This window comes from Magnolia sinica, chromosome 6 (genome assembly GCF_029962835.1).
Source record: "Magnolia sinica isolate HGM2019 chromosome 6, MsV1, whole genome shotgun sequence".
NCBI lineage: Eukaryota > Viridiplantae > Streptophyta > Magnoliopsida > Magnoliales > Magnoliaceae > Magnolia > Magnolia sinica.
In genome coordinates, this window is record NC_080578.1 from 68,573,933 (window position 1) to 68,646,021 (window position 72,089).

The following is a 72,089-nucleotide window of genomic DNA, read 5'->3' on the forward strand; positions in this document are numbered from 1 at the left end:
TATTACCTGGTTTAAAAAGGTAAAAAGCTGATGTAAGGTTGTTATGACCAAAGTTGAATTTATACAATTTGCAAAAGATGGGCTTGAGTACAAACTTCTTAAGAAGTTCATTGGGACAAAGTTCATGGACTTATATGACCTAACTAGGAAGGTATCCAGGTACGAACAACTCTTCTAAGAAGGTGCTAGGCAAAAAACTCGTCAATTGGGACTATTACCATGACTCAAATTACAAGGTTGAGATTGTTAAAGTGGTATCTAAAAAGTCACTCGTATGTTTGACACTGGTCAAGGCGGAATCGACCTGACTAGGAAGGTATCCAGGCACGAACAACTCTTCTGAGAAGGTGCTAGGCAAAAAACTCGTTGATTGTGACATATTACCATGACTCGAATTACAAGGTTGAGAATGTCAAAGTGATATCTAAAAAGTCACTCGTATGTTTGGCACTAGTTAAGGCAGAATCGACAGCATCGACTGCACAAAAGGCAAAAAAAAAATTTAAAAAAATTATACTTTTGATATCATATGGGCCGATGAGATATTCGAAATTCTGTTGGCCTGAAAGTTTATTAAGATTCCCATAAATCATAAGATAAATTCGGCTGATGAATTACAAAAAATTGAATACTGTAAATTACACGGAACTCGTTCTTATTCAACTAACAAATATATTGTATTTAGGAACATGGTCCAGGACAATATCGACTACGAGCTACTGAAATTCCCTAAGAATGGCAAGGAAGCGATGTTGATCGATACAGATCCATTTCTGCCCAATCTCAAAGTTAATATGGTGACGGAAAATTTGGGAAGGGCTACTTGACCGCGACCAATGGTTGATCTTAGCCCAACCAGCTGTGAAAGCACACCACAACGACCAAGGCCAACCGGTCACTACTCGACTAAACGCAATTCAACCAAATGATCGATGCTCACAACTGTGCGACCAATGTGCCAGAAGGACCATTCCAGGAAGGGGAGATCCTCCTTAACTGAGGTCTTAAGGCCAATACATGGCTCAAAGGGTTGAAAGTAGCAGTCAACATTGGCCGTAGGGGGCGCCTTCACCCTTTAGTCATTACTCTTAGGGCGGGATGTCAAATCAAAGAATGGTTAAACCTCCAGTAATTTAAAAGGGAGTTTGGAAGTGGATTATGCATCCTAAATTTTCGACCGCGCCAAAGACATTGACTTAAATTCAAAAACGCCGTTGGAAAAGGTGTAGAGCGACCATGAGGGAATTGGGAAAAAGCCTAAGACGTACCCCAACAGATAGTAGTACAATCACGACCGTTTTGGAGAATTCCTTTGCCTGAAGAACAGGTGGTTGTTAACACGGTCGAAGCGGTTCTACCTCCTATGTTGTGTAAACAAGATGCCAACATTTTTGACCAACCCTGTGAATCAATAGGATCGAAAGAAAAGGACGATTGTGATAACCTATCCGATTATCTCAATGATGAATGTTTCCTAGGGGACAAGTGGTTGGTGAATGAACTAGTAGCGACCACCAAAGCATTACAAGTAGTCTTACCAACAACCACATCGTTTGGCGTTGTGGCCGATGAGAGCATTGAGCACATTCAAAATCCTAATACTCAAGAGAGCTCAGAAACACTAGGGAGGCAATGTCTGAGTGTGGAGGTTGTGTTTGGGACATTGTCACCTATTGTGTTTCATTGCAATATGGTATTCACTTTGCCTTCCAATTTTCAGGCTAAATTGGTCCAGCCAAGTAGGATGGCGGGCGATTTGGAGGAGTTCAATCCTCCCGTGGTAATACAACATGCTTCTTTTCGATCAGAGGAAGCAATTAAAGGGAAACCTGGATTGGATGAGGACACCACATGTGAATAAATTTACGGTGGAATCAAGAGCCACATTGGAAAGGGTAGTCATAGAAAGACCCACTCATAGCATGATGCAACATCTCAAGCTGTTGTATACATCTGCTTACCTTGAAGGTTGTCCAGTCACCAAGATTCTAGTTGAAAATGGGGCTATTGTCAATCCCCTACCACTGAGTATGATGTCAAAATTGGGGAAGACAGCCACCAATTTGATCCCGTCTGAGGTCACAATCAGTAATTTCATGGGTCAAATTACAAATACTCATGGGGTCCTTCCAGTCAACCTGACTATCGGGACTAAAACTTTGTTGGCCCCATTTTTTTATGGCCAATACCTCATCTAGCTATAATTCTCTGCTATGCAGAGACAGGATTCACTCGTTTGCATGTATTCCATCATCTTTGTACAAATTCATAATTTTCTGGAATCAAGATAAAGTTGAATTGATTTTAACCAATAATAAACCCTTCTTGGCCACATCGAATGTAAATGAAGCTAACTAATATGGCAAAGAGGTAGGCCAATTCAATTCACTAGGAGAAATAAGTATGGCCGATTGGAATATTTGTAAAAAGAATCCATATAGCATTGTGCAAGATATTGCAGAAGTGATCCATCTAGTCGATAACTTGCCCAGTGACATTATTCCTTTTCGGCTAGTTCTACATTGTACCATCGAAGAGATCTCATGATTGATACACTAAAAGATAGCCAACGTCCGGCCGATTTTACGGCCATAATAAGAAGGCTCGAAGAAAGCCTGAAAGATGTTGAAAAATAGAGCTTGCGATGTATTAGAGGGGGTTGAATAGGACAATGCCAAATAATTGAAACAAGTGCTGAATATGTAAATAATACAAAGATCTCAATTGGCTGAGTATTGAAACCTTGATTCCAAATAATTCGTAAGACAACCTTCACCTAAAATTTTAGGTAGGACAACCTTATCTCACGAATATCTTTAAAATTAAAACTTCAAACTAGCAAGAATAAATTAAAGAATTATAACATTCACCACACAACTAAAATAATTAAATACATCCAATCTACCAAAAACAAAAAAAAAGGCATTCACCATATGACACAAAGAATTATAGTGGTTTGGTGCTTTAAAAACAGCCACACCTACTCCACTCCCAAAATTACTTTCCTCATAATTTTGGCTTTCACTATAAAAAGGTTTTCATAGGATCACCTTTGAAAAGGCCGAGCTAAACGTCCTAGAGGAGGGGGGTGGGGGGTAAATAGGATCATGCCAAATTAAAAATAAATGCAGAATATAAAGATAAATAGCACAATAAAAAAAAGAAAGAAGCACAAGTAAATAGCAACCTCAAATGCACTAGTCTTGAGAGGTTGATACAAACTTAGTTTTAAGGACAACCTAACACCAAAAACCGACGGCTTATGGCAGGACAACTTTATTAGAACGTTTGTAAGTATCAAAAATCCAAACCAATAAAGAGGCAAAGAAAATAAACAAAGTTATTACAACACTCACCACAAGTGCATAAAATAAATTACACCATTCACTACAAATGCTCAAAGTAAATTACAACATTCATACACATAATCACATTCACTCATCTACCAAAACTTCAGGAATTATAGTGGTTCGTTTGTGTGTACACCAACTATTAAAAAATAGCCAAACAACTACTCCACTCTCAATATCCACACCCACGGGATATTGGCTTTCACTATGAAAAATGTTTTCCAAGGTTCACCTTGAAACCTTCACAATTGTCTTTAAATGGGCTTACACAATTACAAAAATCCCAGACTTTGAGATTTTCTGGATTACCTCAGACAAAACTAAAAATGAGATTTTTCTAGCACAACCTCACAAACCACAAAAGATATACAAATTGTAAATGGTACTTATCTGGAAATTCTCCTTCTGAAGAAGCCCGGTAGAACTAATCCGATGTAGACGAAGATGTTCAATGTCCAGTCTCACAACTGAAAAGGTTCTAGTTCTAAATGATTTTTAATTAAATCAACCTGGGCTAGCGTGATTTGATTTTGATCTCAAGAAAGGGTAAAACACAAATCCCTTCTTAATATAAGATTGGAATGAAGATCACAAAATTAAATTACAAAAGCTAATAAAAAGAATCTAAAATGAGTACAATATAGCTTAATAAATTCACAAACTTATCTCTTAGAGTGGTGTCTTGATTTTGCTTAGAATGAATGAAAAAACTCTAAAATTCATGCTCTATTTATAGGTAAAAATACTGTTCACTCAACTGGTCTAAGGGTCGGTTCGACTGGTCGAAGGACTAACCACATTTCAAATTTTCTAGCGCGATAAGATAAGACCGTTACTCAATTGGTCGAGTGGCTTGCTCGACTGGTCAAGCAAAGCTCTCGACTGGTCGAGTGGGATTAGAAAAGCTTGCTGGACTTTGAGTCAAGCACTGCACGACCGGTCGAGTACTATTCACTCGACTGGTCGAGTAGTCTCCAGGACTGGTCGAGAGTCCAACAGAAAATTCTAAAAAATTGCAACAAACCTTGCACTAGTCGAGAAAACTCTTAAACTGGTCGAGCCGGTACTTGGACTAATCAAACATGACTAAGACTAGTCGAGAAAATGACTTATAAGCATATAAAATGACCCACATAAAATATGCAATGAATATGACTCAACTTATGGTCAATCTAGAGTCATTCATACCTTTTTTGTGAGTTGGAACAATTAAAACATCATTTACTTCAGAACCTTGATTTCTTGTGATACGTGAAGCTTGAGTTCGATCTATTGAACTTGAGCTTGAGTTACGCTTGAGTTCTTTAGTCTTTAGCATACAATATTTGAACTTCAAACTTGAACTTGAGTTCTTGAGCCTTAGTTCTTGAATTTGAGCTTGAAACCATGAACTTCAATAATCTTCTCTTTAACTTGAAAATGTTGGTAAGTTGACAAAGATGTAGACAACTTTAAAATGCACGAACTTGATCAATTCAACTCAAAGCATGATACAAATTCTAAATGGTTTGGCAATACAAAATTTGACAATTCTTCGGGTGCTAGATTTACACTATAGCATTTACAATTTCTCCCTTTGTCAAATTTGTGACAAAACTAAATAAAGAATCATGCACAATAAAGAATCATGCACCAATAAAGAATCATGCACCAGTTATACGCACAATAACAAATCATGCACCATATGAGCAACAAATGATCAATAGTCACGTCTCCCCCTCATTCCACTACTCCCCCTTAATCCAGAAGAGGTGATTTGCAGAACCTGTATAAAAAAATTCCATACATCCCTACATTCCATATTCCACAATCACACAATCATTTCCACAATTTCTCCCCCCTTTTGTCACAATATGATAAAGGAAAGACATATAAAGATAAGAGATGTAAATGAAATAAGAGAGGAAAGAGCATCACCATGACAATCATAATATCAACTCAAGGCAAAATATCATGTCCACATAGTAAGAAGTAAAAGTATAAGACAAAATTATCCAAACACATAAAGAGTAGAAAGAGTCAATACATGTCCAGAATAAAATAAAAAGCTAGTCAGATCCAGATGATGGAGCAGGAATGCATGGATTTATCTGATGTAGTCCCTTGTTAATGCGCCCAAGGTATTTGCGCATGTATTTGAATTGATTTTCTTGGGACACATGCAGACCTTCCACCTTTTCCTCTAGGGATCTCATACGCTCATCAAAATTAGATGGTTGAAAATCTGGATCAGTCGTAGAATCTGATTCTATCTCATCAAACAAGTCATCCATATTAACATCATCAGGAGGCAAAACATCTTCCTCTCCAGTTTCTTCAGCAGCTTCTCTAGCACAACCATCAACTTGGCTAGGAGCCAACCTCAGATTCATCTTATTAATGTTTAAATTGTTGAAGGGAAGATGGGATATGAGAGCTTCTCCAACAGGCATAACCACAAGACTATAGGTAGCTAAGGCAGTCATAAGATATGCAAAAGGAATATCACTATGACCAGGATGGAGACAAAACTGAATGATAATGTAACAAATAAGAGATGGAAGACATACATGAACACCAGTAACAACTGAATGAAGGACGCACACCATGAAAGACATTAGCTCAGTTTTGTTACCAGACCGAGGATATACATTTGAAATGAATATGCGGTGAAGAACTCTGTATCTGGGTAACATATATTTGGAACTGAGCGCATTCCCAAAATTTCATTCCGCATTCATGTTGCACAACACTCTAGTTAGCATTCATTTTTTTGATTCAGACAGTTTTGCAACTAACGTAGAGATAGGTATTCCTTCATCATTCATTGGAATATCCATCAATCCAGATATCAAGTGACGGTCTACATCAATAGGACCTTCTCTTGTTGTCACATTAAAAGTTAAATTTTCAATAGAGAAGTCACTTATACATGCGTACATGGCCAGTGTAATGGACCGGTATGAAGGACTGCCCCAATTTAATATGTTAGCCCATCCTACAGTTTGAAGGAGTGGAACAATGTTGAAGGGTTCCAAATGATTTGAGTTAATAGTCCGCTCAACAATCACATTACGGAGATGAATCTCCCACATGTATTTGGGGTCTTCTTCGAGTAAACGAAGATGACACACCGTAAGTGATGCGGAACGGGAAGAAGAATGACCACGAGAGGATATCTTCTTATTTTTACCTTCCATAGCACAAAGAATAAAAGAAATACAAGTAATGCAAGAAAAGAAAGATGGGTTTTAAGGAATTCAAAATTTTTGCTAGAAACCCCAATAAACCACCAAAAACCTTGAAATAAACTATGAAATCAAGGAAATAAAAGTGTAAATAACCTAAATCCACAAGGAAAATGAAAAAAGATGCACTAACCATGAAGGAATCGAAGGTGGGTTCGACCGGTCGTGGTAGGGCTGGTTGGGGAAGATGAAAAAATGGAGGAAAAGTGCTTTTTGCACATTAAAAAGTCCCAAACCTGAGCAACTCGACTGGTCAAGTACATACTCAACCGGTCGTGCCACGACTGGTCGAGTGTGTACTTGACTGGTCGTGCACCTCATAAATTTTACATTTTTCCATATTTTTGATATTTAAAAATTTGTAAAAAAATAAAAACATGCAATATAGTACAAATAAACACAAGCAATTCAGATCATATTGCACATACCCATATCCAATTTTAATTTAGCAAACTTGTTTTTGTCAAGCAATTTTGTAAAAATGTCTACAAGTTGATTTTCAGTCTGAACATGATCCAAAGAAATAATTTTATCTTCCACTAATTCATGAATATAATGATATCTAATGTCAATATGCTTAGTTCGTGAATGCTGAATTGGATTTTTAGAAATGTTAATTGCACGAGAATTGTCGCACTATAACACCATAGAATCTTGCACAAATTTGTAATCACTTAACATCCTCTTCATCCACACAAGCTAGGTGCATGCATTACCGGCTGCAATATACTTAGTCTCAGTTGTGGAAAGTGATACGGAACTCTGTTTCTTACTATGTCATGAAACTAGACAGTTCCCTACATAAAAACATCCATCGTTGGTAGACTTGCGGTCATCAATAACACCAGCCCAATCAGCATCTGAATAACCGACTAATTGAACATTAATATCATGAGGATACCAAAGGCCGAGTTTGACCGAACTTGTGACATATCTCAAAATGCGCTTTACAGCAATCAGGTGGGACTCTTTAGGGTCCGATTGATATTTAGCATAGATACCTATGCTAAATGCAATATCAGGTCAGCTCGTAGTTAAATATAATAAACTACCTATCATACTGCAATACAACTTAGGATCTACACTTTTACCTGTTGAATCCTTAGAGAGCTAAAGTGTCACGCTCCAAACTTGGAAACTGGCCTCACAAAATTCTCGATCACCGAATTCGGTGCCGACAGCCTCCATGGTACCCCATTCTCGGCTCCCAACGTGCATAAACCAGATTCTGATCCTGGGATCTTACAAGGAGGATTTTTCAACGTACATTTGTCTCATAAGAAGCATAACCACAAGTTTACCCAAATCACAAAGGCAATATCATCATCACATATCCACTAATATAAACATTTGAATACAATGCTGAAAGGGAAATACATATATCAAAAATCAAAGCTCCAGAAGTCAACTGCACTCTCCAAGCTTGACACTACTGCAACCTAATGCCACCTGCACGCATCTATCGTGCATAAGCTTATAGAAAGCTTAGAGGGTGGTGCAAGTGTGTGCATAAGATAAGTGCCAAGTATTCAATACAATGCCTTAATCATACAATATTGGAATTACTGACAAGATCATGACGATATTAAAGTAAGTGAAAATACTACAAGTCTATAAATCATACAATATCAAAATATGCAATACAGATCAGCTATGCAAATGAGGAGTCATAGAGAGCCAAATATTAGGTGTCAAGGATATAATGCAATATGTAAATCCTGCTAAGTCTGTCTAGGTCATATAAGTGTAGAAACATAGCAACCCAAAATGTCGTATGCCTGCAGATGTAATGCAATATACGATGTGAATGAAATGACTAAGCTGGAGTGTGAGGTCGGGATGATAGTACGTAGTATCATAGGCTATGGGGTCCATCACAAGGTACTTCTATCCAAACTAGTCCCATGCCTAATTTGGATAATCAGACTCAATGTGGTAAACTCCTGATCTTAGGTTAGTCGCACGCCCCAACCAAAATTCTGACCATTGCGAAAGTACAAGTAACAAATAGTTGCGCACCACCAGCCTGAGTGGATAGTGAATGAATGAATGAATGAGTATGCAACTTTTGCTCAATAAGTCCACATAACAATACTGTACATCTCTAGGATCATCACTGGGGTCTAGTATACTCCAAACTGGCTACCGCCCCTGTAGGCCGCGCAGCCCAGCGAGTGAAAAAGACCTCACTACCCCCCTGCCAGCAGTATACCAATGCCTACCCGACTCGTTGATAGTGGACCTATTTAGGAGCTAGTCAGACTCAGCCTAGATATGCCTACTCTCTCAGGCGGGTAAGGTCACACCCCCTCCTAACTGACCACGACACAATGGGAGACGCAGCCTACTGGTATATGACCCTCATGTGCTTATATATATATATCCACTTGATTTTGACGTTTGGATGTCCTCTGGTACTAAGAGGGTTAATGGATTTTAATTCAGGGCCATCTATGGCGGCCCAATGCTAGTAACAGATTTTTGGTGTCCCATTTAGCCATCCACGACATGACTATGGAGGCTACGGCCTTGATGTCGCTAGGGCGTACAGTAATCACCATCACACAATGCGAGATACATGAGTCACGTAGTCCAATCATTCATCAATCCTGCGCTTACTGTACGGTCATGCGAGATAATTTTGTTTATCAGGGAGTCCCATAAACCACCTGCATTATGGCATATGCAATGGTCAATCGCATCTCATAACAAACATGCAGATGATACGTATGGTCATGTATCATGATGCTACGCTGTCACATACTTATAATCGGTATCAATAACCGGACTCGATAATTGACATCGAAAATTAACCTCGACAATGTGGACATTTAACCAACATTGCTCCCAAGGAGTGGCCCACATAGAGCCTAACGTATAATGGACCCATGGCCTCACAAAAGACCTAATATATAACACTATGGGCCCCACTCAAGGGCTTAATACACATCACGATGGGCCTCTCCCATGAGCCTAATATACATTACAATGGACTCCATCGCCTGGCCCTCAAATGCATCGCAATGGGCCTCATCACATAGGCCTAATATACATCACAATAGGCTCCATCGCCTGGCCTTCAAATGCATCATAATGGGCCTCATCACATAGGCCTAATATACATCACAATGGGCCTTCAACATGGGCTGGATACACATCACAATGGACCTCAAATACGGGCCGCATATACATCTCATTGGGTCTTGTTAATCGGCTTCGGCAATTAGAATCGGCCTCGGTGGTCGGCCTCAACAGTCGGAATCGGCCTTGATAATCGAAATCGACCTCGGTAATTAGAATCGGCCTCGGTAATCGGCCTAACAAAGGCCTTAAGGGAAGGTCACAATGAGGACATTTAACCATCATTGCCCAACAATGTGGACGTTTAACCAACATTGCTTCCAAGGAGTGGCCCTCATAGGGCCAAACATATAGTGGGCCCATGGCCTCACACAAGGGCCTAATATAGATCACCATGGGTCTCAGTTAAGGGTCAATATATATATATATATATATATATATATATATATATATATATATATCATCGGGCCGAATCAAATGGACCGATTCAAATGGGCCAAATCAAATGGGCCGATTCAAATGGGCCGAATCAAATGGACCGATTCAAATGGGCCGAATCAAATGGACCGATTCAAATGAGCCAAATCAAATGGACCGATTCAAATGGGCTGAATCAAATGGGCCGAATCAATGGGCTGATTCAAATGGGCCGAATCAAATAGGCCGAATCAATGGGCCGATGCAAATGGGCCAAATCAAGGGGCCGAATCAAGGGGCCGATCAAATGGGCCGAATCAATGGGCTGATTCAAATGGGCCGAATCAAATGGACCGATTCAAATGAGCCAAATTAAATGGATCGATTCAAATGGGCTGAATCAAATGGGCCGAATCAATGGGCTGAATCAATGGGGTGATTCAAATGGGCCGAATCAAATAGGAAGAATCAATGGCCAATGCAAATGGGCTGAATCAAGGGGCCGATCAAATGGGCCGAATCAATGAGCTGATTCAAATGGGCCAAATCATATGGGCCGAATCAAATGGACTGAATCAAATGCGATGAATCAAATGGGTTAAATCAATGGGCCGATTTAAATGGGCCGAATCAAATGGGCCGAATCAAAGGGGTCGATTTAAATGGGCCAATCAAATGGGCCGAATCAAATGGGCCAAATCAATGAGCCAATTCAAATGGGCCAAATCAAATGGGCCGATTCAAATGGGCTGAATCGAATGGACCGATTCAAATGGGCCGAATCAAATAGGCCGAATCAATGGGCCGATTTAAATGGGTCGAATCAAATAGGCCGAATCAATGGGCCGATTCAAATGGACCAATTCAAATGGGACGAATCAAATAGGGCGAATCAAATGAGCTAAATCAATGGGGCCGATTCAAATGCACTATGCATCCATTGTTAAAGACCATGGTAGAGCATAAAAAAATGAATCATGTCCAAAGGATCATCTAGACCATACCACAAATGGCAGTGGTGATAATGACTTTCACAGTTAAATTCCAATAGCCCCCACCATAGTATTTATTTCCCATTCATACGTTCATAAGGTCCCAAGGACCTAAACAGGGAAGGAAAACAAATATTATATTGAATCAAAACTTTTGTAACCTAAAGTGGTCTCAATGGTGGGCGTTCAATTTCACTACTTTCTGTAGTGTGGTCCACTTGATACTAGACCTATCTTATTTTTAGTCTCAGGCCGTGAGACGAGGTGGCCAAATAGATGGACGATTTGGATGGATCACATATATCAAGGTGGGTCCACATAGGTAGCTGTCCATCAAATGAATAAACGGTTTGGATGTAATACAAACATCAGGGGTGGGGTCCACATGCATGGCCCACCAAAGGATTGAATCTGCTTCATTTTTTTATCTCGAGCCAAAGACGAGCTCGCTAGATGAATGGACAGCGTGGATACAAATATACATCATGGTGGACTCCTCCCGTCCAGGTTGTTGAATGGACGGCGTGGATACAAACATATATCACGGTGGGCTCCACCCGTCCAGATTGTTGGACGGTGTGGATGTGGCTCACACATCAGGTGTGGCCCATTCAGCACCGTCCAGGAGCCTGGATGGTTTGACTATAACACATACATCAGTTGTGGGTCCCACGCACATGGCCCACCTTACATATATATATCAATATTATATATATATATATATATATATATATATATATATATATAATATCTCAGACAGGTGGGTCCCCACGTGGGGCCCACCACATACTATATTATATATATTATATACATATATCATAGCTTAGTCCAGCGTCTAGGGAGTCTGGACACTGGATGGACGGTTGGTGAAATGAGGTGGGTCCATGTAGGAGTGGCCCACCATATCATTTATATAATATATAATATAATATATTATATAGTATATATATATATATATTATATGCATTATATGTATATATATGTGTGTGTGTGTGTGTGTGTGTGTGTGTGTGTGTGTGTGTGTGTGTGTGTGAAATAGTGCAAGTGGCAACGGCCTGGATGAAAGGGACATGTCCTACTAGTAGGCCCCACATGAATGGATGATTTGGAGGGCCCTACGCAACATGGTGGCCCCATGTCAGGTGGGCCATACTCTTGGATCAAACTTATATTTGTGATTTTACTTCATTTGTGCCTGTCCAAATAAACTGCCATGTGGGGCCACTCGGTGGACGACATGGATAAAATACATACTTCATGGTGGGCCACACACACACACACACCATCCATATAAGAGAGAGGAAGAGAGAGAGAGAGTTGACTTTGGAAAGGGAAAGGGATGGGTTGCTTGTACTTATGGTATGGAGTGTACTTGACTTGATTGATTGATTGATTGATGGGACATGTTGAATTTGCAACGCGCGATGTTTCTTTGGAATGAATGCGGGCCCACATCTCCTGGCCTGGGTATCGGATCGGTGCACGAGTCGCGGCGTTGGAACTGCAGTGATGGCACGGTCGCTAGGGTATAAGTTTCGGGTTGAGCCGACTTTGGTTTGTACGACTCGGCTTAGGATCACGCGTAAACGTCGGATATAGGTCGAGGGTTGCCGAAATTCGACTGGGAGGATCGCGAAAGCCTATGGAACGGTACAGTTTAAGATACGGGCCTTAGATTAAGTGTCGTACTCATATGAGTATCAAAATTTTTATCACTCTCAAAACCAAACTTTTTAACCAAGTTTAGAGTGTATTTGGTTTGAGATATAAAGAACCCATCAGCAAGCTATTTTACTTGCAAACCTAAGAAATAGTTCAGTTCTCCAACCATGCTCATTTCAAATTTAAACTTCATTAAATCTGCAAACTCAACAGTCATGTTAGAACAGGTAGATCCATAAATAATGTCATCAACATATATCTGTACTATTAGTATGTGATCATTGTGTTTCTTTACAAACAGTGTCTTATCAACACTCCCCATTACAAATTTATGACTTAGCAGAAACTTAGTCAATTTCTTGTACCATGTCCTGGGAGCTTGTTTTAATCCATAGAGTGCCTTTTTTAGGCGATAAACACGATCGGTATGTTTAGGGTCTTCAAAATTAGTAGGCTATTCTACATATACTTCATCATATAGATCACCATTCAAGAAAGCACTCATAACATCCATTTGATAGATTTTGAAATTTTTGTAACAAGCAATGGATATGAACAGTCTAATAGATTCAAGACGAGCTACTGGGGCAAAGGTTTCATCATAATCGATGCCTTCTATCTGAGTGTACCCTTATACAACCAGTCTAGCCTTATTTCTTATAATATTACCTAATTCATCAGACTTATTTATAAAGATCCATTAGTTCCAATAATATGATTATCATTAGGTCTAGGAACTAAGTACCATACATCATTCCTTACGAATTGATTAAGTTCATCTTGCATAGCCACTATCTAGTTTTCATCAGCAAGCGCTTCTTTTACGTTGGCTGGCTCAATCTGGGATGTAAAGCACACATAATTACAAATGTTTTCTAATTATCTACGAGTTGCACACCAGCGAGAGGTTCCTAAGAATTTGATCAGTTGGATGGTCTTTAACTAACCGCAGTTTAATGTCATTTTGACTAAATGAAGAGTCTGGTTTATCAAATAAAGAGACTTCATCATCTTTTGAACTTGAGATAGATGTATTCAGGTGATCATCTATAGCTACATTAATGGACTCTTGAATTACATCGGTCCTCTTATTGAGAACACGATACGCTCGACTGTTTAATGAGCATCTCCACTGGATCACGCGATTTAGAAAGATTAACAATCTAAATTCCAAAATAACGATCGAAGTGTTCCAACGTGCTTTTGGGATATCCAACGGTCTCAGAATTAGCCAATTCCGGTCCTATTTAAAAGCTTGTCAAGTTACCATTCCAATGAGCTCAAAATAATCTAAATTCCATCAATGAAGAGAGAGTTATGAAGGTTACTATTGGACAAGGAGATGAAGGAAAAATTTATGACCGATAACTATGATCCCACTTACGGATGCATAAATGGTCTCGGAATACGATGATTCTAGTAAGGAATGAAAGAGCACTAAAGTACCTTTTAGATGACCAAAAATTGACCCAATTCCGCATCAAACGAGGGAGTTATGAGCATCTCTGTTGGATCGTGCAATTTGGAAAGATTAACAAGTCAAATTGTAAAATGATGATCGAAGAGTTCCAACGTGCTTTTCGGATATCGAACGGTCTCGGAATTTGCCAATTCTGGTCCCATTTGGAAGCTTGTCAAATTACCATTCTAATGAGCCTAAAATAGTCTAAATTCGACCACTGAAGGGAGGGTTATGCTGATTACTATTGGACAAGGAGATGATGGAAAAATTTAGGACCGCCAACTGTGATCCCAGTTACGGATGACTAAATGGTCCTAGAATATGATGATTCCAGTTAAGAATGAAAGAGCACAAAAGTACCTTTCAGATGACTAAATATTGACCCAATCCGACATCAAACGAGGGAAATATGAGCATCTTTGTTAGATCCCATGATTTGAAAAGATTAACAATCCAAATTGAAAAGTGACAATCGAAGAGTTCCAACGCGCTTTTGAGATATCGAACGGTCTCAAAATTAGGCAATTCTTTTTCATTTGGAAGCTTTGCAAGTTACCATTCCAATGAGCTTGAAATAGTTTTAATTCGACATCTAAAGAGAGAGTTATAAGGGTTACTCTTAGATAAGAAGATGAAGGAAAAATTCAGGAGTGACGACTATGATCCCACTTACAGATGCCCAAATGGTCTCAGAATATGACGACTCCAGTCAGTAATGAAAGAGTACTAAAGTACCTTTCAGATGACTAAAAATTGACCCAATTCGACATCAAACATGGGTGTTATGAGCCTCTGCATTGGATCACGTGATTTGAAAAGATTTACAATTCAAATTGCAAAATGATGATCGAAGAGTTCTAACATGCTTTTGGGATATCGAACGGTCTCAAAATTAGGCAATTCTAGTCCTATTTGGAAGCTTGTCAAGTTACCATTCTAATGATCTCAAAATAGTCTAAATTCAACCACTGAAGGGACGGTTATGAGGGTTACTATTGGACAAGGAGATGAAGGAAAAATTCAGGACCGAAGACTGCGATCCCACTTACGGATGCCCAAATGGTTGCGGAATATGACGATTCCAGTCAAGAATGAAAGAGCACTAAACGTACCTTTTAGATGACCAAAAACTAACCCCATCCAACATCAAACAAGGGAGTTATCAGCGTCTTTGTTGGATCCCGCGATTTGAAAAGTTTAACAATCCAAATTGAAAAATGACGATCAAAGAGTTCCAACATGCTTTTGAGATATCGAACGGTGTCAAAATTAGACAATTCTTGTCTCATTTGGAAGCTTCACAAGTTATCATTCCAATGAGCTTGGAATAGTTTAAATTCAACCACTAAAGAGAGAGTTAAGAGGGTTACTAATGGACAAGGAGATGAAGGAAAAATTCAGGAATGACGACTGTGATCCCACTTATGGATGCCTAAATGGTCTCAAAATACGACGATTCCTATCAGGAATGAAAGAGCACTAAAGTACCTTTCAGATGACCAAAAATCCACCCAATCTGACATAAAACAAGGGAGCTATGAGCATCTCCGTTGGATTGCACGATTTGGAAAGATTAATAGTCCAAATTGCAAAATAACGATCGAAGTGTTCCAACGTGCTTTTGGGATATCCAATGGTCTCAGAATTAGCCAATTCGGGTCCCATTTAGAAGGTTGTCAAGTGACCATTCCAATGAGCTCAAAATAGTCTAAATTTCACCACTGAAGAGAGAGTTATGAAGGTTACTATTGGACAAGGAGATGAAGGAAAAATTCAGGACTAATGACTACGATCCCACTTACGGATGCACAAATGGTAAAGAAATACGATGATTCTATGCAGGAATGAAGGAACACTAAAGTTCCTTTCAGATGACCAAAAATTGACCTAATCTGACATCAAACAAGGGAGTTATGAGAGTATCCGTTGGATCGCACGATTTGGAAAGATTAAGAATCCAAATTACAAAATGACGATCAAAGAGTTCCAAGTGCTTTTGGGATATCGAACGGTCTCAGAATTAGCCAATTCTGGTCCCATTTGGAAGCTTGTCAACTTACCATTCCAATGAGCTCAAAATAGTCTAAATTTGACCATTAAAGAGAGAGTTATGAAGGTTACTACTGGGCAAGGAGATGAAGGAAAAATTCAGGACTGACGATTGCGATCCCACTTACGGATGCCCAAATGGTCTCGGAATATGACGATTCCAGTTAGGAATGAAAGAGTACCAAAGTACCTTTCATATGATCGTAAATAGACCCAATTCGACATTAAACAAGGGAGTTATGAGCGTCTCCATTGGATCACATATTTTGGAAACATTAATAATCCAAATTGTAAAATGACGATTGAAGTGTTCCAACATGCTTTTGGGATATCGAATGGTCTCAGAATTAGCCAATTCCAGTCCCATTTCGAAGCTTGTCAAGTTACCATTGCATTGAGCTCAAAATAGTCAAACTTTGACCACTAAAGAGAGAGTTATGAAGGTTACTTTTGGATAAGGAGATGAAGGAAAAATTTAGGATTGACAACTACGATCCCACTTACATATGCCCAAATGGTCTCGGAAATGACGATTCCTGTAAGTAATGAAAGAGCACTAAAGTGCCTTTCAGATGACCAAAAATCAACCCAATCCAACATCAAATGAGGGAGTTATGAGCGTCTCTATTGGATCGTGCTATTTGGAAATATTAACAATTCAAATTGCAAAATGACATTTGAAGAGTTCCAATGTGCTTTTGGGATATCGAACGGTCTCGAAATTAGGCATTCCGGTCTCATTTGGGAGCTTGTCAGGTTACCATTCCAATGAGCTCAAAATAGTGAAAATTCGACCATTGAAGAGAGAGTTATGAAGGCTACTCTTGGACAAGGAGATAAAGGTAAAAATCAAGACCGACGACTACGATCCCACTTACAGATGCCCAAATGGTCTCGGAATATGATGATCCCTGTCAGGAATGAAAGAGCACTAAAGTACCTTTCAGATGACCAAAAATTGACCCAATCCGACATTAAACGAGGGAGTTAGGAGCATCTTTGTTGGATCTCGTGATTTGTAAAGATTAACAATCCAAATTGATAAATGACAATCGAAGAGTTCCAACTTGCTTTTGGGATATCAACAGTCTCATAATTAGACAATTACAGTTCCATTTAGAAGCTTGTCAAGTTACCATTCCAATGAGCTCAAAATAGGCTAAATTTGACCACTAAAGAGAGAGTTATGAAGGTTACTTTTGGACAAGGAGATAAACGTAAAATTTAGGACCGACGACTGCGATCCCACTTACGTATGCCCAAATGGTCTCGAAATATGACGATTCTTGTCAAGAATGATAGAGCACTAAAGTACCTTTTAGATGACCAAAAATCGACCCAGTCAGACATCAAACGAGTGAGTTATGAGTGTCTCTGTTGGATTACATGATTTGGAAAGATTAACAATTCAAATTGCAAAATGACGATCGTAGAGTTCCAACGTGCTTTTGGGATATCGAATGGTCTCAAAATTAGCAAATTCTGGTCCCATTTAGAAGCTTGTCAACTTACCATTCCAATGAGCTAAAAATAGTCTAAATTCGACCATTGAATAGAGAGTTATGAAGGTTACTATTGGACAAGGAGATGAAGGAAAAATTCAGGACCGACGACTGCGATCCCACTTATGAATGCCCAAATGGACTCGGAATACGACGATTCCAGTCAGGAATGAAAGAGTAGTAAAGTACCTTTCAGATAATTAAAAATTGACCAATTCGACATCAAATAATGGAGTTATGAGCATCTCTGTTGGATCGCATGATTTGGAAAGATTTACAATTTTAATTGCAAAAAGTCAATTGAAGAGTTCCAACATAATTTTCGGATATCGAATGTTCTTAGAATTACCAATTCTGGTCCCATTTGGAAGCCTGTCAAGTTACCATTCTAATGAGCATAAAATAGTCTAAATTCAACCATTGAAGGGAAGGTTAAGAGGGTTACTATTGGACAAGGAGATGAAGGAAAACTTCAGGACCGACGACTGCGATCCCAGTTACGGATGCAGAAATGGTCTTGGAATACGACGATTCAGTCAGGAATGAAAGAGAACTAAAGTATCTTTCAAATAACCAAAATCAACCCAATCTGACATCAAATAAGGGAGTTATGAGTGTCTCCGTTGGATCGGGCGATTTGGAAAGATTATCAATCCAAATTGCAAAATGATGATCGAAGAGTTCCAACGTGCTTTTAGGATATAGAACGGTCTCAGAATTAGCCAATTATGGTCCTACTTGGAAGCTTATCAACTTACCATTCCAATGACCTGAAAATAATCTAAATTCGACCACTGAAGAGAGAGTGATGAAGGTTACTATTGGACAAGGAGATGATGGAAAAATTCAGGACCAACGACTGTGATCCTAGTTACGGATGCCCAAATAGTCTTGGAATACGACAATTCTAGTCAGGAATGAAAGACCACTAAAGTCCCTTTCAGATGACAAAAAACTGACCCAATCTGAAATCAAATGAGGGGCTTATGAGCATCTCTATTGGATCGTGCATTTTGGAAAGATTAACAATCCATATTGCAAAATGATGATAGAAGAGTTCCAACATGCTTTTGGGATATCGAACGGTCTTTGAATTAGGCAATTCTTGTCTCATTTGGAAGCTTCAAAAGTTACCATTCCAATGAGCTTGAAATAGTTTAAATTCGACCTCTGAAGAGAGAGTTATGAGGGTTACTATTGGACAAGGAGATGAAAAAAATTCAGGACCGACGACTGCGATCCCACTTACGGATGCCCAAATGGTCTCGAAATACGACGATTCTAGTCAGGAATGAAAGAGCACCAAAGTACCTTTTAGATAACCAAAAATTGACCCAATCTGACATCAAACAAGGGAGTTATGAGCATATCTGTTGGATCATGTGATTTAGAAAGATTTACAATCCAAATTGCAAAATGACGATCGAAGAGTTCCAACGTGCTTTTGGGATATCGAACGGCCACAGAATTAGCCAATTCTGGTCCCATTTGGAAGCTTGTCAACTTACCATTCCAATGAGCTCAAAATAGTCTAAATTTGACCACTAAAGAGAGAGTTATGAAGGTTACTACTAGACAAGAAGATGAAGAAAAAATTCAGGACCGACAACTGCCAACCCACTTACAGATGCCCAAATGGTCTTAGAATATGATGATTCCAGTCAGGAATGTAAGAGCACTAAAGTACTTTTCAGATGACAAAAAATTGACCCAATTGACATTAAAAAAGGGAGTTATGAGCGTCTGTGTTGGATCGTGCAAATTGGAAAGATTAACAAGCTAAATTGCAAAATGACGATCGAAGTGTTCCAACAAGCTTTTGGGATATTGAACGGTCTCAGAATTAGCCAATTCCAGTCCCATTTGGAAGCTTGTGAAGTTACCATTCCAATGAGCTCAAAATAGGCTAAATTTGACAACTAAAGGGAGAGTTATGAAGGTTACTTTTGGACAAGGAGATGAAGGAAAAATTTAGGACCGACAACTTCGATCCCACTTACGTATGCACAAATGGTCTCAGAATATGATGATTCCTATCAAGAATGAAAGAGCACTAAAGTACCTTTCAAATGACCAAAACTTGACCCAATTCGACATTAAACGAGGGAGTTATGAGTGTCTCTGTTGGATCCCGTGATTTGGAAAGATTAATAATTAAAATTGCAAAATGACGATCGAAGAGTTCCAACGTGCTTTTGGGATATCGAACGGTCTTGAAATTAGTAAATTCTGGTCTCATTTGGAAACTTGCCAAGTTACCATTCCAATGAACTCAAAATAGTCTAAATTCGACCACTGAAGAGAGAGTTATGAAGGTTACTATTGGACAAGGAGATGAAGGAAAAATTCAGGACCGACGACTGTGATCCCACTTATGGAAGCCCAAACGGTCTCAGAGTACGACGATTCTAGTTAGAAATGAAAGAGCATTAAAGATCCTTTCAGATGACCAAAAATAGACCCAATCCGACATTAAAAAAGTTAGTTATGAGCATCTCCATTGGATCACCCGAATTAGAAAGATTAATAATCCAAATTGTAAAATGATATCGAACGGTCTCAGAATTAGCCAATTTTGGTCCCATTTGCAAGCTTGTTAAGTTACCATTCCAATGAGCTCAAAATAGGCTAAATTTGACCACTAAGGAGAGAGTTATGAAGGTTACTTTTGGACAAGGAGATGAAGGAAAAATTTAAGACCGAGGACTGTGATCCCACTTACGTATGCCCAAATGGTCTCGGAATACGATGATTCCTGTGAAGAATGAAAGAGCACTAAAGTACCTTTCAAATGACCAAAAATTGACCCAATTCGACATCAAACAAGGGAGTTATGAGTGTCTCTGTTGGATCCCATGAATTGGAAAGATTAACATTTAAAATTACAAAATGACGATTGAAGAGTTCCAACGTGCTTTTGGGATATCGAACGGTCTTGAAATTAGTAAATTTTGGTCTCATTTGGAAGCTTGCCAAGTTACCATTCCAATGAGCTCAAAATAGTCTAAATTTGACCACTGAAGAGAGAGTTATGAAGGTTACTATTGGACAAGGAGATGAAGGAAAAATTCAGGACTGACGACTGTGATCTCACTTATGGAAGCCCAAGCGGTCTCAGAATACGACGAATTTAGTTAGGAATGAAAGAGTACTAAAGTTCCTTTCAGATGACCAAAAATAGACCCAATCCGACATTAAAAAAGTGAGTTATGAGCATGTCACGCCTCGAAATCCGGCACCTGGGTATATTCGACCCCGATTCCGTACCCGCAGGCATGACTTATGTTTTGTATGTTTACATTTCATATTCCACACATATATTGACAAAATAACTTCATTCATAGAATATAACAATCCAAAATTTTAATAAATAAACATTTATTTAAAGAAAAATGTCCATGTTCCGACTATTCAAGATTATCATCAAACACATGTCATCGTAATGTTGTCATACTAAATGTTCATTACACTTATTTAGAAAATGGTAAATAAACAAAATAAATAAAAGAAAAATCTCTTTAAGCTCCTCCATGTGATCCCGATCCTGAAATTTTTAAATCCCAACAGGGTAAGCTGCGAAGCCTAGTGAGTAATCTCAACACATGTTTCTAAATAATCTCATGTAATATGAATAAAACTATATAAAAATACAATACATATTTGGGTAAAACAACAAATGAGGAGATTTAATAAATAACATATTTCAATGTAAATTCAAAGAAAGATGGAGGAATGAAATTAACATATGTTATACTCCATAATAACATGTGTGGTTTATTCTTTTTAACACCAGGGCCAGTTTACACCGGTTGGCCAACACCTGTGCCAATACAACACTTAGCCTGACAATGGGAACCTCTTCCATGATATGCTCACCCATCCAAAGGGCACTTGGTGAGGGACCCATTTGTACGTTAGCTGGTCAGACTACTACCCTACCGAACCTGGCAGTGGGAACCTTTTGCAATCCTGACATGCTCACCTACTCAAAGGGTACAGTAGAGGTTCTAAAAGGTACCAATTGGGTTTCTGGGACTTTCAACCCAAGGGTTTTGATCGCCCCACCTATTTACGCTTCAGGGATTTTCAACCTAGAGGACTTGATCACCTCACCTATTTTCTGGTGTTTCATAACTATTTTAATGATGCATGATTTTAATATTGCATAAATCAAATATTTCTAAATATCTTCAATGACTACTATTCTTCGGTCAATCCATAATACTTGATGTACATGATTTAATAACTAAAAATAAAATTTTCAATCAATGTAAATTGTATGTAGATAATTAAAATTTTACATAAAAATTAAAATAAACATTCAACATAATCTATTAGATCATGGTTAAAATACAATGTAAAAAATAAACATGCAATGTGATTTATTAAATCTTGATTAAAAAGATAAGTATGCAACATGATTTATACGATTTAAGATCTATATAAAAATATATATAAACTCAAGATTTTGCAATAACTTTTAGCAAAACAAAATCTAAATGCAAATAAATAAATTTTTTTTTTTTTTAAAGATAGGATTAACAATAAGACTATAAAACTTCAATGAAATCATATTAAAATAATGACAACAAAAATAATAATTTAAACAACATTTTAAGAAGCAGGGTAAGTAATTACGTCAAATTAAAAAGTATATCCAAGATGGCAATTTTGTATTATAAGTACAATTGAATTAACTAATAAAATGAATTAAATTAAATTATATAGAGTTTTCATAAATATCAAGTGAGAGAAAACTCACTTTTTCTTAAAAAGTATTTTCTTTTCTTTTTCTTTTTCTTTTCTTTTCTTCCTCTCTCTTCCTTTTTCTCTCTCCTCTTTTCTTTCTTGCTTTTTCTCTCTTCTCTCTCTTCCTCTCTTTCCAACGTGAATGTCCAGCAATACTTTTTTTTCTTTCTCTCTCTCTCCTCACTCTTCTCACGTCACAGCACCTCACCTCACCTCACGTTCAACTTCCACGTTTCATGACTTCACGATGCAGGATCTCTCTCATGCCTCCCCTTTTTATAAGCTACTTTCACACATGTGGCATGTGTGAAAGAGAGCCTTTATTCTCTTAACATTTTTAAGTTTTTCTTTTGTTTTTGCCATTCAAAGCACGTGTTCCACATTGCTTTCCTTCAATGCACATGTTATGCACTAAATGTGTGCCATGTGTACCACATGTGTGTATGTGATGCATGTGATGTATTTGATGCATGTATGCCATGTGTGAAAGGTATGTGTGCATGATGTGTTTGGTGCATGTCTGTGGTTGTGATGTATTTGATGGTACATGAATGATGTAGATGGATGGATGGATCAATGTATAATAGATGGACGGATGGACATGATCGGGGAGTGGACTTCGTGATGTACCTATGGATTAGTGGTGAGATGGACGGTCAGTTTAGATGGATGGACAAGTATTCTAATGATTTCAGCATATGGACGATTTGATGGTTGTATTATTGGATGGATTTATTAGTTAATGAACAGTTGGATCGGATATGTCCAAATCAATGGTTGAGATTGAACCAATTGATCTTGTAGATCGACGATCATATCGGACTAATTGGGTACGTCGATCAATGGTTAAAATTGGAGGGTCAAGATTTATTTGGGTTATTACAAAGCATCTCCGTTGGATCACCCGAATTGGAAAGATTAATAATCCAAATTGCAAAATGATGATCGAAGTGTTCCAACGTGCTTTTGGGATATCGAACGGTCTCAAAATTAGCCAATTCCGGTCCCATTTGGAAGCTTGTGAAGTTACCATTCCAATGAGCTCAAAATAGGCTAAATTTGACCACTAAAGAGAGAGTTATGAAGGTTACTTTTGGACAAGGAGATGAAGGAAAAATTTAGGACCGACGACTTCGATCCCACTTACGTATGCACAAATGGTCTCAGAATATGATGATTCCTGTCAAGAATGAAAGAGCACTAAAGTACCTTTCAAATGACCAAAAATTGACCCAATTCGACATCAAACGAGGGAGTTATGAGTGTCTCTGTTGGATCTCGTGATTTGGAAAGATTAACAATTAAAATTGCAAAATGACGATCGAAGAGTTCCAATGTGCTTTTGGGATATCGAACGGTCTTGAAATTAGTAAATTTTGGTCTCATTTGGAAGCTTGCCAAGTTACCATTCCAATGAGCTCAAAATAGTCTAAATTCGACCATTGAAGAGAGTTATGAAGGTTACTATTGGACAAGGAGACGAAGGAAAAATTTAGGACCGACGACTGTGATCCCACTTACGGAAGCCCAAACGGTCTCAGAATACGACGATTCTAGTCAGGAATGAAAGAGCACTAAAGTTCCTTTCAGATGACCAAAAATAGACCCAATCCGACATTAAAAAAGTGAGTTATGAGCGTCTCCATTGGATCACCTGAATTGGAAAGATTAATAATCCAAATTGCAAAATGACGATCGAAGTGTTCCAATGTGCTTTTGGGATATTGATGGTCTCAAAATTAGCCAATTCCAGTCCCATTTGGAAGCTGGTGAAGTTAACATTCCAATGAGCTCAAAATAGGCTAAATTTGACCATTAAAGAGAGAGTTATGAAGGTTACTTTTGGACAAGGAGATGAAGGTAAAATTTAGGACCGACGACTACGATCCCACTTATGTATGCCCAAATGGTCTCGGAATATGACGATTCCTGTCAAGAATGATAGAGCACTAAAGTACCTTTTAGATGACCAAAAATTGACCCAATCAGACATCAAACGAGAGAGTTATGAGCGTCTCTGTTGGTGCACATGATTTGAAAAGATTAATAATTAAAATTACAAAATGACGATCGAAGAGTTCCAACGTGCTTTTGGGAAATCGAACAGTCCCGAAATTAGCAAATTCTGGTCCCATTTGGAAGCTTGTCAAGTTACCATTCCAATGAGCTCAAAATAGTCAAAATTCGACCACTGAAGAGAGAGTTATGAAGGTTACTATTGGACAAGGAGACGAAGGAAAAATTCAAGACTGACAACTGTGATCCCACTTACGGAAGCCTAAACGGTCTCACAATACGACGATTCTTGTCAGGAATGAAAGAGCGTTAAAAGTATCTTTCAGATGACCAAAAATAGACCCAATCTGACATTAAAAAAGTGAGTTATGAGCGTCTCTGTTGGATCGCCCGAATTGGAAAGATTAATAATCCAAATTGCAAAATGATGATCGAAGTGTTCAGATATCGAACGGTCTCAGAATTAGCCAATTCCAGTCCCATTTGGAAGCTTGTCAAGTTACCATTCCAATGAGCTCAAAATAGGCTAAATTTGACCACTAAAGAGAGAGTTATGAAGGTTACTTTTGGACAAGGAGATGAAGGAAAAATTTAGGACCGACGACTTTGATCCCACTTATGTATGCCCAAATGGTCTCGGAATATGACGATTCCTGTCAAGAATGAAAGAGCACTAAAGTACCTTTCAAATGACCAAAAATTGACCCAATTCGACATTAAACAAGGGAGTTATGAGCATCTCTGTTGGATCGCGTGGTTTGGAAGAATTAACAATTCAAATTACAAAATGACGATCGAAGAGTTCCAACGTGCTTTTGGGATATCGAACGGTCTCAAAATTAGCAAATTTTGGTCTCATTTGGAAGCTTGTCAAGTTACAATTCCATTGAGCTTAAAATAGTCTAAATTCGACCATTGAAGAGAGAGTTATGAAGGTTACTATTGGACAAGGAGATGAAGGAAAACTTCAGGACCGACGACTGTAATCCCACTTACGGATGCCCAAATGGTCTCAGAATACGATGATTCCATTCAGGAATGAAAGAGCACTAAAGTACCTTTCAGATGACCAAAATCGACCTAATCCAACATCAAACGAGGGATTTATGAGCCTCTTCGTTGGATCCCGGAATTTGGAAAGATTAACAATTCAAATTGCAAAATGACGATTAAAGAGTTCCAACGTGCTTTTGGGATATCGAATGGTCTGAGTATTAGCCAATTCTGGTCCCATTTGTAAGCTTGTAAAGTTACCATTCTAATGAGCATAAAATAGTATAAATTCGGCCACTGAAGGGAGGGTTATGAGAGTTATAATTGGATAAGGAGATGATGGAAAAATTTAGGACCGCTGACTGTGACCCCACTTACAGATGCCCAAATGGTCTCGGAATATGATGATTCCAGTTAGGAATGAAAGAGCACAAAAGTACCTTTCAGATGACCAAAACTCGACCCAATCCTACATTAAATGAGGGAGTTATGAGCATCTCCGTTGGATCCCGCGATTTGGAAAGATTAACAATCTAAATTGAAAAATGACGATCGAAGAGTTCCAACGTGCTTTTGAGATATCGAACGGTCTTGAAATTAGGCAATTCTTGTCTCATTTGGCAGCTTCACAAGTTAACATTCCAATGAGCTTGGAATAGTTTAAATTTGACCTCTGAAGAGAGAGAGAGAGAGAGAGAGAGAGAGAGAGAGAGAGAGAGAGAGAGAGAGAGAGTTATGAGGGTTACTATTGGACAGGAATATGAAGGAAAAATTCAGGAACTATGACTGCAATCTCACTTATGGATGCTTAAATGGTCTCGGAATATGACGATTCTAGTCAGGATTGAAAGAGCACTAAAGTATCTTTCAGATGACCAAAAATCAATCCAATCTAACATTAGACAAGGGAGTTATGAGCATCTCTGTTGGATCACGTAATTTGGAAAGATTAACAATCCATCTTGCAAAATGACAGTCGAAGAGTTTCAAGTGCTTTTAAGATATCAAACGGTCTCAAAATTATCCAATTCTGGTCCCATTAGGAAGCTTGTCAACTTACCATTCCAATGAGCTCAAAATAGTCTGAAGTCGACCACTGAAGAGAGAGTCATGAAGGTTACTATTGGACAAGGAGATGAAGGAAAAATTTAGGACCAACGATTGCAATCCCACTTACAGATGTCCAAATGGTCACGGAATACGACGATTCCTGTCAAGAATGAAAGGGCACTAAGGTACCTTTCAGATGACCAAAAATTGACCCAATTCGACATCAAATGAGGGAGTTATGAGCGTCTCCGTTGGATCATGTGATGTGGAAAGATTAACAATCCAAATTGCAAAATGATGATTGAAGAGTGCCAATGTGCTTTTAAGATATCGAACGGTGTCGAAATTAGCTAATTCTAGTCCCATTTGGAAGCTTGTCAAGTTACCATTCCAATGAGCTCAAAATAGTCTAAATTCGACTACAGAAGAGAGAGTTATGAAGGTTATTATTGGACAAGGAGATGAAGGAAAAATTCAAGACTGACGACTGCGAACGCACTTACGAATGCCCAAAAGGTCTTAGAATATGACAATTCCAGTCAGGAATGAAAGAGCACTAAAGTACCTTTTCGATGACCAAAAATTGACACAATCCGACATAAAAAAAGGGAGTTATGAGTGGCTCCGTTGGATCCCGTGATGTGGAAAGATTTACAATCTATATACAAAAAAGAAGATTAAAGAGTTCCAAGTGCTTTTAGGATATCGAACAGTCTCAAAATTAGCGATTTCTGGTCCCATTTGGAAGCTTATCAACTTACCATTCCTAAGAGTTCCAATGTGCTTTTGAGATATTGAACGATCTCAAAATCAAGCAATTCTTGTCTCATTTGGAAGCTTCGCAAGTTACCATTCCAATGAGCTTCAAATAGTTTAAATATGAATTCTAAAGAGGGAGTTTTATGAGGGTTACTATTGGACAAGGAGATGAAGGAAAAATTTAGGAACGATGACTACGATCCCACTTACGGATGCCCAAATGGTCTCGGAATACGACGATTCCTGTCAGGAATGAAACAGCACTAAAGTGCCTTTCAGATGACCAAAAATCGACCCAATACGACATCAAACAAGGGAGTTATGAGCATCTCCATTGGATCACGCGATTCGGAAAGATTAGCAATTCAAATTGCAAAATGATGACGAAGAGTTCCAAGTTCTTTTGGGATATCGAACGGTCTCAGAATTAGCCAATTCTAGTCCCATTTGGAAGCTTGTCAACTTATCATTCCAATGAGCTCAAAATAGTCTAAATTCGACCACTGAAGAGAGAGTTATGAAGGTTACTATTGGACAAGGAGTTGAAGGAAAAATTTAGGACCGACGACTGTGATCCCACTTATGGATGCCCGAATGGTCTTAGAATGCGATGATTCCACTCAGGAATCAAAAAAGTACTAAAGTACCTTTCAAATGACCAAAAATTAACCCAATCTGACATTAAACAAGGGAGTTATGAGTGTCTCCCTTGGATCGCGCTATTTGGAAAGCTTTACAATCCAAATTGTAAAATGACGATTGAAGAGTTCCAAGTGCTTTTAGGATATCGAACGATCTCAGAATTAGCCAATTCTGGTCCCATTTGGAAGCTTGTCAAGTTACCATTCCAATGAGCTCAAAATAGTCTAAATTCGACCACTAAAGAGAGAGTTATGAAGTTACTATTGGACAAGGGGATGAAGGAAAAATTCAGGAACGATGACTGCGATCCCACTTACAGATGCCCAAATGGTCTCGGAATACGACGATTCCAGTCAGGAATGAAAGAGCACTAAAGTACCTTTCAAATGACCAAAAATCAACCCAATCTAACATCAAATGAGAGTGTTATGAGCGTCTCCGTTGGATCGCGTGATTTGGAAAGATTAACAATTCAAATTGCAATATGACGATCGAAGAGTTCCAACGTGCTTTTGGGATATCGAACAGTCTCGGAATTAACCAATTGTAACACCCCATCCATTCCATACTATTTTCTATGCTTATGTACATGATGATCGACACCCTTAGCTAGACATGGATTGGCCATTCATAGTACACACCCAACTGACTGGAACTCCAAGACCTCGAAACCCATCTTATATCGACCGCCCCATCGCTGCGATCATGAAGGTACAACCCGTGCATTTGTACGATACTCCGTTTATGAGATACACTGTGAAGAATAATTAGTGTACCATGTGCGCATGGCGCCATGTACTCCACTCTACACATGTGCACAACACATGTCATACACACATGCACATGCCACACATGGTTGAGAGAATCTCTACCCATGTGTGTGATGTCACACACCCATACCTCTCATTTCTCATGTGCATGAAAAGTCAACTCTCCTCCATGCCACACCTCATGCATGACATCGTCACACCATGCCATCCCATACTCCTTTAATCCACCATTAATTACAAAGCATGAATTAATTACCATGATCCTAACCTAGGCTAATATTAATCACATTAGCCTAACTTAACCAAAAATTTATCCATTTCTTTATAAATACCCCTCAATCCCTTAGCATTTCACCATTTTCCATAGAGAGAGAGAGAGAGGAGTGATCTTGGCGGGCCATCAACTCCATCAATCCCATCCCTTCCATCCATCTCAACCATCCATCTAATTCATCAAGGTGAGTACACCCACTCCACTCTTGGTTTATTTGTTTTTTTATATTATTATTTGTATGATTATTAGTGGAAATGATTTGAGGATAACAATGTGATCAATGGTGTGGATACATAGGAGAGTACATATAAAAAAAAAAAATAATAATAATTAATACTTGTGATGATATGATGATAATGATGTGATTAATGGTATGGATGCATGGGAGAAAAAAATAATAAATAAATAATAATTTATTATAGGCTTTATGTGGGACCCATTGATAGTGGGCCCCACCAGAATTTTGTAGGCCATCCAAACTGTTCAAGTATGGCCATTGGGCTAGACACACACTCACACATACACATGTGCACACACACCACATTTAAATATATATATATATACAAATATATATATATATATATATATATATATATATATATATATATATATATATATATATATATATATAAAGGAGAGAGTTGGGGCTATGGGTCCACAATGGGCCCCACCCATAATGTATGTATTTAATTCACACCGTCCATCCAATTTCCCAACTCATTTTAGGCGTTGAGCCGAAAAATGAAACTAATCCAGTTCTCTGGTAGGCCACACCATTAAAAATCATGTGAAGACATGCTAAAACATCTAAAAGTACTTGTTGGGGCCCACTTGGAATTTTATGCATCTGAAACTTGTACTGACCCCTTCACCATGTGGGACACACACAACAGATGGACTGGATCGTCCTGTTATGGGCCCCAAATATGAAAAAAATACAAAACAGCACTGACGCTGTTGCTGCCAGCGTTTGACGCTGGAAAGAGGTGGGCCTCACCATAGGCCCCACCATGATGTGTGTTGAACTTCAGTCCCATGCAATTGATGGGTCCCATTTAAAAATGGGCCACCCCCAAATTTCAACCATACACGGAACTCAGGTGGCCCACACCATTAAAAAATAAAATAAATATAAAAATAAAAATAAATTGATGAAGCTGAATAAATCAACAATTTTATGGGTCTGATCATGTGGTATATGTTATATCTAAACCATCCATCCATTTGGTGAGCTTGTCCTAAGGCTTGAGACAAAAAAAATAAGATAGATATAACTATTAAGTGGGCCACACTACAAAAGCACCAGGGATTGAACGTCTACCATTGGAACCCTTTTTGGGTCATAGTAGTTTTGGACCAATATGAAATTAGTTTTTCCCCTTAATTCAGGTCTTTGTGACCTTATGAATAGATTGGATGGAAAATAAATATTAAGGTGGGGCCCTTTAAATTGTTTAACGGTGAAATCATTATCTCCACTACTGTTTGTGGTGAGGTCCAGATAATCTTTGGGTATGATTCATTTTTTGATAATGCTATAAAATGATCTCTAAAATAAATAAATAAATAAAAATAAAAAAATAGATGAACTCTGTATATGTAATAAATACATCACTTTGGGACCATGTAGCTTTGATCTCTTTGAACCGTTTATACAACTCGGAGCTCAAGTATATAAAAGCACTTTGTGGGGTCCACCTGAAATTTTAATGCATTTGAAACTTGGTTTGACCCCTCAACCAAGTGGGATACACATAATGGATGGGTTGGATTTATGAACCACATCTCTGTAGGCCCAACACATGATTATGAATATTTAATGGAGGGTAAACCTCTCAACTTGTGTGTGGTATGGCCCAATTTGATGTAAGTGTTATGCCACTTAATCCACCATGGCTATGACATGATATATATTTAAGATCCTTACTGTTTATCTATTTTATCAACCCTTTTGACGGTATGTTACTATGAATCCGGCCCATCCAATGATTAGATAGCCGTACATTATGAAATAATGTAAATTGAACTCTCATCACAAAAAAATTTGTTATGGGCCATCCCGATGATGTTTTAGATATTCAACCCATCTAGCCCATGTATTGAGTCCCCTTTAGAGCATTGTCCCAAAGATCAATCCATCCAACCTGAATTGGACCATACAATACAAGGCTGTGAGAATAAGGACCTAACTATTGAATCCAACCTAAGGCCACCATGGGGTATCTATTTAATCCATGCAGACCATCTACTTCGTCATATCATTTTAGGATTTGTACTAAAATCAAAGTAGACCTAAGTCTTAAGTAGGTCACATACGACTTAACATCATGGGAAAGCCCCTTGAGTTTCACCATATAAAACTCATTGTAAATTCCATTTATGTGTGGGTCCAAGAATGTTAAGGCCCATTTTAAGTGAATGCTATATGGGCCCATCAGTGGTAGCTTTGGGCCAACCATTAGGCCTCTTCGACAAGAGTTTGTAATCTCCATGTGTTGAACATATGATGAACTGGTATTGTAATTTTTGAAGTAATGATGATTAATCCCTTAAATGGGCTGATCGTGGACAGCCCTTGATCACTTGGCACTTTGGTTAGAGTACAGCCCTAAGTAATAGGATCGTGTGACTTGTATTTAAACCCTTAAACATGTTTAATTATAACAAATATGTAGACTCTAGTGGTGTGATATACCTGTTTGGTCCATTAATCATGTAGGTATTTGATGTATATATAACCACCTAATCATAGGCAATGGTGGAGTATATGTAGTATATGTAGTCATCTAATTGTATGAATGTGAAATACGTACAAGGCCTCCTAACTGTATGAAATCAAGTGGCATTGATGGCCATTCAACAATGTAGGTTTGTGCTTATCGATATAGATACCGCCACTTGAATCACATATAACTAAGTTGTACACTAAACCAAATGTGATGTAGGGTTATGTTACTCAAGCTAATGCTATTAAGGTCCTAGATTCTATATGTTGTGATCTCTAAACCATAAATGGTATAATGAAATGTGGCTCTTGGCCCATAACCATGCAACACCAAATATGAGTCATTAACTATGTGACGTGTGAAGTGGTTGTAGTATAAGACTTATCATAATTGGTGTAGCCATGTATTCGTGGCCTATGGGCAAGGCCCATTGAGATATATTTTCGGCCCATATGATGAGGCTCATTGTGATGTATTTGAGGCCCATGTGTAGGGCCCACCTATTGTGTATTTGAAGCCCATGGGTTGTGAAGCCTGATGTGGTGTATTCATGGCCCATGTGCCGAGGCCCATTGCGATGTGTAAGGCCCATATGATATGGCCCAATGTGATGTATATGCAGCCCATGAGTGAGGCCCAATGCGATGAATGTGTGGCCCTTGTGTGAGACCCAAAGCGATGTATATGAGGACCAATGTGATGTGTGATTTCACCACGATGTATGTATTGATGTTTATGTGGGCTACTCCTTGGGAGCAATGTTGGTTAAATGTCCACATTGACGGGCAATGATGGTTGAATGTCCACATTGTGACCTTCCCTTAGGCCTTGTTAGGCCCATTCTCACCTATTCCAATTGTCGATGTCGATTATGAGTATGTGACAGCATAGCATCATGATACATACCCATACGCATCATCTGCATGTTTGTTATGAGAGGTGGTTAACCGTTACATATGTCATTGGGCATGACGATTATGAGACTACTTGATAAGCGGAGATTGTCTCACATGAGTACACGGTATGCGCTAGATTGCTGCATGACTAGATTGTATGACTCATGCATCTTTGTAACGTCTCGAAAAAATCCGTAAGGGCCCGAATACCACCTCAGGCAGAAATCACCCAAGAGCAAAACCTTTAGAAATTAGGTTAGTATTAGTGAGTGCTAAACTAGAGTACTTGTGAAATTAGCACTAATCACTTTAAATATGATTTGCAAGACCCAAACCGTACAGTATCATTGACGCTACATTACCCTAAAATTTAGAATCCATCCTTAAACCCGGTTGCTCTCGGGAGCACATCGAAACTCCATATCGGACCTGGACCGCACGTCGAAAGTCCGATGACCATGAAACTATACAGTTATGACCGCATTACTGTACTTGACAACCCCTTGAAAATCAAGTCTTAATTGTGTCTAGAAATGCACAACTTGAGCCTGGAGCAAAGTGTGTGAGAAACGTGAACGTCTTTAGAAATGAAATTCGAACTTAAGTAATCTGAGTCGTGTCACTTGCGGGTCAAATATAAGGATTCAGACCATCAGATTCAGACCCAAATACACCCTCGGATCAGGAGAAATGTCCCACACATGTCTATGCACTTGTGGCCCTGATCAAGTGCCGGTGACCGTTAAACTGAAACTGGTCCACCACGGCTGATCTGTAAACCAGATCGGAATGAAAACACAGCCGGACCTAGATCCATGGTCAGGGAGCTTAAGTCCGACCACACATGGAAAAGGGGCCACCATAAGTGCTCCGTTGGGCTGAAACAGACGCCCTTTGGATATAACCTAAGTATACCTTGGCCTTGGGGCCATTTCCATCAGTCCTAGGCCTATATAAGGACCTTAAACCCTCTCTCTCTCTCTCACCTCATACGAATTTGAGAAACCCTAGGGGAGAGAGGAGAAAAAAGAGAAGGGAAAAGAGAGAAAGTGGGAGTGAGAGTTGGAGATTCTTCCTGGGATTCGATCTCGCTATTCCACGCACTCAACCACCATTCCTGTATCGCTATACAGGCGATTCTGATTCCGTTCATAGGTAAGAAAACCTAACCCTAATCTGTTTTAGGGTTTTAGATAGTGTAAGTTATGAAATAGCTAACCTAATTCATGTTATAGGTTGCCAATCCGCCGTTGACAAAGACCGAGTGTCTAAAACAAATCCGTTACTTGTTTATCGGTGTAAGGTGCGAACTATAAATGTTTAGGTTATGGTTTTCAAGGCTTTCAACATCAGTTAATGATTTATGACTGACTTGAATTGCTATCACATGCTTAGACGATGTTTCTTGCACTTTACACATATATATGAACTATGTTGAATATAGTGTATTCTTGTGTTTTTTGATATGATTGAATGAGTATGGAATTTGGATTCACGCTTGCCATGATTATCCGTCATGGATATATGGTTGTTGTATATGTGACAACTCCATGGTGAAAGGGTTTGCCCTAACACCTGTTACAACCAACATAAGTCATGTATGCTGAAGTGTGTAAACTAAGTATTTTTTGAAATGTCTGAATGAATATGGAATTATGATTAGTACCTGTTATGATGGATATTTGGTAATACATGATCGTTGTATGTGTTGCAACTCCTATGTGAAAGGATTTACTATAATATACGTTTTGAGTAAATTAATCTATGTATGTGATATGTGTAGTGTAAGTGTTTGATGAAATGCCTATATGAGGAAATGCTTGTTTAAATATTTGAAATGAGGTGTTGAGACAGGATTCTCAATCCCCTTCTCTATAACCATAGTTTCCTTTATGTAACCTATCGTCTTACTATGTGATTTATGGAAGTAATGCCTAGGTAAGATAACATGTGTACTATGTGTTTCATGAAATGCTTAAATGCTTAAAATGGTTAAACTGTTATGTAATGCTGCTATGCATATCATATGTGATATATAAACTGCAACTGAGTGTGATTGGGACTATGACTTAGTCCAGGCAATCGGTAACAAATCTCGATTAGGTGGCTGAGGTTGTTTTCGCCACACAAGACGCGTTCAATGAACCCGAGTCGTACTTTGGATGTCGGCAGTGGTTAGGCCACACAGAGTGCTTATGCCCTTTATGTCGATCAACTTGAGGTGCGCTCATACTAGTCGAGCTCGTCAAGTAACCCGATTGACCCGATGTATGTTCAGCATGTATGGACGCTACTGCTTGAATCTAAGGTACCAAACTCACCAGTGAAAATCCCTTTAACCTTGGTACCTCGATCCGCTAAGACTCATGAGCCGGGCATGGTGGTATGGGACACCGTGGTCGAGCTGTCGGCCTACGCTGGGGTGACGAGCCTCCCCATAGTGTCCAATGAGCAACACAGCCTCGTGAGCTGAATACGGTGGTATGAGACACTGTATTCAAGCTGTCAGCCTACACTGATAAGGTGACGAGCCCTTTGTAGTGACCTTGAGCATACGCTAAGACTGCGTAGAGGCGACGAGCCCTTACGTAGCGACAAGAGTACAAACTAGGCTTGCACTGATAAGGTGACGAGCCCTTTGCAGTGACCTAGAACCGTAACATCGTATGACATTTACTAGGACTGACGACCTTAGAATGGATCATCATTGGGAATTAATATAAGAGAGGTACCTTAGCTTCCCAATCTTGCTGTATGAAAAGGACTAATAAGAACTTGGTAATCATACTCATGCACCGCATTGCATGTGCCATTTGGCGATGTGTAGAGAGCACGCGGAAGTGACTGACATGCACGATCGTTAGATGAAGATCGCTGAGGGAGTGAAGGCGAGGGCATGCATCATTTATACATTCCATTCCTGCATTAATCAGAGTACTTAGGGATGTTCGATTGTATTATTTTATCATTACTGCTTGACTGAATTGATAACATGTTAACCTTTGCTTTATTGTTCCACTGAGTTGATCACTTACTGCCACGTTACGGGACGGTGTTTTAAACACCAACCAGACTCTGTCTTAGTTGCAGATGGAGACCCGACTGATGAGGCAGAGGCGAACTTCACAGATGATGAGGATTCTTTCTCATATATGCAGTATTCAGGCGGGTTTGCATAGACCATTCTGATCGGCGGGGCTTCAGGGTTATCCTTGTAGTGAACTATTACATTTTTGACATTTTGTATTTTGAAACAATACATGTAATTATTGACCTGGTAATACATACATACTTTGGGAACCTATACTGATTTATAAAGTTATACATATTTGAGTCAGTCTTCCGCTTGCATATTACAATTGTCCCTGGATTATGTTTTGCTGATTTGGCTTAATCTTATTCATGTTTTATGCACTAATACAGACAACATTTAATCATCATTAAATATGTTACATAAGTGATGCGTTGGAAATCGGGAGTTGGACTTCTACTCGACCCTCGATTTTCAGAGCGTTACAATCTTGCATTATGATTACTGTACGCCCTAATGACATCAGGGCCGCAGCCTCTACAGACATATCGTGGATGGCTAGATGGCACACTGAAAATTTGTTCTAGTATCGGGCTGTCATAGATGACTCTGGGTGAAAATTCCTGAACCCTCTTGGTACCAGAGGACACCCCAACGTTGAGACTGAGTGGATACATGAGCGCCCAAGTGCCGGATACCAGGAGGTCGCGTCTCCCACTGTGTCGTGGTCGATTGGGAGGGGGGGTGGCCTTATCCACCCGAGGGTAGGGGGCATAGCTAGGTTGAGTTTGACCAGCTTGTGAATGGGTCTGCTATCGACGTGCCGGATAGGTATTGACAGACTATTGGCTAGGCGGATAGTGAGGTTTATTATGCTCACTTGGACTGTGCTGCTGGAAGAGGGGCAATACCATTTGGAGTGTACTAAACCCCAGTGATGATCCCAGAGAGGAACCGTACTGATATGTAGACTTATTGAGCAGGAGTTGCATGCTCATTCATTCATTCATTCACTATCCACTTGGGTTGGTGGTGCGCAACTATTTATACGTGTACCTTCATAATTGCCAGGATTTCGGTTAGGCACGCGACTAACCTGAGACCAGGAGTTTACCACATTAAGTCTGACTATCCAAATTTAGGTATGGGACTGGTTTGGATAGAAGTCCCTTGTGATGGACCCCATAGCCTGCGATACTACGTATTATCATCCCAACTTCACACTCTAGCATGGTCATTCCATTCGCACCGCATATTGTATTACCTCCGTGGCATATGACATTTTGGGTTACCTATTATTTTGCATTTATATGGTTTAGATACGACATCTGATATTTGACTCTTTATGACTCCTCATTTGTATAGTTAATCTGTATCGCATATTCTGATATTGTTCCTCATTTGTATAATTGATCTGTATTACGTATTCTGATATTGTTTGACTCATGATCTTGTCAGTATTTCTGATATTGTATAATTATGGCATGACAATATGATGATGATGATGTGATTACGGATGCGTGTAATACGGTTATGGCTGTGGTATAGGAGAAATGAAAATATGACTTGGTGATGCTGGTAGCATTGACTTGGAGTATTACTATGATGCATATGCATTGCATTGGCATTGACATCATACTTTACATGCTACACGCCTTTCACATATATGATTTTCTTATAACATATTTATCTTGCTTGCATGTAGGACACACTACACAAACGTGTGTACTTAGCTTTTTTTTGCCTAAGCTTCCTATTTTCCATTTTTTTAGGGCTAGAGTAGCTTGGAAAACTTTTCTTTCTCGATGCAGTGCATCTATTTTTTGATTTGGCAATGTTGACGTGTACCTTTTGGAAATTATTGTACTTGTAACCATCAAGATTTCTATTGGAGAGTGTCGCTTGTTAATTTGATCATGGATCTTTACACTCAGGTATTATTATATATGTACAATAAAAAAATTTGAGTCAAGAAATCTTCCTTGTGGTGTGCCAAACTCAGGACTTGGTGTATGGAAGTCGAGTGGCGGATTCGGGGCATCACGGAAGCTGTTCGTCCCTGGGTTTGGGGCGTGACAGTTATGAAGGTTATTATTGGAATGCTTGTCAAGTTACCATTCTAATGAGCATAAAATAGTCTAAATTCGAAAGCTTGTCAAGTTATCATTCCAATGAGCATAAAATAGTCGAAATTCGACCACTGAAGGGAGGGTTACTATTGGACAAGGAGATGAAGGAAAAATTTAGGACCGCCAACTGCGATCCACTTACGGATGCCCAAATGGTCCTAAAATATGATGATTCTAGTCAAGAATGAAAGAGCACCAAAGTACCTTTCAGATGACCAAAAATTGACCCGATCCGACATCAAACGAGGGAGTTATGAGTGTCTCCATTGGATCCCGCAGTTTGGAAAGATTAATAATCCAAATTGAAAAATGACGATCGAAGAGTTCCAACGTGCTTTTGAGATATCGAACGGTCTCAAAATTAGGCAATTCTTGTCTCAATTGGAAGCTTCGCAAGTTTCCATTCCAATGAGCTTGAAATAGTTTAAATTTGACCTTTAAAGAGAGAGTTATGAGGGTTACTATTGGACAAGGAGATGAAGGAAAAATTCAGGAACGATGGCTGCGATCCCACATACGGATGCCCAAATGGTCTCAGAATATGATGATTCTAGTCAGGAATGAAAGAGCATTAAAGTACCTTTCAGATGACCAAAAATCAACCCAATCCGACATCAAACGAGGGAGTTATGAGCGTCTCCGTTGGATCACATGATTTGGAAAGATTAACTGTAAGACCCTACTCAAGTATTCATTATGTTCCTTTAGGTCCTACGGTCCTACCAGTCGAATGCTAGCAAACCGCGACCTATGGATAGCGTTTGAGATCATCCTTAAGTCTGGTCATGTAGACCTGACCCAGATCGACTCGAAACCTATGCCATTGCGACCACATTGGCGCAGCAGTTCCACCACTACGTATCATGCATAATTCTGATGTGTGCATCTTGACTTATCATCTGAGCATTTTTAGCCTTTTATCATGTGGTGGGACCCACTTAGCTAGCCTTGCACGTTTTTCTAGAATGGGCCCACCTAGCTCCTTTTTCTAGAAAGACTATCATGCCTACCCTAACATCCTACCTACCCTACCTATCATAGCCTAGCTATAGGCCACCTTATCTAGAAAATCATCATTGGCCTTAGGTTCTACCCCCCATGTGCCATGATGACTTTGCTCTTCCCTAGCCTAGAGAACAATCATTACTTGGATATACCCCTCCCTCTCCTCTCTCTCTCTCTCTCCTTCTCATCCTCTCATCTCCCTCTTCCATTACTAGAGATGTCCCACCCTCTCCCCTATTCCAGAAACTCTCCTCCCAATTTCCCCCCTTAATCTAACATTCTAACCTCCATCTCAACCATCTAAACTTCTCCATTGAAGCCTAGGACCTAGCTCTTGGAGTTTTGAAGGCTTCCTTGGAGGTGGGTGCTTCATGTAGATGTTTCTTCATTCCTTCTTCCTCCCTTCCTTTTCTTACATGCATGGAAGCATGTAGGACCCACCAATCCATGGTGGAGGTCCTACATGGCTCCTATAATGAAGGCCATGGGCCTAGATCTTGCACAGCCATTCTCCATGGACCCACCATGATGCATTTTCTCTTTATTTTAGTATCACATAAGTCATCTAGACCTTACATGCACGGTGGGGACGGTGTCCCTACCCCCAGCAAATTTTCTTGCCTTGTAATAGCTTGCATGTAATAGACAAAGGTAGTGGATGGTGTAGATTGTAGTTGGAAGGTTCATGAGTGGCGGAACCTTCCACCAATGGTCGGATCTCTCTCCTTCTCTCTCCCTTTCTCTCTATTTTCTTCTATTTATTTCTAGAGATGTGTGGCCCACTAAGGTGTTCAGCAACATCTCAGATCCATCAGGAAGATGGGACGTCCAGGCCCACCATGACATGCATGGGTTGGGTGGCCTCCAAACATGGTTTTTCATGGAAGTTTGGGTGTACTAATGGATCTGAAATTATGCTAACCTATGTAGGTGGACCCCACTTGATGGATTAGGGTATAAACCCTTTGAATAATTTATATGGACCGAAATATGGACAACATATGTTGCTGTCCAGATTTCAGGCCCATCTGGAACATGACTTTTGAGCTAATGTTTGGGACTGTTTGCATGCCTTTTCTCCCAAATTCCCTTGGGAATTTTGTAGTGTGTGGACCCCACTTTGATGAGGAATGGGGCTCACATCATTTCCCCCATGATTGAGGCCCATGGGATGGGCCAAAGTGGGCTAACTGTCCAGAAATTTTTGGATAGTTTAGCAACATCGTATGTTAGAAATGAGCACTCTTACCTTAATTCTTGGAGTAAGTGGGCCACTCTGGTGGACCCCACTTTCTGTCCATGTGTGGGACCATCCTTTCTACTTATTTTCCAGGGGTTTGGACAAGCTTAGGCCCACCCCATGTGGTGCCAAACATGGGGACAACAGTAATTTCTACACCACCAGATTTTCTAAATGTATTGCTGTCCATTTTTTTTTAAAATACTTAGCCTATATAATAAATTCTGAAACTAATTCCTATGGTGGCCCACCCTTGTTGGGACCCACCTATCATGAAAATATGCCATATAGGCCATCTGAATTCCGGGTGCAAGTGGCTGGACCAGTCACCTTGTTGGACGTCCCAGTTGTTGACATCCAGCAAGGCTGGCCGTCCCACCCTTGTGAGGCCCACCATGATGTAGCGTTTTCATCCATGTGTCCATCCATTATGTGACCCCCTTGGACGTGGCCCACCCTAGTGTGGAACATCTAAGATGGGGCCCACTTTTGCCTTTGGAGAGGGCTGGGCGTCTAGCCCATTAGACCGCCCAGGCCCATTGTGGGACATCCATTGTGGGCTGCTGCTGGACTTTTGATCTAGCAGTGTGGCCCACCGATTCCTTGTGTTGTTAGAGTACTCCTTATGTGGTGAGACCCTCTGATCATGATGCTGGACCTCCCTGGACCCTTATTCCAATCAAAAGATTATTTTACTGGGCTCCAGCAGGCCCAGATAGCTAGTGGACTAAAAATCTAGCAAGGTTTCTTATAAATGTGTGTTGTTTTTGGGCTGGGGTCTTAAGGGTGTGGGGCTTAGAGGATTTTGTAGTGATAACTTCATGCCTTTACTTCCTTAATTTGGGCTTAATTAATGCACTCTTGAGGCCCACCATAATTGGGTTATTTGGGCATCTATGTTACCTAATTTTTGGACTCTTGTAGGCCCAAATGGGATGGAACTTTCTAGATAGGCCCAGTATATTCTTGGGTTGAATTCACCATAGTATTGTGTTGGGCTAGTGACCTAGAATGTGTGAATGGTTAGGCCCTTGGTTGCCCACCAAATCAACTATATCCTTGGGCTAGGTTGTATGCCCAAATTGTTTATCTTGAATGAGAATTCTTGCTCATGTGTTGGAGTAATGGGCTGCCCACTAGGCCCACCACAATGTATGGTCTTGGTGGACCTTATGTTCTTAATCGAACGGTCTCAGAATTAGCCAATTCCGGTCCCATTTAGAAGCTTGTCAAATTATCATTACAATAATCTCAAACGAGTCTAAATTTGACCACTGAAGAGAGAGTTATGAAGGTTAATATCGGACAAGGAGATGAAGGAAAAATTCAGGACCAACGACTGCGATCCCACTTACGCATGCCCAAATGGTCTCAGAATAGAACGATTCCATTCTGGAATGAAAGAACACTAAAGTACCTTTCAGATGACCAAAAATTGACCCAATCCGACATCAAACGAGGGAGTTATAAGCATCTTCATTGGATCGTGCGATGTGGAAAGATTAACAATCCAAATTGCAAAATGATGATCGAAGAGTTCCAACGTGCTTTTGAGATGTCAAACGCTCTCAAAATTAGGCAATTCTTGTCTCATTTAGAAGCTTCACAAGTTACCATTCTAATGAACTTGAAATAGTTTAAATTTTAACTCCGAAGAGAGAGTTATGTGCATTACTATTGGACAAGGTGATGAAGGAAAAATTTAAGACTGACGACTGCGATCCCACGTACAGATGCCAAATGGTCTAAGAATAAAAAGATTCTTGTCTGGAATGAAAGAGCACTAAATTACCTTTCATAAAACCAAAAGTCAACCCAATCCAACGTCAAACAAGGGAGTTATGAGCGCCTCCATTGGATCGCGCGATTTGGGAGGAATAACAATCCAAATTGCAAAATGACAATTGAAGAGTTCCAATGTGCTTTTGGGATATCGAATAGTCTTAGAATTAGCCAATTCTGGTCCCATTTGGAAGCTTGTCAAGTTACCATTCCAATGAGCTCAAAATAGTCTAAATTCGACCACTGAAGAGAGAGTTATGAAGGTTACTATTGGACAAGGAGATGAAGGAAAAATTCAGGACCGACGACTGCGATTTAACTTACGGATGCCCAAATGGTCTCAGAATATGATGATTGCATTCAGGAATGAAAGAGCACTAAAGTACCTTTCATATGACCAAAAATCAACCTAATCCGGCATCAAACGAGGGAGTTATGAGCATCTCCATTGGATCCCACGATTTGGAAAGATTTACAATCTATATACAAAAAAAGACGATCGAAGAGTTCCAACATGCATTTGGGATATCGAACGGTCTCAGAATTAGCCAATTCTGGTCTCATTTGGAAGCTTGTCAAGTTACCATTCTAATGAGCTCAAAATAGTCTAAATTCGACCGCTGAAGGGAGGGTTATGAGGGTTACTATTGGACAAGGAGATGAACGAAAAATTCAGGACCGACGACTGCGATCCCACTTATGGATGCTCAAATGGTCTCGGAATATGACAATTCCAGTCAGGGATGAAATAGCACTAAATTACCTTTCTGATGACCAAAAATCAACCCAATCCGACATCAAATAAGGGAGTTATGAGCGTCTCTGTTAGATCATCTCTGTTAGATCACTTGATTTGGAAAGATTAACAAACCTAATTGCAAAATGACGATCAAAGAGTTCCAACGTGCTTTTGGGACATCAAACGGTCTTAGAATTAGCTAATTTCGGTCCCATTTGGAAGTGTGTCAAGTTTCCATTCTAATGAGCTTAAAATAGTCAAAATTGGACCACTGAAGAGAGAGTTATGGAGGTTAGTATTGGACACTGAGATGATGGAAAAATTCAGGACCGACGACTACAATCCCACTCACGGATGCCTAAATGGTCTCGGAATATGATGATTCCAATCACTAATGAAAAACCACTTAAGTACTTTTCAGATGACCAGAAATCAACTCAATCCGACATCAAACGAGGGAGTTATGAATGTCTCCGTTGGATCGCGCAATGTTGAAAGATTAACAATCGAAATTGTAAAATGATGACCAAAGAGTTCCAATGTGCTTTTAGGATATCGAACGGTCTTGGAATTAGCCAATTCGTGTCCCATTTGGAAGCTTGTTAAGTTACCATTCTAATGAGCTCAAAATAGTCTAAATTCAACCATTGTAGGGAGGGTCATGAGGGTTACTATTAGACAAGTATATTAAGGAAAAATTTAGGACCGACGACTACAATCTCACTTATGGATGCCTAAATGGTCCCGAAATATGACGATTCCAGTCAGGATGAAAGAGCACTAAACTACCTTTCAGATGACAAAAAATTAACCCAATCCGACATCAAACGAGGGAGTTATGAGCGTCTCCATTGGATCCCATGATTTGGAAAGATTAACCATCCAAATTGAAAAATGACGATCGAAGAGTTCCAATGTGCTTTTGAGATATCGAACGGTCTCAAAATTAGGTAATTCTTGTCTCATTTGGAAGCTTCGAAAGTTACCATTCCAATGAGCTTGAATAGTTTAAACTCGACCTCTGAAGAGAGAGTTATGAGGGTTACTATTGGACAAGGCAATGAAGGAAAAATTCAAGACCAACGAGTGCAATCCCACTTACGGTTGCCCAAATGATCTTGGAATATGATGATTCCAGTCAGGAATGAATGAGCACTACAGTACCTTTCCAATGACCAAAAATGTACCCAATTCGACATCAAATGAGGGAGTTATGAGCATCTCCGTTGGAACGCGTGATGTTCAAAGATTAACAATCCAAATTGTAAAATGATGATCGAAGAGTTTCAATGTGCTTTTGGGAAATCAAACGGTCTCGGAATTAGCCAATTCTGGTCCCATTTGGAAGCTTGTTAAGTTACCATTCTAATGAGCTCATAATAGTCTAAATTTGACCACTAAAGGGAAGGTTATGAGGGTTACTACTAGACAAGGAGATGAAGGAAAAATTCACAACCAACAACTGCGATCCCACTTACGGATGCCCAAATGGTCCTGGAATATGATGATTTCAATCATGAATGAAAGAGCACTAAAGTACCTTTCAGATGACTAGAAATTGACCCACTTTAACATCAAACGAGGGAGTTATGACTGTCTTCATTGGATCTCGTAATTTGGAAAGATTACCAATCTAAATTGAAAAATTATGATCGAAGTGTTCCAACATGCTTTTGAGATATCAAACGGTCTCAAAATTAGTCAATTCTTGTATCATTTGGAAGCTTTGCAAGTTACCATTCCAATCAGCCTGAAATAGTTTAAATTTGACCTCTAAAGAGAGAGTTATGAGGGTTATAATTGGATCTGGAGATGAAGGAAAAACTCAGGACCAACGACTGCGATCCCACTTACGGATACCGAAATGGTCTCGGAATACGACAATTCTAGTCAGGAATGAATGAGCATGAAAGTACCTTTCAGATGACCAAAAATTAACCCAATCCGACATCAAACGAGGGAGTTATAAGCATCTCCATTGGATCACGCGATGTAGAAAGATTAACAATCCAAATTGTAAAATGATGATCGAAGAGTTCCAACGTGCTTTTTGGATATCGAACGGTGTCAGAATTAGCCAATTCTGGTCTCATTTGGAAGCTTGTCAAGTTACCATTCTAATGAGCTCAAAATAGTATAAATTTGACCACTGAATGGAGGGTTATGAGGGTTACTATTGGACAAGGAGATGAAGGAAAAATTCAGGACCAACGACTGCGATCCCACTTAAGGATGCCCAAATGGTCCCGAAATAAGACGATTCTAGTCAGGAATGAAAGAGCACTAAAGTACATTTCAAATGACAAAAATTGACCCAATCCAACATCAAATGAGAGAGTTATGAGCATCGCCGTTGGATCCTGTGATTTGCAAAGATTAATAATCTAATCTGAAAAATGACGATCAAAGAGTTCCAACGGGCTTTTCAGATCTCGAACGGTCTCATAATTAGTCAATTCTTGTCTCATTTGGAAGCTTCGCAATTTACCATTCCAATGAGCTTGAAACAGTTTAAATTTGACCTCTAAAGAGAGTTATGAGGGTTACTATTAGACAAGGAGATGAAGGAAAAATTCAAGACTGACAACTGCGATCCCACTTATGGATGCCCAAATGGTCTTGGAATACGAAGATTCCAGTCAAGAATGAAAGAGCAATAAATTATCTTTCATATACCCAAAAATCAACCCAATCCAACATCAAACAAGGGAGTTATGATTGTCTCCGTTGGATCATGCAATTTGGAAAGATTAACAATCCAAATTGCAAAATGACGATCGAAGAGTTCCAACGTGCTTTTGGGATATCGAACGGTCATAGAATTAAGCAATTCTAGTCCCATTTGGAAGCTTGTCAAGTTTCAATTCCAATAACCTCAAAATAGTCTAAATTCGACCACTGAAGAGAAAGTTATGAAGGTTAATATTGGACAAGGAGATGAAGGAAAAATTCAGGACCGACGACTGCAATCCCACTTATGGATGACCAAACGGTCTCGGAATACGATGATTCCATTCACTAATGAAAGAGCACTAAAGTACCTTTTTGATGACCAAAAATTGACCCAATCCGACATCACATGTTGGAGTTATGAGAGCCTCCATTGGATCCCGCGTTTTAGAAAGATTTTCATTCTATATACAAAAAAAGATGATCGAAGAGTTCCAACACGCATTTGACATATCGAACGGTTTCGGAATTAGCCAATTTTAGTCTCATTTAGAAGCTTGTCAAGTTACCATTCTAATGAGCTCAAAATAGTCTAAATTCGACCATCGAAGGGAGGGTAATGAGGGTTATTTTTGGAGAAGGAGGTGAAGAAAAAATTCAAGACCGACGATTGTGATCCCACTTACGGATGCCCAAATGGTCTCGAAATATGACGATTCCAGTCATGGATGAAAGAGCACTAAATTACTTTTCTGATGACCAAAAATCAACCCAATCCGACATCAAATAAGGGAGTTATGAGCATCTCTATTGGATCATGCGATTTGGAAAGATTAACAATCCAAATTGCAAAATGACGATCAAAGAGTTCCAACGTGCTTTTAGGACATCAAACGGTCTCAGAATTAGCCAATTCCGGTACCATTTGGAAGCGTGTCAAGTTTCCATTCCAATGAGTTGAAAATAGTATAAATTGGACCACTGAAGAGAGTTATAAAGGTTACTATTGGACAAGGAGATGATGGAAAAATTCAGGACCGACGACTATAATCCCACTCACAGTTACCCAAATGGTCTCGGAACACAACGAGTCCAGTCAGCAATGAAAGAGCACTTAAGTACCTTTCAGATGACCAAAAATCGACCCAATCTGACATCAAACGAAGGAGTTATGAACGTCTCCATTGGATCACGCGATGTGGGAAGATTAACAATCTAAATTGTAAAATGATGACCGAAGAGTTCCAACGTGCTTTTGGGATATCAAACCATCTTAGAATTAGCCAATTCGGGTCCCATTTGGAAGCTTGTTAAGTTGTTATTCTAATGAGCTCAAAATAGTCTAAATTCGACCACTGTAGGGAGGCTTATAACGGTTACAATTAGACAAGTATATGAAGGAAAAATTCAGGACCGACGACTGCAATCCCACTTGTGGATGCCCAAATGGTCCCGGAATATGACGATTCCAGTCAGGATGAAAGAGCACTTAAGTAACTTTCAAATGACAAAAAATTGACCCAATTTGAGATCAAACAAGGGAGTTATGAGCGTCTTCGTTGGATCACGCGGTTTAGAAAGATTAACCATCCAAATTGAAAAATGGCGATCGAAGAGTTCCAATTTACTTTTGAGATATCGACGGTCTCCAAATTAGGTAATTCTTGTCTTATTTGGAAGCTTCGAAAGTTACCATTCCAATGAGCTTGAAATAGTTTAAATTTGACCTCTGAAGAGAGAGTTATGAGGGTAATATTGGACAAGGAGATGAAGGAAAAATTCAAGACCGACGACTGCAATATCACTTACGGATGCCCAAATGGTCTCAGAATATGATGATTCCTATGAGGAATGAATGAGCACTAAAGTACCTTTTAGATGACCAAAAATCAACCCTATCCGATATCAAACGAGGGAGTTATGAGCATCTCCATTGGATCACATGATTTGTAATGCTTAACAATCTAAATTGCAAAATCATGATCGAAGAGTTCCAACGTGCTTTTAGGATATCAAATAGTCTCAGAATTAGCCAATTCTGGTCCCATTTGGAAGCTTGTTAAGTTACCATTCTAATGAGCTCAAAATAGTCTAAATTCGACACTTAAAGAGAGAGAGTTATGAAGGTTACTATTGCACAAGGAGATGGAGGAAAAATTCAGGACCAACGATGGCGATCCCACTTACGGATGCCCAAATGGTCTAAGAATACGACGATTCCAATCAGGAATGAAAGAGCACTAAAGTACCTTTCACATGACCAAAAATTGACCCAATCCGACATCAAACAAGGGAGTTATGAGCGTCTCCGTTGGATCCCGTGATTTGGAAAGATTTACAATCTATATACAAAAAAAGACGATCGAAGAGCTCCAACGTGCATTTGGGATATCGAACAGTCTCGGAATTAGCCAATTCTGGTCCCATTTGGAAGCTTGTGAATTTACCATTCTAATGAGCTCAAAATAGTCTAAATTTGACCACTAAAGGGAGGGTTATGAGGGTTACTATTGGAGAAGGAGATGAAGGAAAAATTCAGGACCGACGATTATGATCCCACTTACGGATGCCAAATGGTCTCGGAATATGACCATTCCAGTTAGGAATGAAAGACCACTAAAGGAGTTATGAGCTTCTCCGTTGGATCATGCGATTTGGAAAGATTAACAATCCAAAATGCAAAATGATGATCGAAGAGTTCCAACATGCTTTTGGGATATCGAACAGTCTCAGAATTAGCAAATTCCATTCCCATATGGAAGCTTGTCAACTTACCATTCCAATGAGCTTAAAATATTTTAAATTCGACCATTGAAGAGAGTGTTATAAAGGTTACTATTGGGCAAGGAGATGAAATAAAAATTCAAGACGGATGACGACGATCCCACTTACACATGCCCAAATGGTCTCGGAATACGACAATTCCAGTCAGGAATGAAAGAGCACTAAAGTACCTTCCAGATGACCAAAAATTGACCCAATCTGATATCAAACGAGGGAATTATGAGCGTCTCCATTGGATCACGTGATTGGAAAGATTAACAATTCAAATTGTAAAATGATGATCGAATAGTTCCAATGTGCTTTTAGGATATCGAACGGTCTCGAAATTAGCCAATTCCTGTCCCATTTGGAAGCTTGTCAAGTTATCATTCTAATGAGCTCCAAATAGTCTAAATTTGATCACTAAAGAGAGAGTTATGAAGATTACTATTGGACAAGGAGATGAAGGAAAAATTCAGGACTGACGACTGCGATCCCACTTACGGATGCCCAAATGGCTCGGAATACGACGATTCCAGTGAGGAATGAAAGAGCACTAAAGTACCTTTCAGATAACCAAATATTGACCTAACCTGACATCAAATGAGGTAGTTATGAGCGTCTCTGTTAGATCTCGTGATTTGAAAGGATTTACAATCCATATACAAAAAAGACAATTGAAGAGTTCCAACGTGCTATTAGGATATCGAATGGTCTTGGAATTAGCTAATTCTGGTCCTATTTAAAAGCTTGTCAAGATACCATTCCAATGATCTCAAAATAGTCTAAATTTGACCACTAAAGGGATGGTTATGAGGGTTACTATTGGACAAGGAGATGAAGAAAAAATTCAGGAACGACGACTGCGATCCCACTTACGGATGCCCAAATGGTCCCGGAATATGACCATTCTAGTCAGGAATGAAAGAGTACTAAGTACCTTTCAGATGACCGAAAATTGACCCAATTCGACATCAAAGAGGGAGTTATGAGCGTCTTCGTTGGATCGCATGATATGGAAAGATTAACAATCCAAATTGCAAAATGATGATCGAAGAGTTCCCACGTGCTTTTGGTATATCAAACGGTCTCAGAATTAACCAATTCCATTCCCATTTGGAAGCTTGTCAAGTTACCATTCTAATGAGCTCAAAATAGTCTTAATTCGACCACTAAAAAGTGAGTTATGAAGGTTACTATTAGACAAGGAGATGGAGGAAAAATTCAGGACCGACGATTGCGATCCCACTTACGGATGCCCAAATGGTCTCAGAATACGATGATTCCAATCAGGAATGAAAGAGCACTAAAGTACCTTTTAGATGACCAATAATCAACCCAATCTGACATCAAACGAGGAAGTTATGAGCATCTCCGTTAGATCACATGATATGGAAAGATTAACAATCCAAAATGCAAAATGATGATTGAAGAGTTCCCACGTGCTTTTGAGATATCGAATGGTCTTAGAATTAGCCAATTTCGATCCTATTTGGAAGCTTGTCAATTACCATTCCAATGAGCTCAAAATAGTCTAAATTTGACCACTGAAGAGAGAGTAATGAAGGTTACTATTGGACAAGGAGTTGAAGGAAAAATTCAAGACTGGCGATAGCAATCCCACTTACGGATGCCCAAATGGTCTCGGAATACGACGATTCCTGTCAGGAATGAATGAGCACTAAAGTACCTTTTAGATGGCCAAAAATCAACCTAATTTGACATCAAACGAAGGAGTTATGAGCATCTCCATTGGATCCCACAATCAAGGAAGATTAACCATCCAAATTGCAAAATGATGATCAAAGAGTTCCAACGTGCTTTTGGCATATCGAAAGGTCTCGATATTAGCCAATTCTGGTCCCATTTGGAAGCTTGTTAAGTTACCATTCTAATGAGCTCAAAATAGTCTAAATTTGACCATTGGAGAGAGAGTTATGAATGTTACTATAGGACAAGGAGATGAAGGAAAAATTTAGGACCAACGACTACGATCCCGCTTACGGATTCCCAAATGTTGCCGGAATATGATGATTCTAGTTAGGAATGAAAGAGCACTAAAGTACCTTTCAGATGACCAAAAATTGACGCAATACAATATCAAACAAGGGAGTTATGAGCGTCTCCATTAAATCATGTCATGTAGAAAGATTAAGATTCTAAATTGCAAAATGATGATCGACGAGTTCTAATGTGCTTTTGGGATATCGAACGGTCTCGAAATTAGCCAATTCTGGACCCATTTCAAAGCTTGACAAGTTACCATTCTAATGAGCTTAAAAAAGTCTAAATTCGACCCCTAAATGGTGGGTTATGAGGGTTACTATTGGGCAAGGAGTTGAACGAAACATTCAGGACCGACGGTAGCGATCCCACTTACGGAAGCCCAAATGGTCCAGGAATATGACGATTCCCGTCAGGAACGAAAGTGCATTAAAGTACCTTTCAGATGACCAAATATCGACCCAATCCGACATCAAATGTGGGAGTTATGAGCGTCTCTGTTGGATCCCGCGATTTGGAAAGATTAATAATCCAAACTGAAAAATGACGATCGAAGCGTTCCAACATGCTTTTGAGGTATCGAATGGTCTCAAAATTAGGCAATTCTTGTCTCATTTGGAAGCATCGTAAGTTACCATTCCACTGATCTTGAAATAGTTTAAATTTGACCTCTAAAAAGAGAGTTATGAGGGTTTCTATTGAACAAGGAGATGAAGGAAAAATTCAGGACCAACGACTGCGATCCCACTTACGGATGCCCAAATGGTCTCGGAATATGACGATTCCAGTCAGGAATGAAAGAGAACTAAATTACCTTTCAGAAGATCAAAAATTGACCCAATTTGACATCAAACAAGGGAGTTATGAGCATCTCCATTGGATCAAGTGATTTGGAAAGATTAAAAATCAAAATCGCAAAATGGCGATCAAAGAGTTCCAACGTTCTTTTCGGATATCGAACGGTCTCAGAAATAGCCAATTCCGGTCCCATTTAGAAGCTTCTCAACTTACTAATCCAATGAGCTCAAAATAGTCTAAATTCGACCAGTGAAGAGAGAGTTATAAAGGTTACTATTGGCCAAGGAGATGAAGGAAAAATTCTGGATCGATGACTGCGATCCCACTTACGGATGCCCAAATCGTCTCGGAATACGATGATTCTAAATAGGAATGAAAAAGCTCTAAGGTACCTTTCAAATGAAAAAAATAGACCCAATCCGACGTCAAACAGGGGAGTTATGAGCATCTCCTTTAGATCGTGTAGTTTTGAAAGATTAACAATTCAAATTGTAAAATGACAATCGAATAGTTCCAACGTGCTTTTGGGATATCGAGCTGTCTTGAAATTACCCAATTCTGATCCCATTTGGAAGCTTGTCAAGTTACCATTCCAATGAGCTCCCAATAGTCCAAATTTGATCATTGAAGAGAGAGTTATGAAGGTTACTATTGGACAAGGAGATGAATGAAAAATTAAGGACTGACGACTGCGATCCCACTTACGGATGCCCAAATGGCTCAGAATACAACGATTCCAATCAGGAATGAAAGAGAAATAAAGTAGCATCCAGATGACCAAAAATTAACCTAACCCGACATCAAACGAGGGAGTTATGAGTGTCTCTATTGGATCCCATGATTTGGAAAGATTTACAACCTATATACAAAAAAGACGATCAAAGAGTTCCAACGTGCTTTTAGGATATTGAATTGTCACGCCCCAAACTCGGAAACCGGGCTCACAAAATTCCCGATCGCCGAATCTGGCGCCGACAGCCTCCATAGAACCCCATTCTCGGCTCCCAGCGCCCATTCGCCAGGTTCCGATCCTGGGATGCTACAAGGAGGATTTTTAACTTCAGTTTGATTCGTAATAAGCATAACCAAAGGCATAACCCACAAACAACGACCAAAAACTCCATCACATTTCCACTATAATAAAAAACTTTCCAAGTACAATGAGCATAAGGGAAATACAATGAAGATAGACCAAAACTCCAAAAGAAGATCAGCCACGCGTCCAAGCCTCAGCGCTGCTGCGATCCAACGTCACCTGCACGCAACGGTCGTGCATAAGCTTATAGAAAGCTTAGAGGGTGGTGAAAGTGTATGCCCAAGGTGATAATGTAGTCATGCAGTATCAGAGTAATGCGGAACATGCTGATGAATGCTAAGAATCCCATTAGCCGTACCAAGGCCATGCGGTGCAAAGAATGATGTCGGCCATACCAAGGTCATGCAATGCAAAATGCAAGTCAAGCATACAAACCCTCATCTAAGTCCACATGTCAATACGGCTCAAGTCTGGAATATCACCGGGGTCTAGTACACTCCAAGCCAGATTGCCGCCCCATCGCGCGCAATAAGGTGAGTGGAAAAGACCTCACTATCCGCCTGCCAATATCGGGCTCGGCTCGTCAATAGCGGACTCATTCCTCGAGCTGGTCAAACTCAGCCTAGCATTGCCCCCTACTCTCGGGCGGGTAAGGCCGCACCCCCTTCCAACCGACCACGACACAGTGGAAAACGCAACCGTCTGGTAATCGGCAATCAGCGCTCATGCATCCACTCGGTCTAGACGTTGGAGCAACCTCCGGTACCATAAGGGTTTAGGGACTTTCACCAGGATATCTATCGCACCCCATGTAGAACAAGATTTCCGGTATCCAATCCCGCCAACCACGATACGCCCGTGGAGGCTACGGCCCGATGTCGCTAGGGCGTGGTAACTATACCACACAATGCGAATGCATGAATCACACTATTCGGTCATGCAGCAATTCTGCGCGTATCGTGCGCTCATGTAGGGCAACATCCTGTACGGAGCCCCTAAACAATGCCCGAAGGCTATGCTATGATCAGTCATTTCTCATATCAAGCATACGTATGATGCATATGATCATGAATCATGGAATTAAATATGTCATATGGGGTGGATGATGCTCATAATGAAGACGGGCCTAGACGGCCTACATATTACACATATGGGCCTATCAGCGGGCTCAAGGGAAAGTCATAATGCGGACATTTAACCACACTACACTTACAATGTGGACGTCAAACCAACATTGCTCCTAAGGCACGACTGCCACAAATATCATTTCATAAGTTATTTTGGGATCACACATTGCAATGGACCTTAGGTACATCCATTGGGCCCTTAAATACATCAAATTAGCCAAGTCATATGGGCCTTATATTCATTAAGTGGGCCACACCAATGGGCCTTATGTACATTGCAATGGGTTATAACCCGGGGGCTTCAGAACATATCAAATAGGCCTAAGCTTATGGGCCTTACACGTGTCAAATGGGCCTCGACAGTTGGGCTCCATATGTACATCAAATGGGTCTACTCACCTGGGCCTTATATGTATCAAATGGGCCTCACCAATTGGGCCCCATGTGCACATCAAATGGGCCTCAACTCATTGGCCCCATTACATCAAATGGGCCTCGACCCATGGGCCCCTAATACATTAAATGGCCTCGACCCATGGGCCTCTAATACATTGAATGGGCCTCGACCCATGGGCCTTTTATATACATCAAAGTGGGCCTCAACCATGGGTCACAAGTACTGAGGTGGGCCTCAATCACGGGCCTCCACATTAGTAAAAAAAATATATACATATAATATAGTATATAATATGTATATAGTATATAATATATATACATAATACATGTATATAATATTATATGAAATATAATATTATATATATATATATATATATATATATATATATATATATATACACACACACGCACACACATCACAGTGGGCCCACACACTCATCACAGTGGGCCCACACACGTCACAGTGGTCCACGTCCACCGTCCAGGCGGACGGTGGGAATGAAGCACATACATCAATGTGGGCTCCATGTGGGGCCCACCATAATGTTTATATGTCATCCAACCCCTTGATAAGGCTAGTGGGCCTTAGATGAAGGGTAGAAACAAATTTCATTTTGATCCTAGACTTCTGTGGGCTCCAAAAGGGTTTCAAAGGTAGGGGTTAAATCCCGCTGTTTCATACGGTGTGGGCCACCTGAGCCTTGGATCGAGCTGATTTTTGGGGTGAGCCCATGTCAGGTAGGGGCCCACCATATGAACGGTTTAGATATCATATAAACATCAAGGTGGGGCCCACGGCTACAGCCGTGCTGGGCTGTACGGCGGCCCGTCCGCCCGCTCACTGGCGCAGGCAGCGTCTGCTGCGCTTATTTCTGTTTTTTTTGATGGATTTTGCAGGTGGGGTCCATATCCAGCGAATCCACTCCGTCCAGTGCTCTCCCATGGCTCACCACGAGCAGTTCAAGTCCAATATCGGACATGTTTTGGCGTACAGGAAATTAGGGAAGGTTTCAATGGTGAAAACCGCCATTTGGTATGGTATGGCCCGCCCGAAGGTCTGATTAACCCCATCTTTTGGCTCAACGCCTAAAACAAATTTGGGAAAGGAATGGACGGCATGGATTTAATACATACATCAAGGTGGAGCCTACACCAGTGGGCCATCCCCAAACCAAGTAAATTCTTTTTTTTTTTTTTTTACCTTTTCCATGAAACGTCCAGCGTCCCTGGACGCTGGACTCTCTCCAAATATACTAGAGGTGGGCCTTGCTTATGTGGGCCACCTCATGGAGGATGGTGTGTATACTACACACAAGGTGGGCCCCACTCGTAGGTGAGTCGGATGGAACACATACCCTATGGTGGGGTCCATTCAAGTGGGCCACACATAACCTCATAAAAATAAAAATAAAAATAAAAATAAAACAATTAAAAATAAAAAGGGAGAGAGATAGAGAGTGAGACCGCGTGATGGAGGGACCCCGGCACTATGGGCCCTCCCTTGCACCAAATCATACATCAAGTGGGTCCCATTTTATGTGGCCCATTAAAAATTAAATCCAACGGTGGAGATCCCTTCTCCACCAAATTAAACGGTCTAGATGACCCTAAACATACAAGAAAATAAACATCATGATGGGGTCCATGGAGAATGGCCCCATCATGGAATGATCATGATGATCCAAGTGGGCCATCGGCCACACCTTAGGGTCCAAAGCGAGATCCAAACCATTGATCGGTTGGCCTCACTTGGCCCATCTTAAAAACATCAAAAACTATCCTATCCAAACACCCACCGCTTGATCTTCTTGCTCCCTTGGCTTCCTTAGTTCCTTGAGCTCCTCTTTGATGGTGGAAGATGGGAAATGGATGGTTGAGATGAGAGATCAAGGGGTAGGAGATGGGCCACACTTGAAACTTGGGAGAGAATGGGAGAGGGTCTCATACGTATGGTGCTCTCTCTTGGATTGGATTTTTAAAAAAATGAATAAGAGAGATAGTTGTAAAGGGAGAGAGAGAGAGAGAGAGAGAAGGAGATGGGTGATGGAGTGATGGGGGATGGTTTGGGTTGAAATTTGTGAAAAGGTGTATGGTTGTTGTTGAAATTTGGAAAGAGGAGTGGTGAGGTGGAAAGAATGGTGGACTTTTGAAAAAGGTGGGGATGGGTTGATGTACTTGAGGTATGGGATGCTTTAATGGTTGATTGATGGGACTAATTGTAGAGATTCCCTCGAAATCCGCAACGCGCGGTGTTTCTTCGGAATAAACGCTGATCGGCATCTTCTAGCCTGGGTATCGGTTCGGTGCGCAAGTCACGGCGTTGGAACCGCGGCGACGACGCGGTCGCTATGATATAACTTTCGGACCAAGCCGACGTCGGTGCGCGGGACCTAGCTTAGGATCGTGCGCAAATACCGAATACGGTGCGAAGGTTGCCGGAATTTGACCGGAAGGATCGCGGAAGCTAACGGAACAGTACGGATTAGGACACGGGTCTTACAGCTCTCCCCTCCTAATAGAAATTTCGTCCTCGAAATTTACACAATCATCGCAACTAGGCAGAACTCAAGAGGGAGAAGAAACATAACATCACTATATAAAATCAGAGATAACATACAACATGCAACACAATCAATCATCAAAAAGATGGGGATAACGCTCTCGAATCTCAGCCTCACGCTCCCAAGAAGCCTCCTCAACAGAATGGTGACCCCACTGAACCTTCACCAACGGAATGACCTTGGTCCGGAGGACCTGCTCCTTCCGATCAAGGATACGGACTGGCTGCTCAATATAGGAAGCGTCCTCACGAACCTCTAACGGCTGCCAATCGATAACAGGAACGATGTCTGACCCACACTTCCTCAACATGGAGACATGAAAAACGTTGTGGACGCCAGACAACTGAGATGGCAAGGCAAGCCGATAGGCCACGGCGCCAACGCGCCCAGTGATCTCAAAAGGTCCTATAAATCTCGGGGCAAGCTTGCCCTTCGCTCCAAATCGAACTACGCCCTTCATGGGCGAGACCTTGAGATACACATGGTCCCCTACATCAAACTCCAAGGGACGACGCCGACGATCGGCAAAACTCTTCTGCCGGCTCGAGCTGTGCGCATCCTCTCCCTGATGATATCAATAGCCTCGCGTCACCTGCACAAGCTCGGGACCTAAGAGACGACGCTCTCAACCTCGGTCCAACAACTCGGTGATCTCCATGGTCTGCCATATAGCGCCTCAAAAGGAGCCATGCCAATGGTCCCCGCTGTTATTGTATGAAAACTCGGCCAATCGCAAGATGCTCATCCCAGTACCCCGAAATCAATCGCGCAGTTCGAAGCATATCCTCAAGGATCGGTCTGGCCATCTCGGTCTCGCCATCGGTCTGCGGATGGTACGCGGTGCCGAGCTGCAAATCAGTGCCCATCGCTCTCTAAAGCTCCCCAAAATCGAGACGTGAACCTCGGGTCTCGGTCAGAAACGATCGAGACTGGAACGCCATGCAGTCTCACAATATCCTCAATGAATAATCTCGCAAGCCGGTCCAAAGGCCAAGTCGCACGTATCGCAATAAAATGTGCCGACTTCGTTAGTCGATCAATGACAACCCAGATGGCGTCATGACCGCGCTGAGTCCTCGGCAAGCCCATAATGAAATCTGTCGACACGTGCTCCCACTTCCACATCGGGACACTCAACGGCTGCAATAGACCAGGGGGTCTCTGATGATCGGCCTTGACACGCTGGCACGTGTCACACTCGGCCACAAAGCTGGCGATCTGGCGCTTCATCCCCGCCCAAAAATACTGTCGCCTCATGTCATGGTACATCTTCGTCGAGCCAGGATGGATAGAAAACCGCGATCGATGTGCCTCGGTCATAAGATCTCGGCGTAGCTCAGGAATATCCGGACACATAATCGGCCTCTGAAGTGAAGTCCACCATCTGTACCAATCTGTCAATCTGTCTGACTCTCAGATGCTGCCTCTGCTCGGTAATCCTGTAACGACTCGTCTGCCTGCTGAGCCTCGATCACCCTTGCGACAAGAGAGGGTTGAATCGACAGGCTCGATAACTGCACAATAGAAGACTGCAAGCCAAACTCAAAGTCGTACTCTGCTATATCCTCGAGCATCCGCCACTCCTGAATCATCATGTGTGCCACCAGGCCTCGTGGCTGACGGCTGAGGGCATCCGCCACCACGTTTGCCTTACCCGGGTGGTACTGGAGATCGAAATCATAGTCCTTCAGGAGTTCCATCCAACGCCTCTGCCTCATATTCAACTCAGACTGAGAGAAGAGGTACTTCAAGCTCTTATGATCAGAAAAGAGCTCGAACCTAACCCCATAGAGATAGTGTCTCCACACCTTCAGTGCGAAGACAACTGCAGCCAACTCTAAATCATGCGTGGGGTAGTTCAGCTCATGGACCTTGAGCTGACGAGACGCGAAGGCTACAGGCCTGCCGTGCTGCATCAGGACAGCACCCAAACCAATATGCGAGGCATCGGTAAATACAATAAATCCGTCACTCCCAGAGGGAAGAGTGAGGACAGGAGCGGACGTCAGACGGTCCTTTAACTCCATAAATGCTCGCTCGCAGGCGTCACTCCAAATAAACTCTGCGCCCTTCCGAGTCAACCTGGTCAACGGGGCTGCAATACGAGAGAAGCCCTCAATGAAACGCCGATAGTAGCCCGCTAAACCAAGGAAACTACGGATCTCGGACGCAGTCGTGGGCTGGTCCCACTGACGCACTGCCTCAACCTTCGAGGGGTCCACTGCGACACCCTCCCTCGTCACCACGTGACCGAGGAACTTCACCTCCTCCTGCCAAAACTCGCACTTCTCCAGCTTCGCATACAACTGGTGTGCGCGGAGGGTCTGCAATGTAACCTCCAAATGCTGCTCATGCTCCTCACGAGTCCTCGAATAAATCAGAATGTCGTCGATGAAGACTACAACAAACGCGATCGAGATACGGACGGAAGACCTCGCTTCATCAACCGCATGAATATCGCTGGCGCATTGGTCGGTCAAGGACATGACCAAACTCGAAAATGACCATAACGCGTCACGAATGCCTGTCTTGAATGTCCTCCTCTCGGACCCGAATCGGATGTAACCCGAACGCAAGTCAATCTTCGAAAAGAACTGCACCTCACGGCTGGTCGAACAAATCATCAATCCTCGGGAGCGGATACTTGTTCTTGATCGTGACCTTGTTGAGCTCGCGGTAATCTATGCAGAGCCTCAACGAGCCATCCTTCTTCTTCACGAAGAGTACCGGCGCTCCCCACGGCGAACTGCTCGGACGAATAAAGCCTAACTCACGCAACTCGTCCAACTGCTTCTGCAGTTCCCGCAACTCCAATGGTGCCATACGATATGGGGCCTTTGAAATAGGCGCAGTACCGGGCACGAGATCAATCTGAAACTCGGTGAGTCGACGAGGCGGTAATCCCGGAATCTCCTGAAACACATCGGGAAAATCGCAAACCACAGGCAACTGGTCGACGCTCACCGCTAAGGGCTCCTCTATGGCACAAGACATCAAACAAGACAACGGCTCTCCTCTGGGCTCAGCAATGAACTGGAACTGCGGCAAGCCAGGTATACAAAACGTGACTGTCCTCGCGGAGCAATCCAATATGGCGTGATACTCGGCAAGCCAATCCATGCCCAGGATGACATCAAACTCGGACATAGGCAAAGCAAACAGGTCGGCAGGCAAAAACATATCCCCAACCAAAACGGGGCAAGACAAGCAAAATCGGCCCAACACTGCAGTCTTCCCCAAGGGAGTCGATACTGTCAACCCCTCATGAGCAGACTCCAACGGTAAACCAGTCAATCGGCAAAAACTCTCGGCCACGAAAGAATGCGATGCACCAGAATCAAACAACACACGTGCAATGCATGCGGATACAGGAAGTATACCCTCAACGACTCCTCCAGATGACTGAGGATCCTGCTGGGCCGCATAGAATCGAGCCTGAGCCGGCTGGGGAGGTGCCTGTCCCCTCTGAGCATGCTGCTGCTGCTGAGGTCGCTGAGGCGGTCGAAACTGCTGCCTCTGCTGCTGCGGCCTCGGAGGCTGGTGCTGATGCTGCTGCTGAGCTGGTCTCGCTGGTGGAGGCTGCGCCGCCGTGCCTGGGGGCCCTCGCCGCCGTGGGGGTCTCTCGCCGCGTGGTGGTGGAGGCCGCCGTGGACCTCTCTGCTGCTGCCGAGGACGAGGACACTCCCACATACGGTGTCCCTGTCGCACCGCACATAAAACAAGTGCCAGAGAACACTGCCTCGGAGGTGGTGCCGGAGGTGCTGCGCTGCTGGTGCTCGAAAGGGTGGGACCTGTGCGCCTCTGCGGTGGTCGACCTGCTGGGTATCACCGGGAAGGAGCCGCCTCTTCCGGTCCTTCCTCCGACCACGATCGACCGAGAGCCGTCCCACTCGGCCTCAAAAACTGGGCCTTCCGCACCACTTCCTCGAAGGTAGGAAGCTCATGCCCAATAACACGGCCTCGAAGACCGTAACGTAAGCCGCCTCGAATCGGCGGGCTCTCCGCTCCTCATCATCCACTAAATATGGTGCAAATCGGCGAGTGCTACAAAACGAGCGGCATATCGAGCCACTGTCATATCGCCCGCACCAAGGCCTCAAACTCCAATGCTCGCTGGACGTCGGATGTGATCGGGAAAATATTGGTCAAACCGATCCACAAAATCCTCCCAAGTCCAAACAAAATCGGGCTGAGCCATCCTCGATACTGATGACCAGGCTCAGCCTCACCATGGAGAAGAAATACGGCTAATCGGACTCGCCGCCGGTCGCGCATCCCATCGTCTCGAATATCTTCTCTACGTCGCGCGCCATCTCTCGGCCACGGTCGGGTCGGCTCACCCCGGAAATGCGGAGGATCGAGGCGTCGGAACTCTCGAAGGAGGGCACTCGAGCACTCTGCTCTGCTGTCGGAGAAACGATCGGGGTCCGCCCGCTCGAAGTGCGCCGTCACGGCTGCGGCATCTCATGGAATCGGGAAGCACTCACAGATACGGTCGGCTCCGCACTGGTCTCTGGTGGAGGAGCCGCACCCATAGGCGGGCAGCATGAATCCCTGGCAGATGGGTGGCATCCTCAGGCAGTGCAGTAGGGATCTCGGGTGGAGGAGCAGGGATCGTAGGTGGTAGTGCGGGAGCCGCAGGTGGTGGAGCCGGAGTCGATCGGGTCACTCTCCTGCGCGCCATGTCCTAAAGGAAAGAGCAAAGGTACCTAATCAACCTTGAAAACTCTCGGAGGCACACTCGTTAAGGGTCGGTAATAAAAGATCGCTAGGCTATCCGAACTTAGGACTTAAATCATTCATAGCAGACATGTAATGTTATTTTTTGATTATTCCCGAGTTATGCTCTGATACCAACTTCTGTCACGCCCCAAACTCGGAAACCGGGCTCACAAAATTCTCGATCGCCGAATCCGGCGCCGACAGCCTCCGTAGAACCCCATTCTCGGCTCCCAGCGCTCATTCGCCAGGTTCCGATCCTGGGATGCTACAAGGAGGATTTTTAACTTCAGTTTGATTCGTAATAAGCATAACCAAAGGCATAACCCACAAACAACGACCAAAAACTCCATCACATTTCCACTATAATAAAAAACTTTCCAAGTACAATGAGCATAAGGGAAATACAATGAAGATAGACCAAAACTCCAAAAGAAGATCAGCCACGCGTCCAAGCCTCAGCGCTGCTGCGATCCAACGTCACCTGCACGCAACGGTCGTGCATAAGCTTATAGAAAGCTTAGAGGGTGGTGAAAGTGTATGCCCAAGGTGATAATGTAGTCATGCAGTATCAGAGTAATGCGGAACATGCTGATGAATGCTAAGAATCCCATTAGCCGTACCAAGGCCATGCGGTGCAAAGAATGATGTCGGCCATACCAAGGTCATGCAATGCAAAATGCAAGTCAAGCATACAAACCCTCATCTAAGTCCACATGTCAATACGGCTCAAGTCTGGAATATCACCGGGGTCTAGTACACTCCAAGCCAGATTGCCGCCCCATCGCGCGCAATAAGGTGAGTGAAAAAGACCTCACGATCCGCCTGCCAATATCGGGCTCGGCTCGTCAATAGCGGACCCATTCCTCGAGCTGGTCAGACTCAGCCTAGCATTGCCCCTACTCTCGGGCGGGTAAGGCCGCACCCCCTTCCAACTGACCATGACACGGTGGAAAGCGCAACCGTCTGGTAATCGGCACTCGACGCTCATGCACCCACTCGGTTTAGACGTTGGAGCAACCTCTTGGTACCATAAGGGTTTAGGGACTTTCACCCAGGGATATCTACGGCACCACATGTAGAACAGTATTTTCGGTATCCAATCCTGTCAACCACGATACGTGCCCGTGGAGGCTACCCCGATGTCGCTAGGGCGTACGTAACTATACCACACAATGCGAATGCATGAATCACACTATTCATTCATGCAGCAATTCTGCGCGTATCGTGCGCTCATGTAGGGCAACATCCCCTTACGGAGCCCCTAAACAATCTGCCCGAAGGCTATGCTATGATCATCATTTCTCATATCAAGCATACGTATGATGCATATGATCATGAATCATGGAATTAAATATGTCATATGGGGTGGATGATGCTCATAATGAAGACGGGCCTAGACGGCCTACATATTACACATATGGGCCTATCAGCGGGCTCAAGGGAAAGTCATAATGCGGACATTTAACCACACTACACTTACAATGTGGACGTCAAACCAACATTGCTCCTAAGGCACGACTGCCACAAATATCATTTCATAAGTTATTTTGGGATCACACATTGCAATGGACCTTAGGTACATCCATTGGGCCCTTAAATACATCAAATTAGCCAAGTCATATGGGCCTTATATTCATTAAGTGGGCCACACCAATGGGCCTTATGTACATTGCAATGGGTTATAACCCTGGGGCTTCAGAACATATCAAATAGGCCTAAGCTTATGGGCCTTACACGTGTCAAATGGGCCTCGACAGTTGGGCTCCATATGTACATCAAATGGGTCTACTCACCTGGGCCTTATATGTATCAAATGGGCCTCACCAATTGGGCCCCATGTGCACATCAAATGGGCCTCAACTCATTGGCCCCATTACATCAAATGGGCCTCGACCCATGGGCCCCTAATACATTAAATGGCCTCGACCCATGGGCCTCTAATACATTGAATGGGCCTCGACCCATGGGCCTTTTATATACATCAAAGTGGGCCTCAACCATGGGTCACAAGTACTGAGGTGGGCCTCAATCACGGGCCTCCACATTAGTAAAAAAAATATATACATATAATATAGTATATAATATGTATATAGTATATAATATATATACATAATACATGTATATAATATTATATGAAATATAATATTATATATATATATATATATATATATATATACACACACACGCACACACATCACAGTGGGCCCACACACTCATCACAGTGGGCCCACACACGTCACAGTGGTCCACGTCCACCGTCCAGGCGGACGGTGGGAATGAAGCACATACATCAATGTGGGCTCCATGTGGGGCCCACCATAATGTTTATATGTCATCCAACCCCTTGATAAGGCTAGTGGGCCTTAGATGAAGGGTAGAAACAAATTTCATTTTGATCCTAGACTTCTGTGGGCTCCAAAAGGGTTTCAAAGGTAGGGGTTAAATCCCGCTGTTTCATACGGTGTGGGCCACCTGAGCCTTGGGGGTGAGCCCATGTCAGGTAGGGGCCCACCATATGAACGGTTTAGATATCATATAAACATCAAGGTGGGGCCCACGGCTACAGCCGTGCTGGGCTGTACGGCGGCCCGTCCGCCCGCTCACTGGCGCAGGCAGCGTCTGCTGCGCTTATTTTTTTTTTTTTTTGATTTCTGATTTTTGATGGATTTTGCAGGTGGGGTCCATATCCAGCGAATCCACTCCGTCCAGTGCTCTCCCATGGCTCACCACGAGCAGTTCAAGTCCAATATCGGACATGTTTTGGCGTACAGGAAATTAGGGAAGGTTTCAATGGTGAAAACCGCCATTTGGTATGGTATGGCCCGCCCGAAGGTCTGATTAACCCCATCTTTTGGCTCAACGCCTAAAACAGATTTGGGAAAGGAATGGACGGCATGGATTTAATACATACATCAAGGTGGAGCCTACACCAGTGGGCCATCCCCAAACCAAGCAATTATATTTTTTTTTTTTTACCTTTTCCATGAAACGTCCAGCGTCCCTGGACGCTGGACTCTCTCCAAATATACTAGAGGTGGGCCTTGCTTATGTGGGCCACCTCATGGAGGATGGTGTGTATACTACACACAAGGTGGGCCCCACTCGTAGGTGAGTCGGATGGAACACATACCCTATGGTGGGGTCCATTCAAGTGGGCCACACATAACCTCATAAAAATAAAAATAAAAATAAAAATAAAACAATTAAAAATAAAAAGGGAGAGAGATAGAGAGTGAGACCGCGTGATGGAGGGACCCCGCACTATGGGCCCTCCCTTGCAACAAATCATACATCAAGTGGGTCCCATTTTATGTGGCCCATTAAAAATTAAATCCAACGGTGGAGATCCCTTCTCCACCAAATTAAACGGTCTAGATGACCCTAAACATACAAGAAAATAAACATCATGATGGGGTCCATGGAGAATGGCCCCATCATGGAATGATCATGATGATCCAAGTGGGCCATCGGCCACACCTTAGGGTCCAAAGCGAGATCCAAACCATTGATCGGTTGGCCTCACTTGGCCCATCTTAAAAACATCAAAACTATCCTATCCAAACACCCACCGCTTGATCTTCTTGCTCCCTTGGCTTCCTTAGTTCCTTGAGCTCCTCTTTGATGGTGGAAGATGGGAAATGGATGGTTGAGATGAGAGATCAAGGGGTAGGAGATGGGCCACACTTGAAACTTGGGAGAGAATGGGAGAGGGTCTCATACGTATGGTGCTCTCTCTTGGATTGGATTTTTAAAAAAATGAATAAGAGAGAGTGAGAGAGAGAGAGAGAGAGAGAGAGAGAAGGAGATGGGTGATGGAGTGATGGGGGATGGTTTGGGTTGAAATTTGTGAAAAGGTGTATGGTTGTTGTTGAAATTTGGAAAGAGGAGTGGTGAGGTGGAAAGAATGGTGGACTTTTGAAAAAGGTGGGGATGGGTTGATGTACTTGAGGTATGGGATGCTTTAATGGTTGATTGATGGGACTAATTGTAGAGATTCCCTCGAAATCCGCAACGCGCGGTGTTTCTTCGGAATAAACGCTGATCGGCATCTTCTAGCCTGGGTATCGGTTCGGTGCGCAAGTCACGGCGTTGGAACCGCGGCGACGACGCGGTCGCTATGATATAACTTTCGGACCAAGCCGACGTCGGTGCGCGGGACCTAGCTTAGGATCGTGCGCAAATACCGAATACGGTGCGAAGGTTGCCGGAATTTGACCGGAAGGATCGCGGAAGCTAACGGAACAGTACGGATTAGGACACGGGTCTTACAGAATGGTCTCGGAATTAGCCAATTCTGGTCCCATTTGGATGCTTGTTAAGATACCATTCTAATGAGCTCAAAATCGTCTAAATTCAACTACTAGAGGGAGGGTTATGAGGGTTACTATTGGACAAGGAGATGAAGGAAAAATTCAGGACCGATGACTGCGATCCCACTTACAGATGCCCAAATGGTCCCAGAATATGACCATTCTAGTTAAGAATGAAAGAGCACTAAAGTAACTTTCAGATGACCAAAAATCAACCCAATTCGACATCAAACAAGGGAGTTATGAGCATCTCTATTGGATCACGTGATTTGGAAAGATTAATAAACCAAATTGCAAAATAATGATCGAATAGTTACAACATGCTTTGTGGATATCGAACGGTCTCAAAATTAGCCAATTTCGGTCCCATTTGGAAGCTTGTCAAGTTACCATTCCAATGAGCTCAAAATAGTCTAAATTCGACCACTGAAAAGAGAGTTATGAATGTTACTATTAGGCAAGGAGATGAAGGAAAAATTTAAGAACAACGATTGCGATCACACTTACAGAATCAAGAGCATTAAAGTACCTTTCAGATGATAAAAAAATCAAACCAATTTGACATCAAACGAGGGAGTTATAATCGTCTCCAGTGGTGTTTCGAATAAGAAACAAATGCATTTGATTTGAGAAATTATCTTATTCAAATGTAAGAGAGAAAGAGTTTATTAAGAAGAAACGTCAAATTATTAATACTGAGTTCATTTACATCCTTGAGTATCCCTTGATTCCACGATAGATTATTTAGAAGACACAGAAATTAACAAAGCCGGATATCAAATTCGGCAGCACTTTAACTCTTGGTTTGAACATCTCTTTTAAGAGGAATATGATGTAAATATGATCAACTGATTTCTCTTCTTCTTGAAGCTTTGACAAAAGAAAATCCAGAGATTGATTATTTCAGCAGCGTATCGGCTTCTATCATCATAGACTGCAGGACAGTCTGGTTGCGCGGGTCCTCGCAACCCAAATGGTTTACGTGGGCCCGCGCAAGCCACTGGCTTTTCCTCACTCCTACCTTCAGTCTTCTTTCTTTCTCTGCTTCTTCTCCAAAATATTCAATCCTTCCAAATGAAGGGGGGAGGGGGTATTTATAGGCCTTCACACGTGTGAAACCTCGATTTTGGTACCATCGGGCCCACCTTCCACTACTTCAGATCTTTTTTAGAGAATAATCTTGGAAATCAGTTAAGCGAACCCGCGCAATTATTATTTCAGTTGCGAGGTCCCACACAATCAATATCTCTTGCGCGGACCCACACAAACCACCATAAAGGCACTTCTTTTCCTCTTCTTCCATTTCCTTTCTATTTTCTTAGTTTTTAATCTTCCTTCCTTCAATCCTTTCTCATTTTTATGCCTCAACAGTTGGATCCCATGATTTGGAAAGATTTACAATCTATATACAAAAAAGACGATCGAATAGTTCCAACATGCTTTTGAGATATCGAACGGTCTCAAAATTACGCAATTCTTGTCTCATTTGGAAGCAACGCAAGTTACCATTCCAATGACCTTGAAATAGTTTAAATTCGACCTCTGAAGAGAGAGGTATGAGGGTTAATATTGGACAAGGAGATGAAGGAAAAATTCAGGACCGATGACTGCGATCACACTTACGGTTGCCCAAATGGTCCCGGAATATAACGATTCTAGTAAAGAAAGAGCACTAAAGTACCTTTTAGATGACCAAAAATTGACCCAATCAGACATTAAACGAGGGAGTTATGAGCGTCTCCATTGGATCCCACGATTTGCAAACAATAACAATCCAAATTGAAAAATGACGATCGAAGAGTTCCAACATACTTTTGAGATATCGAATGGTTTGAATATCAAGCAATTCTTCTCTCATTTAGAAGCTTCAAGAGTTACCATTCCAACGAGCTTGAAATAGTTTAAATTCAACCTCTGAAGAAAGAGTTATGAGGGTTACTATTGGACAAGGAGACGAAGGAAAAATTCAGGACCGACGACTGCGATCTCACTTATAGATGCCCAAATGGTCTCAAAATTTGAAGATTTCAGTCAGGATTGAAAGAGCACTAAAGTACCTTTCAGATGACCAAAAATAGACCTAATTTGACATAAAACGAGGGATTTATGATCATCTCCGTTAGATCGCACGATCCAAATTGCAAAATGATGATCGAAGTGTTCCAACTTGCTTTTGGGATATCGAACGGTCTCAAAATTAGCCAATTCTGGTCCCATTTGGAAGCCTGTCAAGTTACCATTCTAATGAGCTCTAAATAATCTAAATTCGACCCCTAAAGGGAGGGTTATGTGGGTTACTATAGGACAAGGAGATGATAGAAAAATTCAGGACTGAGGACTGCGATCCCACTTACGGATGCCCAAATGGTCCCGAATATGACAATTCCAGTTAGGAATGAAAGAGCACAAAAGTACTTTTCATATGACCAAAAATTGACCCAATCCGACGTCAAACGAGGGAGTTATGAGCGTCTTCATTAGATCTCGCAATTTGGAAAGATTAACAATCCAAATTGAAAAATGACGATCGAAGTGTTCCAACATGCATTTGAGATATCGAACGGTCTCAAAATTAGGCAATTCATGTCTCATTTGGAAGCATCACAAGTTACCATTCCACTGAGCTTGAAATAGTTTAAATTTGACCACTGAAGAGAGGGTTATGAGGGTTACTTTTAGACAAGGAGATGAACGAAAAATTCAGGACCGACAACTGCGATCCCACTTACGGATGCCCAAATGGTCTCAGAATACGACGATTCTAGTTAGGAATGAAAGAGCACTAAATTACCTTTCAGAAGACCAAAAATCAACCCAATCTAACATCAAACAAGGGAGTTATGATCGTCTCCGTTGGATCATGCGATTTGGAAAGATTGACAAACCAAATTGCAAAATGACGATCGAAGAGTTCCAATGTGCTTTTGAGATATCGAACGGTCTCAGAAATAGCCAACTCCGGTCCCATTTGGAAGCTTGTCAACTTACCATTTCAATGAGCTCAAAATAGTGTAAATTCGACCATTAAAGAGTGAGTTATGAAGGTTACTATTAGACAAGGAGATGAAGGAAAAATTCAGGATCGACGATTGCGATCCCACTTATGGATGCCCAAATGGTCTCAGAATACGACGATTCCAGTCATGAATGAAAGAGCACTACAGTACCTTTTAAATGACCAAAAATTGACTCAATCCAACATCAAACGAGGGAGTTGTGATCGTATCCATTGGTATTTCGAACAAGAAACAAATGCATTTGGTTTGGGAAATTATCTTATTCAAATGTAAGAGAGAAGGAGTTTATTAAGAACAATCATCATATTAGTAATACTGAGTTCATTTACATCCTCGAGTATCCCTTGTTTCCAAGATAGATTACTTAGAAAACATAGAAATTAACAAACTTCAAATATCCAAGCCAGATGTCAAATTAGGAAGCACTTCAACTCTTGGCTTGATCATCACTTTTAAGAAGAATATGATATAAATCTGATCAACTAATTTCTCTTCTTCTTGAAGCTTTGACGGAAAAAAATTGGGAGATTGATTATTTCTGCAGATTATCGACTTCTCATCATCATAGACTGCAGGACAGTCTGGTTGCTCGGGTCCTCACAACCGATATGGTTTGCACGTGCCCGCGTAAGCCACCAGCTCTTCCTCACTCCCACCTTCAGTTTTCTTTCTTGCTCTGCTTCTTCTTCAAAATCTTCAATCCTTCCAAATGAAGGGGGAGGGGGTATTTATAGGCCTTCACACGTGTGAAACCTCGATTTTGGTGCCATGGGGCCCACCTTCCACTACTTTGGATCTTTTTCAGAGAACAAGACCTAGAAGTCAGTTGAGCTAGCCTGTGTAACTGGTATTTCGGTTACGCGGTCCTGCGTAATCAATATCCCTTGCGCGGACCCGCATAAACCACCTTAAAGGCACTTCTCTATCCACTTCTTCCATTTCCTTTCTATTTTCTTAGTTTTCAATCTTCCTTCCTTCAATCCTTTCTCATTTTTATACCTCAACAGTTGGATCCTACGATTTAGAAAGATTTACAATCTATATACAAAAAAAATGATTGAAGAGTTCCAACATGCTTTTGAGATATCGAACGGTCTCAAAATTAGGGAATTCATGTCCTATTTGCAAGCATTGCAAGTTACCATTTGAATGAGCTTGAAATAGTTTAAATTCGACCTCTGAAGAGAGAGGTATGAGGGTTACTATTGGACAAGGAAATGAAGGAAAAATTCAGGACCGACGACTGCGATCCCACTTACGATTGCCCAAATAGTCCCGAAATATGACAATTCTAGTCAGGAAAGAAAAAGCACTAAAGTACACCTTTCAGATGACCAAAAATCGACCCAATCGAAGATCAAACGAGGGAGTTATGAGCGTCTCCGTTGGATCCCACGATTTGCAAATAATAACAATCTAAATTGAAAAATGACGATCGAAGAGTTCCAATGTACTTTTGAGATATCAAACGGTCTGAATATTAGGCAATTCTTATCTCAATTGGAAGCTTCACAAGTTACCATTCCAAAGAGCTTGAAATAGTTTAAATTCGACCTCTGAAGAGAGAGTTATGAGGGTTACTATTGGACAAGGAGATGAAGGAAAAATTCAGGACCAATAACTACGATCCCACTTACAAATGCCCAAATGGTCTCGAAATACGACGATTCCAATCAGGAATGAAAGAGTACTAAAGTACCTTTCAGATGACCAAAAATCGACCCAATCGGACATCAAACGAGGGAGTTATGAGTGTCTCCATTAGATCGCGTGATGTGGAAAGATTAACAATCTAAATTGCAAAATGATGATCAAAGAGTTCCAACATGCTTTTAGGAAATCGAATGGTCTCGAAATTAGCCAATTCTAGTCCCAATTGGAAGCTTGTCAAGTTACCATTCTAATGAGTTCTAAATAGTCTAAATTTAACCCTTGAAGGGAGGGTTATAAGGGTTACTATTGGACAAGGAGATGAAGAAAAAATTCAGGACCGACGATTACAATCTCACTTACGGATGCCCAAATGGTCCCGGAATATGAGGATTCCAGTCAGGAATGAAAGAGCACAAAAATACCTTTCATATGATAAAAAATTGACCCAATATGACATCAAACGAGGGAGTCATGAGCGTCTCCATTAGATCTCACAATTTGGAAAGATTAACAATCCTAATTGAAAAATGACGATTGAAGTGTTCTAACATGCTTTTGAGATATCGAACGGTCTCAAAATTAGGCAATTCTTGTCTCAATTGGAAGCATCGTAAGTTACCATTCCAATGAGCTTCAAATAGTTTAAATTTGACCTCTGAAGAGAGAGTTATGAGGGTTACTATTGGATAAGGAGATGAAGGAAAAATTCAGGACTAACAACTACGATCCCACTTACGGTGCCCAAATGGGCTCGGAATACGACGATTCCAGTCAGGAATGAAAGAGCACTAAATTGCCTTTTAGAAGACAAAAATTGACCCAATCCGACATCAAACAAGGGAGTTATGAACGTCTCCGTTGGATCGTGCAATTTGGAAAGATTAACAATTCAAATTGTAAAATGACGATTGAAGAGTTCCAACGTGCTTTTGAGATATCGAACGGTCTCAGAAATAGCCAATTTCAGTCCCATTTAGAAGCTTGTCAACTTGCCATTCCAATGAGCTCAAAATAGTCTAAATTCGACCACTGAAGAGAGAGTTATGAAGGTTACTATTGGACAAGGAGCTGAAGGAAAAATTCAGGATCGACGATTGCAATCCCACTTACAGATGTCCAAATCCTCTTGGAATATGATGATTCCAGTCAGGAATGAAAGAGCTTTAAAGTACCTTTCAGATGAACAAAAATCGACCCAATCTGACATCAAACAAGGGAGTTATGACTGTCTCCATTGGATCATGTGATTTGGAAATATTAACAATTCAAATTGTAAATGATGATCGAATAGTTCCAACGTGCTTTTGGGATATCAAACGGTCTCGAAATTAGCCAAATCTGGTCCCATTTGGAAGCTTGTCAAGTTACCATTCCAATGAGCTCCAAATAGTCTAAATTTGACCACTGAAAAGAGAGTTATGAAGGTTACTATTAGACAAGGAGATGAAGGAAAAATTCAGGACCGACGATTGTGATCCCACTTACGGATGCCCAAATGGTCCCAGAATACGACGATTCTTGGCAGGCATGAAAGAGAACTAATGTACCTTTCAGATGACCAAAAATTGACCCAATATGCCATCAAACGAGGGATTTATGAGTGTCTCCATTTTATCACATGATATGGAAAGATTAACTATACAAATTGCAAAATGACAATTGAAGAGTTCCAACGTGCTTTTGGGAAATCGAACGGTCTCGGAATTAGCCAATTCTGGTCCCATTTGGAAGCTTGTTAAGTTAGCATTCTAATGAGCTATATATAGTCTAAATTCGACCACTGAAGGGAGGGTTATGTGGGTTATTATTGGAGAAGGGGATGAAGGAAAAATTCAGGTCTGACGACTGTGATCTCACATACGGATGCCTAAATGGTCCCGAAATATGACGATTCCAGTCATGAAAGAAAACCACTAAAGTACCATTCAAATGACCAAAAACTGACCCAATCAGACATTAAACAAGCGAGTTATGAGTGTTTCCATTAGATCTTGTGATTAGGAAAGATTAACAATCCAAATTGAAAAATGACAATCGAAGAGTTCCAACGTGCTTTAGAGATATTGAACAGTCTCGAAATTAGGCAATTCTTGTCTCATATGGAAGCTTCGCAAGTAACCATCCCAATGGGCATGAAATAGTTTAAATTTGACCTCTATAGAGAGAGTTATGAGGGTTACAATTGGACAAGGAGATGAAGAAAAATTTCAGGACTGACGACTGCGTTCCCACTTACGGATGCCCAAATGGTCTCGGAATATGACGATTCTAGTCTGGAATGAGAGAGCACTAAAGTACCTTTCAGATGACCAAAAAATGACCCAATCTGACATTAAACAAGGGATTATGAGCATCTCTGTTGGATCATGTGATTTGGAAAGATTAACAATACAAATTGCAAAATGACGATCGAAGAGTTCCCAGATGCTTTTGGGATAGCGAACGATCTCAGAATTAGCCAATTCCGGTCCCATTTGAAAGCTTGTCAA